This window comes from Glandiceps talaboti, chromosome 21 (genome assembly GCF_964340395.1).
Source record: "Glandiceps talaboti chromosome 21, keGlaTala1.1, whole genome shotgun sequence".
In the NCBI taxonomy this organism is placed as follows: Eukaryota; Metazoa; Hemichordata; class Enteropneusta; family Spengelidae; genus Glandiceps; species Glandiceps talaboti.
Window position 1 is genome coordinate 15393519 of NC_135569.1, and position 55503 is coordinate 15449021.

General features: G+C 35.4%; 3 protein-coding genes across 3 annotated transcripts in view; 2 read left to right on the forward strand and 1 right to left on the reverse strand.

The window, feature by feature from the left end:
* LOC144451861 (high affinity cationic amino acid transporter 1-like) overlaps window positions 1–5755 on the forward strand; it is an 11642-nt gene extending 5887 nt beyond the window's left edge. Inside the window, exons 2-4 of the mRNA XM_078142775.1 lie at window positions 802–1247; window positions 3636–4860; window positions 5362–5755. Coding sequence (XP_077998901.1) covers window positions 802–1247; window positions 3636–4860; window positions 5362–5597 — 1907 coding nt within the window. The 3' untranslated portion in view covers window positions 5598–5755. The remainder of the gene's footprint in view (window positions 1–801; window positions 1248–3635; window positions 4861–5361) is intronic.
* A 4682-nt stretch (window positions 5756–10437) lies between these two features.
* LOC144451561 (large ribosomal subunit protein bL20m-like) lies at window positions 10438–21530 on the reverse strand. The gene is made up of 5 exons (XM_078142439.1): window positions 21380–21530; window positions 18816–18926; window positions 18087–18164; window positions 13823–13888; window positions 10438–11779 (listed from the first exon to the last, which is right to left on the reverse strand). Exons 1-5 carry the CDS (start codon window positions 21464–21466, stop codon window positions 11672–11674), a joined length of 450 nt encoding a protein of 149 aa, XP_077998565.1. The 5' UTR covers window positions 21467–21530; the 3' UTR covers window positions 10438–11671.
* Window positions 21531–21806: 276 nt separating this feature from the next.
* On the forward strand, window positions 21807–42140 carry LOC144451362 (large subunit GTPase 1 homolog). The gene is made up of 13 exons (XM_078142174.1): window positions 21807–22005; window positions 23666–23792; window positions 25729–25846; window positions 26239–26325; window positions 29731–29878; window positions 30438–30611; window positions 31126–31854; window positions 33610–33711; window positions 34859–35002; window positions 35584–35707; window positions 36856–36935; window positions 38457–38609; window positions 41419–42140. The coding sequence occupies exons 1-13, from the start codon at window positions 21901–21903 to the stop codon at window positions 41674–41676; spliced, it is 2349 nt and encodes a 782-aa protein (XP_077998300.1). The 5' UTR covers window positions 21807–21900; the 3' UTR covers window positions 41677–42140.
* Window positions 42141–55503: the final 13363 nt, after the last annotated feature.

A 55503-nucleotide genomic window follows, 5' to 3' on the forward strand; every position in this document is an offset into this window, starting at 1 on the left:
AAGTGACTAGAATGTATAATATATCACACAACTACCCGATAACTGTTTAATTATGTCATAAAAGCCATAAATATTGTGATTAATTAAAAATTTATGACACATTGTGAAACTGAGAGTCTCTGCTGTATGTATCTATTTCTGGTCTATCATTTAATTTACCCAGCTTCAGTAATTATAATAAACTTCTTCAAAACGTTAGATGTATCACAAGGTAAGAATCTAACATGTCGTCCTCTGGGATTGACACCAATTATTTCTCAAGTAATATCAGAATTCTATATTCTCGTGAGATCTAATTGCAAAACGCGACAGCTGCGTTGAAATTGTTAGTATATACGTTGATGTTGATTGTACTTGACTTGAACTGTCTAAAGACTAATATTTGATTGTTAGCTGATGTCATTTCTTGTATATTAATAAATCTGTCATTGCTGAAATAAAGATAAATATTCGGTTTATGCATAGACATATTCATGTTTTATGGACAGCGGTGACTTTAGGTACAATATGATGATTAACACTAGTACTGTCCACCCCCTATGTCTGTCTGTCTGTCTGTCTGTCTGTCTGTCTGTCTGTCTGTCTGTCTGTCTGTCTGTCTGTCTGTCTGTCTGTCTGTCTGTCTGTCTGTCTGTCTGTCTGTCTGTCTGTATGTATGTATGTATGTATGTATGTATGTATGTGTGTATGTATGTATGTATGTATGTATGTCTGTCTTGGAAAGGAAAACATTAAATACGTATTCACAGAAATGAATATTGATAGTAATACAATATATTTTTGTTCTTTCTTGTTTTGAAGGTCTGTGTTATGCGGAATTTTCAGCGCGCGTTCCAAGGAAACTGACTACCGTGTACACATACACATATACCCTAGTTGGAGAATTTTTAGCATTTCTCGTAGGTTGGAGCCTCGTTTTGATGTATGTTTCGACCACGGCAATGTGTGCTCGTACAATTAGTGCAACCTTTGATTATCTCCTTGGCAACCCAATACGTCAAAGTGTCCTCAACAGCATCGGAGAAGTTGCTTATTTTGATACCTCACCAGATTTCTTGGCGCTAGTACTTGTTGTCATAGCAACACTTCTCAACGCTTTAGGAGTGAAACAGACACTGCCTTGCATGGATATTTTCACAGTTATCAATATCACCATTGCCTTATTTGTTATTGCTGTGGGTGCTTTCTACGTTAAAACCGAACATTGGTCTCAAGATGGCGGATATTTTCCATTTGGAGAAAGAGGAGTAAGTATAATCAAATAATCATAACTAAAAATGATTACTTCAATGTTTTTTTTATTTAATTAGAGAAGAATTGACAGTTTCCAGCAGCTATAGTAGTTGTTGTGGTTGCTATGGTTATTATCTTGCGGTATTGGAATGTTTGTAATCTAGAGAAATTCACTGCTACTTCACCCACATCTCACTCGTATTCACCAAAGCACCATTGTAAACCATACACTAAAGCACAATAGGGAACTTGCAATTCAGACTGAGCATACTCAGCTGCAAAGGACTATGGGATTATCTGTGGTTATCGTAATACCTAATCTCATACAATGGTCAGGGTAACTATGAATTGATTATTTGTCGTTAAAACAATGTAATAACATTATTTATAATATTAAATGGTTAGTATTTATTATCACGTTTCCCATGATGCAATAATCAACATAGCGGGTTTAATTTGCAAGTTCCCTATTATACACATACACCAAGCAAAGCACACCGTGAATCAGGTAATCTTGTATTTATCTTAAATCTTAATAAATGTATACATGAAATATTGAAATAGTTTACTTGGTAGTTTCTTCAAATGCCTATACATGTTGGTAATCATCTAGATATGAAATTAATATCGAAGTACTTACAGTCTATCATACTGAACTTGTTATTGTGTTGAATGGTAACAGTTTTATGTGTCCTATCCTGGACGCTTCGTCAGGCCGACTAATGATCTAATGACATCTAATCAATTCCTCGACGGTTGCAATTATCACATGACAATTATTATTATTATTATTATTATTATTATTATTATTATTATTATTATTATTTTATATATATTTATATATTTATATATATATATATATATATATATATATGTTATATATATATATATATATATATATATATATATATATATATATATATATATATATATATATATATATATTGCATATGTGAGTGTCTAGTTCATGATGTAGTTATGTTTTCCGTTGTTTTCCATTCTGTATTATTGGTTTCTTCTCATCAGATATACAGCCATTACAGATTGGAGAAACAGTTTACATTGTCTTTTTAAACTGATGTCAATTTCCGCATCCACTATTTCTTACGCGAATTCACAATTTTCGCGTTTTTATTATTTTTTTTCTCGAATACGTAAAAAAAATGTTCAGGGTCGGCAGTGAAAAACTGGGTGGGGTCGGGTAACCGGAACCAAACAATCTTTTTAGGCCTACACACTATGACTGGTCAGTAGACATTCTTATTGCCTGTGTTAAAAACGACTTCCTACTTCACATGCTGTAACAGTTACTTGTCAACCTGGTAAAATATAATCAAAATTAATAGTAAATGTGTACCATAAAATTATCAGAGCGCCACCTACGATCATTGTGTCCGGTTCCATGATTCAAGAACTTGACCGGTAGTGGTGTAGAGAATATTGAGGGGTTTTTTACTTTATGAAATAATTATATTCATAAAATCATCGTCGCTGCGGACGCCGCAACCACCACCACCGCAACCACCACCACCGCAACCACAACCACCACCACCACCACCACCACTACCACCACTACCACCACCACCACCACCAACAACAACAACAACAACAATAACAATAACAACAATAATAACAACAACAACAACATCGTCATCATCATCATCATCGTCGTCGTCGTCGTCGTCATCATCATCATCATCATCATCATCATCATCATCTTGTGCGGTCAATGTCAATAGTACAGCGAACTCTTAAAGTTCTAAAATAGATGTCACGTGAACAATAAGTACATTTTGAATAATATAGACATTATGAATAATATAAGACATAAACAAAGTCACGCCATACATGAATATACAGTGTGTAGAAGGGGAATTCGTAAGACTATTAGAATGTATGCATTTAATAACCACGTTAATATATATATATATATATATATATATATATATATATATATATATATATATATATATATATATATATATATATATATATATATATATATTCGTTGACGTGTTGTGACTGCAACGCTCCCTCGGGCTTCGCGAAAACATGGCGCGTCGCCGTCACACGTCAACGGCAACGCATAGATCTGGTATTCGGGTAGTACATGTCTGCAGCGAATGGTTATCTCTATGTGGTCGATGAGGGCGCACAGTACAAGGATATTCGAGTACGGTTACGTAAATGATATCGGTATATATAAAATAACTCGTTTAGCTTTAATTTTAGTAATGCACAGCTCCGAGGACTGTGAGAGAGTCTAAACAACACAACGTATCTTACAGTCTATACAGTATAATCATGTTTGTAAATTTAGAAAGTCGTATAAAATATTGACATTCCCTTCCCAGTGTCAGACATCCCCATGCATTGATCAACGTTATTTTGTATTTCAACAGGTGTTTACCGGTGCTGCATGCTGTTTCTGTGCTTTCCATGGATTTGATATCATTGCCACAGCTGGAAAAAATTCCCGGAGACCAGCCCACCACATTCCAAATGCCACATCCATAGCAACTGTCACATGCTTTCTGTTTTGCAGTTTAGTTGTTCTCATTGTATCGTTGGTGGCGCCCTACCATACCTTGGACTCGGAATCACCAATAGTGAGCGCATTTGGTCTTCAGAGTATCAACTATGCAAAGTTGATCGTCGGTATTGGAATAATTCTTGCCGTGATGGCGAGTTTATTGAGTTATGTGCTTCAGCTCGTCGGAGGAATTATTGCTATGGCAAAAGATAGACTCATTTTCAAGTTCCTAGGTGACTCCTTGGATAACACTAATGTACCACTGTATGCCATTTTGTTTGGTGGAATTCTGGCCGGATTTGCTGCATTGTTTATCACCTTACAAGACCTACTTGAACTGGTTGCTATAGCGATATTACTTATCTATAGTATTGTATGCGCAGCAGTGATTGCGCTGAGGTATAGACCTGAATTTTGTCTGCTAGACGAAGAAGACATATTGTTAATGAAACGTGACGATGATGAAAACATAGCTTATAAAAATGAAGAGATTAACAGAAACGGTTCAGTTGTAGAACAAAATAGGACAACAGATACGAAAACAGAACAAGAAAATAAAAACATACACGAGAAGTCAGAAAGTGAAAACGAAGACTCTGCGAACGAGGACAAAAACAAGGAGTCTGATTTAACGTCGATGTCTTCCGATACCGAGGACGAGCCTGAAACGGATATCGATGCTATTGTGGAAGAATACAAAGAGAAAATACGAGTTGCTGCGTTGACTTATATTGAAAGTCCATTCAGTAGAGGCAGAAAATTACAAAAACCCACAGAAGTGACAGGAAAAATTGTCAGCTGGTCTGTGACATTTCTGTGTTTGTGGTTTTTAGCTCTTGCATTTGTTGTCAGTTTTTTCTTTGAGTATCTCGCATCGGGCAACACATGGGTGATTATAAACATTTGTTTGTTTGGTGTCCTGTCACTCGCAACAATTTGCATAATTATCAGACAACCTCAAAGTAGACAAGAGTTGATATTCAAAGTGCCTCTAATGCCATGGTTACCGATGATGGCGCTTTTCATAAACATTTATTTGACTGTATCCATACCACACACTGCCTGGATTAGATTCACATTATGGGGATTGATAGGTAAGAATTGATTATATAAAGCGCTCGTGCGTGCGTACGTGCGTGTGTGCGTGCGTGCGTGCGTGCGTGTGTGTGTGTATGTGTGTGTGTGTGTGTGTGTGTGTGTGTGTGTGTGTGTGTGTGTGTGTGTGTGTGTGTGTGTGTGTGTTGAAAAGGTCGGACGGAAAGGCATGTGCGTGCGTGCATGCATGCATACAGACAGACAAGAAAAGACGGAAGAAAACTATTGAAGAAGAATAATATTTAACCTGTTCAAACTTAATGTAAGCCAGTAGAGAGGCATAATGCCGGTTTTGTTTTTCTAGCACAGCAGAACCAATGACGTCAACGTAGAGCAACCAGGATATAAATTCTATAGTTTCCGTTCGAGTACGTACAACTAGGCGTTGCATGTTATAACACACATAGTGAACGGAATGACAGAGTAAACCTCCATTGATTTGAAAATGAGACTATTTACATACTAACTAACTAATCGCTCCCTTGTATTCTGTTGAATAGGTTTATCAATATATTTATTGTATGGTATTTGCCATAGCAAAGAAGCACGGAAGTACATGTACCAACTACCGGAAGAAGAAGAGGAGCACATCCTACTTCAACCGATGCCAAAGTATGAAATAATGGCGATGTTGATACCAACACAATACAAGAAAGAAAAACACAAAAGAAAGGACTCTGATATTATCTATGAAGATGTCATTGAAGAAGATTTAGATTTAGCAACGAGTCCATAAGATTCATAGAGACGGTGTTATTTAGTGACAAGACCCGAAATATGGTTATAGCGCCACCATCGGCAGAAACATTTTTAAAGACAGTCTGTTGTTTTTTCCACGTGATTGTGGACTGTAAAGCTAAGCATGTATTTTTATTTGATTTGATATTAATCGAAGGATGGTTTTATATTGGTATGTTTTAATAGTAAGCATGTGGAATGTTTAGTTTACAAAGAATCAATATTTATTTAGGCGAAAAAATTGTGTGTTTCCGCTAACATGGCCTCAGTAATTGGGTAGGTTGAGATTTTATTTTATTTTGTTTTATCTTTTTAATTGTTTTTATTCGTTTTAAAATATTGCTTCGACCTAAAGCCAAATGAAATACCGGTCAGAATATCCCTTCTGATAGTCTGATGAAATATGTACAGATATCGCTGAGGAAAGAAAACAAACATACATGAAGGTCAAGAAGACAAAGAATTTCAGAACTTTTTTGTTTGTAATGTTTTTAAAATGTTTAGGGTCGGTGGCGTAAACTATAACCTGTCGGGTTATCGGAATCACGCATTTTTTATTTGGCCTTACTGTTTAAAGTTGTTTTAGTTGAAATTGAGGTGAAATCGTTGGTTTTCGTTGAATCTATTATATAGAAATAAAATTGGATAAAAGGTCACACGATTTTACGTGGTTTTGATTTGAAAGCCATCGATGATGAAAATGCAAATATGATTGTCATGGCCTAATGTTGCACGAATCATTACCTAGTGTTGGAGGTTGGGGGAGGGGGGGGGGGTCAAAAGTACACCTAACGTTTCGGTTGGAAGAAACACAATGGGATTTGGAGCACATTAAGTAGTAAGCTTAGACACATTTATTAACATGACCATTGTACACAAATACACAACGATTGAAATCACTTTACAGTAAATCAATGTCTTCTAATATGTAACCATGTTTAAATAAAATTAGACACAGACATAAACACCACACACATACATATACATACATACATACATACATACATACATACATACATACATACATACATACATACATACATACATACATACATACATACATACATACATACATACGCGCATACGTATGCATGCACATACACATACACATAGATGTAGACACACCCAGACGTACATCCACACCCAGACACACACACACACACACAGAGACAGACACAGACAGACACACAGACACACAGACACACAGACACACACACACACACACACACACACACACACACATGTATGTATGCAGTGTCTGTTTTTATTTGACGTACGTACACCTACCCATCCATGTAGCGGGACATTGAATGCCAGTAGAGTATTAAGAAACTGCATCACTTGATAAAATATAGCACAGACAACTAGTTAGGAGTTTACTGTTCTATATTGCTATTTGTAAGAGGTTAAATGTCTTTATTTTGTACGTCAAAAATCTATTTTAAGTACTAATCAGAGTTATGGTTAATCAGTTTGATATAGAACATAAACGTTACCCGAATCTCACTTTTGCAGTGACTTGACAAAATGTCCATGAAACCCATACAGATAATGTCATGTATCGTGTAGGGGGCTATGTTCCATGTGTGGGTATTTACTTAACAAAACGATATAAAGCTACACTTCTGGGAAAGATTTTTGGTGTAGTTTGTTAATTTCGAGTGTTTTAAATGCTGAGAGTTTAGAAGAATCAACTTCTTTTTTTCTTTTCTTTTTTTCCTTTTCTTTTAAGGAATAACGATAAGGAGAGAATGGTATGAGAATATGCTAATTTGGCGAGACCAATTAAACTCTTTGTTTGCCGTCCACATGTGGGTTATTTTGTCAGTAGACTCAGAAGAAGAAAAAACATGCCACGTTTTCGTTGTGCTCAATGATTTTCTCTCAAGGCCGTATTTCATATTATTGTACACGGAAAGACCGTTCAAATATCTTCAAAATAACAACACATACATGTACGTTTGTATTTATAAATAGTATAAGAAAATGAAACTTTGGACTCTTCACATTAATTTATATTTCACCAGGGTAATGGATTTAGGTGCAAACAGAAATTGAATCTCAGTACAGAAAAGGGAATTTTACATAACATCATAGCATGTGGGTTATTTTGTGTGTGTGTGTGTGTGTGTGTGTGTGTGTGTGTGTGTGTGTGTGTGTGTGTGTGTGTGTGTGTGTGTGTGTGTGTGTGTGTGTGTGTGTGTGTGTGTGTGTTTATCTGCCTGGTAGGTTTTGGGGAAATTCAAGGACGGCAAACAAAATATTTATTTGATGAAGCTTTATGAACAATGATTTGAGAGTCAAAGATGAAAGCGCCCCCAGTGTCGAATCTTTGACACAAAATGGACAAACAGATTAAGTCAAGTAAAAGAGACAGACACATATTATCAGGTCTAAGGTATTTGGAAAGAGGTAAAAGTTAATGAACCAACCAACCTTTAACTTTTAATTAGGCTAGCACATTTTAATAAATACATTTGTCTCATTTGCAGACAGTTAAAATGACGTGTAGGTCGTCAGTAAGTGTATGTACAGTCGTGTTGGTGATGTTTCAGTTCACAACCAGACTTCAAAGAGTCCAGATGTCTCACAAATGAAAACTAAAGTCAGAAGGATACTAAAGACATTAGATCTAGATTAATAAAGATCTCACATTTTGGCGAAAAGTACATTTGTAATAATTATCGTCCACATACACACTTGTGGTGTACAATGTACCAATCTCTACTACAATGAATTTGTACGGTTTTTTTAATCCGGTCCTTAGCCTGGTAATTTAATAAAATATAGGGTTGGTTGGGTTGCTAAAACGATATAGAAATAAATATGGATCGATGTCCTAAAAACAATGTTGCCGTATTAGGCTGGCATCTCACGACACGTTGTCTTGTGTCACAAAGTGACATTATCTTTCATTCATTTTCCCACGTGAGGACATAATCACTACTCGACAGTCTCTATATCAACATTTGACAACTTGTCACTTACATTTGAAGTCCTTTAGGTGCACCTGAAATAACGAATGGGAGACCGGTGAGGACTGAGACCTGTGACATGACTTGTATGCGACTTTGAATGCCTACCTGCGAGTTGCAAAATTTCAAGGTGTGACATAACTTATCTAACTTCTTAAGGTGTGACGTAACTTATTTAGCTTCTTATTCGGTATTATCCTCTCAATCAACGACGATAAAAAGAATAATATTAGTGACAACTGCTGGTTAAAAAAAGAATTCCAAAGCAACACAGACTTCTTTTTATGTTACGTATTCGAGATACAATTTTGTTTCCCTTAGCATATGTCCCATGCTACTGTACATGTTTCGTATCTCGCAGGCCGGAGTTTCAAAGTCGCAGGTCGCAGTTGAGTTGTTACAGTAGAAGTTGCATAGAGGTCAGAGGTCACTGTCCCCACCGGTGTTGCTTAATATTAGCATTCGTGACACTTGTTGCAGACTTTATTATATTTATAGATGACATCTGCGTATTGTCTTGTTTATTTTTCTTGCAATTTTAAAGACATTTCATATACCAACGTTTCTTCATAATAATAATTTTGACATTGTTTAGTAATAAATTAATATTGTAATGTGTTGGATCTTTGTATAGCTAGTTTTACACCTCATTATTCTTTTTCAAGAAGTTCAATATTATTTATTTGCACTTCCTGTACAGTGTTTTTTTAGTTTGATTTCGAATATCAAGATAACACCACAAGTTCCAGCATTTTTACAAGTTAAAATCAGGTGCTAATATAGAGACATATTCTACCACGTGTCTTCAAAACTATTTATATTTCCGCATACAAGTGCACATACCGTACCGTTGCTGTGCAACCATACCTTCTTAGTAATACAGAATGTCATTGATATATGTACATCAGGGGAATTGGACATGGTCACCAATAAAGATTGTTTCTAATCACATCCGGGTGACGTGCAATACAGGTGTGTTTTGATTTGTACTTGATATTTACTATAAAACTATAATATTGACAAATACGGGACAGAATGGATACAAAGTGTCCATACTTCATAATACAGTGTCCTTTGGGCACATCTTAGGGAGCCTTCAGTAATTACAGGGGGGGGGGATTAGGCTTGGACTGTTACGTACAATGTGACCCTCCCTGACTCCATCGTGCTAAAAAGTGTCCCTTCCTCAACTTCTTTCTTTAAAACATGACACCTCCCCAAATTAAAACATGAATTAAAGGCTGTCAGATATGTAAAAGGACACGAGTTCCAGAATCAAAGTTAATGACTTCATTCAATGAAAATATTCATTGGTCTTGAACATTCGTAAAAATGATGCGTTACCCCTCTAAACTTTTCACTCTAGGTGAAGTAATGTTAAAGAACGTAGGTAAGAAATGGGGACAGTCAGAATCCCCCCCCCCCTTCTATAAATCCATTGGCTCCCCTCCCAAGGTTGAAGAATATGCCCGACGCCAAACTGCTTAGGATTAAAGCATTCTTATTGCAACCTCTATCCTACCAGGTCCCCAATTATACAGCTGGGTTGAATGAGGCATAATCATCTTTCAAATCCTGGCCATGGACTTTCAGAAACAAACAGCAGTGGTGACGCTCAAACTGGCAACTTACACATTCCAAGCTGTCCACTCTAATAACTCAACCGTCACAATGCCACATGAAATAAAGTTATAACTAGATTCTTCAGAACTTGAATATGCAAAGAGAGCTTTACTAACAGTAAGGATATACGGTAAAGACTTTGATACATGTCTACAAGGAAAGACAAATTCAGACTTTATGTTACTATGTTTTTTATTAATTTCATGTACATTGTTAAACAAAAAAAGACATACCTCAAGAAATTGCATTACTGTAAAACATACATAACTTTGGGAAAGTTTTAAATGCTTCTGTTGAACTAGGATGAAAATTTGGATTTAAAAAAACAACAACATTTATCTGACAGAAATATAGAAATAGCTGAATGGGAACAAAGGAATGACCGTACTATATAATCCCATAACTCCACTGATAAGATAAGTAGTAATCCAAGACCATGGGATTAGAGCATTTTGGGTTTAAAAAATTTAAGCACAGATTTTGTACTCAGGAGTAGAGGTCATGGTTGTGGGTGTTGGATGGACGCTGTAACTGAATTCTGCTCTTTAATATTAACTCCCTAGCTTGAGCACAAATGTGTATTTCTTGTACACCCAGTCCACTGTTCTCCATTCCCTAACTCCCTAGCTTGAGTACAAATGTGTATTTCTTGTACACCCAGTCCACTGTTCTACATTCCCCAACTCCCTAGCTTGAGCACAAATGTGTATTTCTTGTACACCCAGTCCACTGTTCTACATTCCCCAACTCCCTAGCTTGAGCACAAAATGTGTATTTCTTGTATACCCACTCCACTGTTCTATATTGTACACTCACACAAATAGTTCTAAATCAAGTTTTGGTCAAGCTATCAACTGCAGTCACCATATTGAAAATTATTATCTAAGACAAATGCTTGTTTACAGTAGATAGAGAAGAAGCCCTGTACAACAAGTAACACTGAAGTAAAACACTTTCTCTATGTGCTACACTCATTCATATCAAGTTTAAAAATATGCTGTTTCAATTGGTTTATTTACGAGCCTAGCATGTACATGTGGCCTTTCTAATGTGGTCAATTAGCAAATGAAACAGTATACTTTTACACTTGATATGGATGTTATAAAGAATTGTGGTTAATACAGAAAATGCTTTACTTTGGTGTTATGGGTTGTATATAGTTATCAAAATGTCTTGTGTATCCACATTACACACTTTGTACAATAACACACTGCTCTACACTCCAAAACTTCAATCACTTTGTTTTCACGAACTAGTTTTAGACCAAATATTCCCACAATTTTGTGCTCTTAGGTATATAAGTGAGGTTTATAGTGTTCTTGCAAACATGTCCCTTTAATGTCAAAGATTCAACACTAGGGGGCGCTTTCATCTTTGAGTCATATCACTGTTCACAAGTATGTCTGCTTATTTTGAGTAAAAACTGGGTAAACATACACACACATTCACACACACAGAACTAGGCAAAGTTTGATCAATATTTTTCTGTCACCCTTGAAAAAACTCCTTCCACTTTCTGCTGAGGTGAAATTGCTGCTAATAAACCCTCTTGCTGTCTTTGCCTTGCTACTTCAACTAAACTCTGAAAAAAGGAACAAGAAAGTGATTATAATGAATGCAGTGACTACACCAGTATATTAGAAAATATATTGTTCAGCTGATGCAAATATGAATGAGATAAGAGGCCTTGTCATTATGAGTCGAAGATGAGAAGTAGAGTGACATAAGGGGCCCTGTTATTATGACTTGAAGATGAAAATTAGAGTGACATAAGGGGCCTTGTTAGTATGAGTCGACGATGAGAAGTAGAGTGACATAAGGGGCCCTGTTATTATGACTTGAAGATGAAAAGTAGAGTGACATAAGGGGCCTTGTTATTATGACTTGAAGATGAAAAGTAGAGTGACATAAGGGGCCCTGTTATTATGACTTGAAGATGAGAAGTAGAGTGACATAAGGGGCCCTGTTATTATGACTTGAAGATGAAAAGTAGAGTGACATAAGGGGCCTTGTTAGTATGAGTCAAAGATGAGAAGTACAGTGACATAAGGGGCCTTGTTAGTATGAGTTGAAGATGAGAAGTAGAGTGACATAAGGGGCCTTGTCACTTATGAGATGAAATGTTCAAAATCAAATTATAATCCCCATTTGTTTTTTTCTTAAATTAAGATTGTACAAGTAATTTAATGATATTATTCTTTCAGGTGGAAAATAATTGCGACTTTCAAGATTTGTCTCTACTAAGGGCACCTAGTACATCATTTGATATTTCTCATCTTAACACCTTTAAAATGTTGGGTCAGTTGGTTGGTTAAAAACTTTATAAAAATAAGTAATATAAGAGTATGGGTAGATGTTGGTGGTATTTTAAATTCATAATCATACTGTAACATTTTGAATGACTTAGAATAGACAATTAAAGTCAGACAGAAACTTTGACCTATTTATTGTCCTTTAAATTTCCTGAATTTCACCTGTAAACGATTATTTTTCCATAGATAAATGTTTGCAGGGTGGCCATCTTAAAATCAATGATGCTGTGACATTTTTCTACTCCTGCTATCGAGGGCATCGATTCTTTTCTTTTTTAAAATCACCAGATTGAAAATATATACATGTCCAGGGTCTATGGGGGTCATGAGATACAGAATTAAAGGTAAGGGTGTCCCTGTTTCAGGTAAGGCTGCCCTTATCAAAATATATATGATAATATGAGGTTATTACCCGATATTACCTCGTCGTTCATCATATCACCTTGAGTGGAGATACAACGAATGAAGTGGTGATATCGGGTAATAATCGATTTATCATATGCCTACGCCCAGGAGTTCAAAGGGTAATTACAAATAAATAAAGAGAGCAAGGCTTGCAATTCAGTGCGCTTTGTGTGTCACATAACCTGTTATTAGGTGACATTCACGTACACATAGATGCATAGTTTGCTAACCCTGCTCAACTTGCCCCGACGATCATCAATTTCCATCAGATTTTGGTATAACTTTCCATAATTATTTCAAAATACAATATTGGTATTCGAGTAAGTTCTCTAAAATTTCAGAAAATGCTTTAATGTGTTAGTAAAACTAGATGGTCGACCGCAAGTGTAACTACTGCAGTACGATAGTGTGGTACGGGTAGTAGCGTACACAATCAGTGGATGACTCACACAGTTGTGCCCACAATACCGTACCTGTATCATGTATGAATTTACGATCATAAATACTATCATTTGGGTATGGATATTTCCATCAAAATTTCCTTGTTTTGAAAATTCCACATTGTTGTGGCATACGCGATATCCCTAACTTCAACACTGATGATTGGCCATCATTTTATTTAAGTTTGTTTATGTTCAGAATCGACATGTTTTGTCCAATCAGAGAGGTGTTTTCCGATGACGTTTAACATGAATATCATGACGTTTAATGTCCCATACCAGAAATGATATTTCATGTTAAACATCACAAGGAGTGATTGATATGGGCATAGGTATTATAATACCACAAACCTACCTTTTGAAGACAGGCGACCTATGACCTTGTCATCTGAAAAAACGCCAGTATCATCAATGGATACTAGTATGTGTTCAATAGATTATTATAATAAATACATTGTAATAACGTACCTTGAATGACTTGGGCTCATAAATGGCTAGCTGACCAAGAATTTTTCTGTCTAGAAGAATATTACACTGTCAAGAAAAAGATCACCGACACTGTTAGTAGAATGAACTCGTAACTAAAAGAGCGCCCTCTATGTGCACCTTTATGTAAGTGTCCTTGAAATTTGTCTATGTTTACCTAAGTCTTAAAGAAGATAAGATATGAACACTGCAGAGTTGGAAACCCTAGCATTGAAGGGAAAAATTAAAATAAAGTTTGCAAAGATACCTATATCTTTTACCATTTTTTTTGTAATTTGTTAAACTCTGTTATTTGAAAGCTTGCACATTTTGATTTGGTCAAAAGGGAAAACTTTTCCACAGAAGCTAGAATCATTCAAGACTATGACATACTATTAGGTTCCCATCCTGTGGATAACATTCATGGTCAATAGTTCTATTTGTTCAGTTTTCAAGTCTTTAAAGGTGATTCAAAATGCTCAGATTCACTATCGCTAATTTGCTAGACGACATGTTTGTGAAATGCCTTCTGGTTTTAAAACTTTTCAAAAGCGTCTGCAAACACCTTAAAATGACCTTTTTTCAGTCACTTCCCTTCGGATTTACTTCGAGAGTTTTCGGGTATTTCCGGTCCCACCTAGACCACGGGATTTTACGACATCATAAGGAGACATGGTTAGCACATAGCCTATGACGAGCGTAGTCAACAGGTGAATAAAACTCAACAGCATTGTGAAAAAATACATTGCTGGTGGTTGTAATAGACATCAGTAAACAAAAACTACACTCTACATGTCTTATTAACCAACATTTACCGATATTTACTCACACTTTCTGACTAATTGGCAGTGTCTGTGGGTATAAATGCTAAAATATGATCTCCCCATATTATGGCAAAATAAATCAAAACGGCTAGACTAGATATATATAAACACTTGTAATGTAGCGTGTTTCACATTCATTGATTTTTATTTATCTGATTTTTTATTATTTGCCGACAAGAAGCATTACGATACTGTAGTGACGTTTGACGGCATCCCCGGGCCAAGGACGGCATATTTTAGCCCAATCGTACTCGCGTCGCCTTTTGAACAGTGCATTTAACAACAAAGTAAACGTATTTCATCTCGAATAAATATACTAGCTATTAGAATACCAATGGGAAACTTCAAGAAGGCATATCGGGACATGTGCCACAATATATTTGTTGGTCCCATAATACACTAATTGATTCGATTTGCTCCCAGCATATGGAAGTACGCTCCGAGTCATTGCATCATGTAAATGGAACTGTGACCGACCTAATTTTGTTGTCCATATATAAAATGAGACTGACCTGTAAATTTTTCACAGTTTTCGTTGTGGTCTTGTATTGTCACATGTTTGGCTTGTGAACACAAGTTTACATCTATTATTGTCTAGTGCGTAATACTCTAGTCCGAGTCTGAAACCCATATAAAACCTAAGAAACTCGCATTCGGATCGGACAGAACAGAAGTAGGTCTCATCGACTTGTTGGGGACTCGAATTATTGCTTGTTTTTATCACGGTATACAGGTGATTATTATATCGGTAGAGGGGTAGTGTTGTCAAGTTTTGTGCAGTCACCGCGGCCGCGGCAGTAAGCTTATACTAGGATAGTTCCGCCGATCAAAGCTGAAGCAGTGTATGTACAATGTACTATGGAATCGGGAGAGCACAGCGCACAATCGTGTCGGGTTAAATTTATCCACGTGTTGATGTAATCCATATTTATCAATCAGATATATTGTAAAATTCTTCAAGTCGTACAGAAATAACGTCTCTAACTTCAAAACAAACCCTGAGAAACTGGACCGGACGCGTGTGGCTAGCCAAGTATCTAGTTGCAGGCTTTCTTTCATAACCATGTGCTGGGGTCACGACCTTGATTGCATGCCGACGTCAATATTGTCCAATCATATTTAATATCATGAACACATCGCGATATTTGATTTGTTGGTTTCCTAAACTGTATACTTCGAATACCATGATTCGTTACAGAATTCTTCTAATGAATATTAAATAGGCCGCTTGTTGCATTAAATTAAGTGATATCGCAACAAGGGAAACCATACAAGTTTTCTTCCAGACGAGTTGCTAAAGTCATGTAAATGACAACACTAAACTCACGAAATTTCCTCAATTCTTTACAATTTTATTGCTGATAATATGGCAATCTAATAGCTAGTATATTTATTCAAGATAAATATGTTTACTTTGTTGCTAAATGCGCCGTTCAAAAGGCGACATCAGTGAGTATAGTCGAGTATAGTGGGCAATAATATGCTGTCGACGCCATGCCTGTCGAAGATATTGTAATGCTTCTCCTCGGCAAATAATTAAAAAAATCAGATAAATAAATTGAAACACGCGAGCGACATTACAAGTGTTTATGTATATCTACACTGTAGTCTAGCCGTTTTGATTTATTTTGCCATAATATGGGGAGATAATATTTTAGCATTTATACCCACAGACACTGCCAATTAGTCAGAAAGTGTGAGTAAATATCGGTAAATGTTGGTTAATAAGACATGTAGAGTGTAGTTTTTGTTTACTGATGTCTGTTACAACCACTAGCAATGTATTTTTTCACAATGCTGTTGAGTTTTGTTCACCTAGTGACTACGCTCGTCATAGTCTTAGCGCTAACGTGTACCCCTTATGACGTCATAAAATCCCGTGGTCTAGGTGGGACCGGAAATACCCGAAAACTCTCGAAGTAAATCCGAAGGGAAGTGACTGAAAAAAGGTCATTTTAAGGTGTTTGCAGACGCTTTTGAAAAGTTTTAAAACCAGAATGCATTTCACAAACATGTCGTCTAGCAAATTAGCGATAGTGAATCTGAGCATTTTGAATCACCTTTAAGTTGTAGGTTAAATTGAAGTTTGAATATAGCCGTTGCTTCATTAATTATTTCTTGTACTGTCGTTCATTTGACACACATCACTCATTTTCCACAATATGGGGTACCTTCACGTGATGTTTCTTTTGAAATGTCTACAGAGTGGGTAACAGGAATATGATATATTTTGTGAAATCACTTTTTTTTCTTTTTTTTTTTATAATAATCTTTATTTGTCCAAATAAATTCGGAAATTTGTTGAATGGTCGCCGCAGAGCAGCGCCCTAGTGCCCTAGTGTTGAAGAAGCAGGAGGAAACTGGAGTGCCAGGGGAAAACCTGCGTTGTTCGGCAGGGTCAAACTGAGCATTACCCTTCTTACATGCAGACCTAGTTAAATTTTAAATCAAACCCAGCCAACACCAGGCGGGTTCGAACCCAGACTGCAGAGGTAAGAGGCGTACGAGCTAACCGCTCGGCCACAGACAACCCACTTAGATTATACCATGCACAAGCCAAGCTGAACAAAAAAAATGCAATATATACTCTAGTCGTTCTACATCACGACAACATGTGTCTATGTCACTGGTTCTGCTGTGTTTGAAATATGAGTCAAAAAGTTCAAAACTGTCATTAATTTCCCTGTTTTTCTGTATCACTGACACTGGTATAATCATGTTATTTGCCAATATTTTTCTTCATTCAGCCGGAAAATACTCGTGACCTAAGGGTTGTCACTACAAGTTGCTAGACGAGTAGTGACAAAGACCCCTTAGGTCACTCATATTTTGCTCAGCTGAACAAAGAAAATATTGGGGAATAACATCTAAATATACCCTAACTATCAGTTTTAAACAAATCTTCATACAATTGAAAACATGGTCCCTAACTTGAGTGTTTTATGGCAAAGTCACAGTGCAAATTTGAATGGTCTCTCTACATACAAAGCTTCATAATATATTGACCAAATTGCTATTTGACCTTGAATATGGAGATCAAAGGCAAAGGTCAAGATATGAAAAATAAAGCTGACCTTTGGGTTAAAGACATTGAAATGGACTCTTTGTTTATTCAATTTCATGAGTTAACAAACATAGAAAGATTTTGGTCATTTCACCTTGAAAGTGTTTGTCAAGGTCACAGGTCAATGTCTCATTAGAAAGCTCATTGACAATGAGAGGATAGACACTTGAATGGTGTCAAGTGTATCAAACTTTTGGAGATAACAAGCAAAATGTGCTTGTTTATCACAAACATGGCTCTATTTTGCTATTCAAGACAAGGTTGTGAAATGCATATGCCTCACACAGTAAAAACAAAGACATGATTAAAATATCACCATCACTTGAAATGTTTGATTCAAAATGGAAACAAATCGTGTGTATTTATCAACATGACATACTTTGACAAGATTCTGCATCAGATGATTGTATTTCATTCCATTCTCTCTGCTGGCTGCAGACACTCTTGTGATCCACAACTGAAAATAAATGATGAACACTGATAAACACATGGTAAACACATGGTAAACACATGATAAACACATGGTAAACACACGGTAAACACATGGTAAACACATGATAAACAAATGCTAAACACAGGATATACATGATCTGTGGTTACATTTTGCTAATACTATCATAAGAGTTTTATCATTGGCAATTATTTAGGAACTTAGTTGTAAATATGAGATTGATGTATATGTCAAGAAATGTGTGTAAGTTTTTGAAAACCCTGGTAAATCTGGTAAAAGTTACAAACATTTCCATTCCATGTACCATAATTCTGGTACTCTGGTAACATATCCAGGGGAATTATGGGATAGTTTACCTTCTTATCATCAAAAACACTGATATAGGTGGATAGGTGGGTGGATAGATGAGTAGAAAGATAGACAGTATATTACATAACATTTAGGTAATTCTAGCTGAGAGACTTGGCTATCTGGTTCACAATATTGACTTAATTGAAAGACCTAGGAAATGACATTGTCAGGCCAGACAACTTACTCTCTGGGCTAACAATAACATAATACAATTATTTTAATGATGTTACAAACACATCACGCCAGATACACTGTAGTTAAGTCTCTGGACTAACATAATTCAATTATTTTCTTGATGCTACAAACCTTTCTCATATATCTCTTCTTTTTAATCTTGGAATGTGTGGAATACTGTAATGCTTTATGTACGGATCTCACGGCCAATGAATAACAGTTCTTCCTCCGATAACCAAAATACTGAAATATAACAAAATAACCAAGACAAAGTTAGTTTTTTTCAATTATAGACTTTTAGTATCAGGGTTTGAATAAACAGTAGTCCCATGTCCACAGGCTACCAATTCTGTTGTCATGGGTTACCATAATTTACAGCTAATAGTAATAGCTCTCTCAGGCTACCAATTCTGTTGTCATGGGTTTCCATAATTTACAACTAATGTTGTATTTTGTTGTTGTATTTTATTTATTAACATGTCCTATGTGGACTTAAAGTATACATTTGTTTATACAATCTGGTTCTAATGTTATTAAAACTTGCCACATCCAGCCCCTTGGGCTTATAAGACACAAATCCAATTTGTTGCAAAATAAATAAATACATAAAGAAAGAAACATTTTTTTCAAGTGTGAGGAGTATATCTTACAAATTATACATTGTCTCCTTTCTCTTATTATAAGCATCAAAGATAAAGTTTGCCAACAGGTCAGGTGTTTTGATCATCAGTAGTTCAATCTTATCCATAATTTGAAAAGCACTGAAATCTGGGTATAAAGCACACACTCTACTAAATAAAGTATCTCTTAAAGAATTATACAGACAGCAATCAAAAAGAAAGTGTTTTTCATCTTCAATTTCTGGTCCTAAACAAAAATTACAGGTTCTGTCCTCCACTGGTAGCTGTTGAAATCTACCTGTTTCTACTTTTAAAGGTAAAATGCCAGTTCTAAACTGAGCGAGAATAGACCGTTTCGGTCTTGACAATGGTTGCAGTAAATAATTTTCTGTTTCATATTTTTTCTTAAAAGAAACATAAGTTCTTAACTTGGGTTTTCTACACAAATCAGTAAACCACTTCCTTTCAAAAGTCTCTTTTAACTTACAAGAGGCATCATCCAAATTTAAAGCTTCAAGATTTAAAAACTTATTTTGTAAATTAATATTTCTGAATACATTAGCTATGTCATAAGACCAATTCTTGTATCTATCTCTTAAATTGTAATCCCACAAAAAGACAGCTTTAGTGATTCTATCATTTGGCATCTTAACCACTCTATTCCAAAATTTGAGAATATTCAGTTTATGTCTCACATTAGATGAAGTCCAACCCATATCACCATTTATGGCAAGTTTTGGTACAAATTTATGCACCCCAAGAAAATATCTTATTGCTGTATTTTGTAAAGATTCACATTTCATATTATCAACATAACCCCATATCCCAGAGCAATAATCTGCAATTGGTATAACACAAGAGTCGAATAAAGTGGTAAAAGTGCGAAATCTAAAATCCCTGTATTTATGTATTTTTGAGATTACAGCTCCTAACGCCCTGCCCGCTGCATCACATAGTGTACCTGCTGTTACCTCAAAATTTAAAAATTCGTCCAGTACAACCCCAAGATATTTGTAACTAGGAACCATAACTAATGCTTTATCGTTGTATTGAAAAACAAAATTTGTTCTCTCAATATTTGGACCCCTAAAATGTACAATTTGTGTTTTTGCCTCATTAACGACCATACGCCACTTTTGACACCAGTGGGCGAGTACTGTGATTGCTCCTTGAAGTTTATCTTCGGAATCTGATACAATCACTATATCATCAGCATAAAGTAGGACACTAATCATCCGATCACCCACTAATAGTAATAGCTCACTCAGACTACTAATTCTGTTGTCATGGGTTACCATAATTTACAGCTAATAGTAATACAATGTAGCTCTCACAGGCTACCAATTCAGTTGTCATGGGTTACCATAATTTACTGCTAATAGTAATACAATGTAGCTCTCACAGGCTACCACTGAGTAAGTGACAATTTAAAGGATGGAAGATTTACACAACGTACAACATACTGACAAATGTATTTGAATAACACACAAACTGTATTTCCAATGGGGGGGGGGGGGGGAACGACACTGTTTTCAGTTCAGGAATAAAGGTCTACTGGTCACCATCCTTGGGCTACTATTTTCTGGTAGCCAACTAGGACTACATGTACCAAAGAAAAACAGTTAATTTCAAGCCCTGGAGTATACTAGTAATATTGAATACTGTAAACCCAGACACTTTGCTAAAGACTAACGTGAAAATAAGTAGAAACTAAAATGCCTTCTTTTACAAAAACACAATGTACCAGTTTGGTAATTAGTAAAAAAACAAGTCTTTGAAAAATTGCTGAAAACTGTAATTTTCTAGTTACGAAAATGTCTAACTGTACAGTCTGTACATATTGATTGTAATTTGGTATTGAGGCCACCGAGGGTATATAATATTTTTCTATATTGTTACATTTGGTTAACATGGACGGTAATATCAAAACACAACAAGAAAAATTGTGGTGAATTTTCAGAAGTATGTGGCAATATAATTAGATTATGAAATTTTCGATTATTCGGGGCAAAACAGAGCAGAGATGGCAATAAGCAACAATTCGTACTGTAGCAGTGTAAGTATAACAGGAAATACCTTTGAAAGCTCGAATATCTTCTGTTTTCGGGCATATCTATCTGGAGGCGGCATCCTTGGTGCCATTAAAAATCGAGTGAAAAACATTTTAGCACGATGATATACCAATAAATTCAGATATCAATACAGTATTATTATGAAGCCTTGGAAGCAAACCTCGTGCATGACCTTTGAACTCATACCACTCAGCTCAACTTGTTTTTATCATACTTCTTATATATTTAAGATATTCTCGATTTTCTTCTCTGTTGCAGCGTAAATTACGACGCTTGTTTCTCACCATACCCATGTTCAATGATAATACCTGACTTCGTCTCATAATCAACCTGGATCTTCAACATTTGAATAAATGTATTCTGGAACCCCCTCGATATTTAATACATTAGAAGCAAAGTTAGGGGGTCTGATTTCACAACGTATGAGTACTTCTACGACAAGGTCTGTTTTCTACTTCGGTGTTGTACAATCGCGATAACAAGCGCTATTACCACAGTTTTCGGGAATATTTCTACTTGAATATTATGGGGAGAAAGAAGAAGAACGCTTCTGGACTTGGTAGGAGCGTGATCAATGACCGATTCCGAGATAAGAGGACATTGCCAGGGACTAAGTCTGGCAGCACATGGGTAGGTTGAAATACGTCTTCCGGTATTCCCATAATGACGTTGTTATCGTGGAATCACTGTGTCACCCATAGCGGGTGTACGTTGCTCTTTGCTTTATGTATTTAAGTTGTTATTTACCTGTTTAAGAACTCGATAAATAATAATTTAGACGATCCAAACAGAAATAACCTTCAATGATAAATGTATTCAATTAGCTTGTCTGGCACTCAGTCTGTCCAAACTTAGACGATTGGCAGAAAGAAAGATCGCAAGTACCCTCTCACTCACATCTCATTGTCCGAGAGGTAGTCGCAAGTAAAAATTACTCTGATCTATTGTCATGGAAATAACTTTCAAACGGGTTCAACACATTCTGGAATAAAATAACAAACCACCATAAACACAAATTGCAAACAGATTAGATGTACACTGTATATTACCATTTATTAATGCATTTTAACGTGTATTCCCTTATCAATAAAATCGTGTGAGAGTTCCTTTTGTAACCCCCACCCCCATAGTTTTAAGTTTCACTACATTTTGTCATTATTGTATTCAGAACATAAATGGAAAGTAACAAAAAGTTGTTAAGTTTGTTAGGTTTAGGGTTGTTAGTTGGTGTGGTTATAGGACAATAAATGTGTTTTTTCTTTTGACTTGACATAGTTGAGAAAAGAGGATAGGGGTACAAAAGTTACTCTTTCCGAAATTTACAATTACTAACTAGTTGCAATACTAGCTATTAAACTATTGATTCAGTGATAAATATAATTTCTTCACTCATGTCAAAATACACACACAAGCTAGCTGTATAGATATACCCTCATGTAAACGTTGGAATGTTACATGTACATCTACAAAATGAAGTATCTATTTTCTGACAAAACTCCTGGTTGGTAGGATGACAACCCTGTGGTTTGACTTACTACAGAGCCATAGAACACAACTTGACCTTAGTTTTGAGATTTCTTCTCAGAGTCAAAATATTTTAAACTTGACCTATCATTAGATTTTGTTGTAACTTTTTCCATATTTCTTCATTTTTCATTCATGTAACAAAAAGTTGTTAATAGGGTTGTTATATATTTTATAATTTTAACTGTTCTTAACAAGCAAGTTTTGAAAGACAATACACATGTAACTCATTTAAATTGCTCTCGATTTTCAAGCTGTTTTCATAAAAGTGTCCACTTTGGGTTAAAGATGATGCTTTTGGACCTTTGACCTTTACCGATGACATACATGTAGTGTTGGTGTAACTACCCCCCCCCCCATCCGTCCAACCATCCAACCATCCATCCATCCATTCAGCCATCTATCCAGCCAGCCAGCCAGCCAGCCAGCCAGCCAGCCATCCATCCCACCATCCATCCATCCATCCATCCAGCCATCTATCCATACATCCAGCCATCCAGCCATCCATTCATTCATCCACCCACCCACCCACCCATGCACCCACCCACCCACCCACCCACTAAGCCAACCCTCTAGCCATCCATCCATAGTGGCATACATACATACATCCATCTATCTGGCCGGCCAACCATCTACCCACTCATCCATCCATCCATCCATCCATCCATCCATCCATCCATCCATCCATCCATCCATCCATCCACAAAATGATACATCATGTATTTGACTGAAATCTAATCAGAACATATAATGTTGTTACTTGTAGTTACATACCAGTGAATTGAATGATGGCTATGAATGGGGAAGATTAAATCTAGATTCTGTCACAGAAGAAAGTAAATTAGATGAATTCTTAGCTGTAGCCGATCTAGCTGGTACTGAGTTTACAGCTGGTGAGTTATTGCTAGTCAATCTAGCTACGCTACATATATTAGAGAGTTTACAGCGGGTGAGTTATAGTCAGTCTAGCTACATTGTATTGCAGAGTTTACAGTTGGTTAGTTATTGCTAGTCAGTCTAACTTGCACTGAGTTTAGAGCTGGTGAATTAATGTTAGTCAATCTGATTCCATCATCCAACTTCCAATATTACAGCAATTCAAGTATGTAGTGCTACGAATACAAAGCCAGTATGTAGTAGTATGTAGTGCCATGAATATAAAGCCAGTATGTAGTAGTATGTAGTGCTATGAATACAAAGCCAGTATGTAGTAGTATGTAGTGCTATGAATATAAAGCCAGTATGTAGTAGTAGTATGTAGTGATATGAATACAAAGCCAGTATGTAGTAGTATGTAGTGCTATGAATATAAAGCCAGTATGTAGTAGTATGTAGTGCTATGAATATAAAGCCAGTATGTAGTAGTATGTAGTGATATGAATACAAAGCCAGTATATAGTAGTATGTAGTGATATGAATACAAAGCCAGTATGTAGTAGTATGTAGTACTATGAATACAAAGCCAGAATGTAGTATATAGTGCTATGAATACAAAGCCAGTATGTAGTAGTATGTAGTGCTATGAATACAAAGCCAGTATGTAGTAGTATGTAGTGCTATGATGAATACAAAGCCAGTATGTAGTAGTATGTAGTGCTATGAATACAAAGCCAGTATGTAGTAGTATGTAGTGATATGAATACAAAGCCAGTATATAGTAGTATGTAGTGCTATGAATACAAAGCCAGAATGTAGTAATATGTAGTGCTATGAATACAAAGCCAGTATGTAGTAGTATGTAGTGATATGAATACAAAGCCAGTATGTAGTAGTATGTAGTGCTATGAATACAAAGCCAGTATGTAGTAGTATGTAGTGCTATGAATACAAAGCCAGTATGTAGTAGTACATGTATGTAGTGCAATGAATACAAAGCCAGTATGTAGTGCTATGAATACAAAGCCAGTATGTAGTAGTATATAGTGCTATGAATACAAAGCCAGTATGTAGTAGTATGTAGTGCTATGAATACAAAGCCAGTATGTAGTAGTATGTAGTACTATGAATACAAAGCCAGTATGTAGTAGTATGTAGTACTATGAATACAAAGCCAGTATGTAGTTGTATGTAGTACTATCCAGTATGTAGTAGTATGTAGTGATATGAATACAAAGCCAGTATGTAGTAGTATGTAGTGCTATGAATACAAAGCCAGTATGTAGTAGTATGTAGTACTATGAATACAAAGCCAGTATGTAGTAGTATGTAGTACTAGTATGAATACAAAGCCAGTATGTAGTAGTATGTAGTACTATGAATATAAATCCAGTATGTAGTAATATGTAGTGTGATGAATACAAAGCCAGTATGTAGTAGTATGTAGTACTATGAATACAAAGCCAGTATGTAGTAGTATGTAGTGCTATGAATATAAAGCCAGTATGTAGTAGTATGTAGTGCTATGAATACAAAGCCAGTATGTAGTAGTATGTAGTACTATGAATACAAAGCCAGTATGTAGTAGTATGTAGTACTATGAATACAAAGCCAGTATGTAGTAGTATGTAGTGATATGAATACAAAGCCAGTATGTAGTAGTATGTAGTGCTATGAATACAAAGCCAGTATATAGTAGTATGTAGTACTATGAATACAAAGCCTGTATGTAGTAATATGTAGTGTGATGAATACAAAGCCAGTATGTAGTAGTATGTAGTGCTATGAATACAAAGCCAGTATGTAGTAGTATGCAGTACTATGAATACAAAGCCAGTATGTAGTAGTATGTAGTGATATGAATACAAAGCCAGTATGTAGGAGTGCGTAGTGCTAAAAATTTATACACACTTGATAACTCATTTTTTTTTCTTTTTTTAATGAAATGAACAGAAAGACTTAACATGAGAGTGGTGAACCCTGAAGATACTGGTCTTCCAACTGCTGCTGAGGTGTCAGCTATTCAACAAGCCAAGAAAGAAAATGAAGAATTTATCAAAATACCAAGAAGGTAGGTGTACTTTTATACATGCTGTTACTTTACTCTCAAGTGTGTGTGTGTGTGTGTGTGTGTGTGTGTGTGTGTGTGTGTGTGTGTGTGTGTGTGTGTGTGTGTGTGTGTGTGTGTGTGTTTGTGTGTGTGTGTGTTTGTGTGTGTGTGTGTGTGTGTGTGACTGTATGTGTATGTGTATGTGTATATGCATTCATGCGTGCGTCTGCATGTGCATGTATGAAAGTGTATGTATATATGTGTATGTATATGTATATGTATATATGTGTATATGTATATGTATGTTGTATGTATAATAGATAGCTACATTCACAACACTGCAAATACAATTTTCCCAAACCTTTTCCAGAAATATGTTGAACTTTATACTGAAAATATGTGTCATATTTCAGACCCCAGTGGGATTCCACAACTTCAGCAGAGGAACTAACATTGAGAGAAAGAGATAACTTTCTGCTATGGAGAAGGAAACTAGCAAGGTAAGTGTACAGATAGAGGGTAATAAACTAGCAAGGTAAGTGTACAGATAGAGGGTAATGAAGTAGCCAGGTAAGTGTACAGATAGAGGGTAATAAAATAGCAAGGTAAGTGTACAGATAGAGGGTAATGAAGTAGCAAGGTAAGTGTACAGATAGAGGGTAATAAACTAGCAAGGTAAGTGTACAGATAGAGGGTAATTAAGTAGCCAGGTAAGTGTACAGATAGAGGGTAATAAAATAGCAAGGTAAGTGTACAAATAGAGGGTAATAAAGTAGCCAGGTAAGTGTACAGATAGAGGGTAATAAAGTAACAAGGTAAGTGTACAGATAGAGGGTAATAAAGTAGCCAGGTAAGTGTACAGATAGAGGGTAATTAAGTAGCCAGGTAAGTGTACAGATAGAGGGTAATAAAATAGCAAGGTAAGTGTACAAATAGAGGGTAATAAAGTAGCCAGGTAAGTGTACAGATAGAGGGTAATGAAGTAGCAAGGTAAGTGTACAGATAGAGGGTAATAAAGTAGCCAGGTAAGTGTACAGATAGAGGGTAATAAAATAGCAAGGTAAGTTTACAGATAGAGGGTAATAAAATAGCCAGGTAAGTGTACAAATAGAGGGTAATAAACTAGCCAGGTAAGTGTACAAATAGAGGGTAATAAACTAGCTAGGTAAGTGTACAGATAGAGGGTAATAAACTAGCTAGGTAAGTGTACAGATAGAGAGTAATAAAATAGCAAGGTAAGTGTACAGATAGAGGGTAATAAACTAGCCAGGTAAGTGTACAAATGGAGGGTAATAAAGTAGCTAGGTAAGTGTACAAATAGAGGGTAATAAACTAGCAAGGTAAGTGTACAGATAGAGGGTAATAAAATAGCAAGGTAAGTGTACAGATACAGGGTAATAAAATAGCTAGGTAAGTGTACAGATAGAGGGTAATAAACTAGCAAGGTAAGTGTACAGATAGAGGGTAATAAAATAGCAAGGGATGTGTACAAATAGAGAGTAATAAAATAGCAAGGTAAGTGTACAGATAGAGGGTAATAAAATAGCAAGGTAAGTGTACAGATAGAGGGTAATAAAATAGCAAGGTAAGTGTACAGATAGAGGGTAATAAAATAGCAAGGTAAGTGTACAGATAGAGGGTAATAAACTAGCAAGGTAAGTGTACAGATAGAGGGTAATAAACTAGCAAGGCAAGTGTACAAATAGAGGGTAATAAACTAGCTAGGTAAGTGTACAGATAGAGAGTAATAAAATAGCAAGGTAAGTGTACAGATAGAGGGTAATAAACTAGCAAGGGAAGTGTACAAATAGAGGGTAATAAAGTAGCCAGGTAAGTGTACAAATAGAGGGTAATAAACTAGCAAGGTAAGTATACAGATAGAGAGTAATAAAATAGCTAGGTAAGTGTACAGATAGAGGGTAATAAAGTAGCCAGGTAAGTGTACAGATAGAGGGTAATAAAATAGCAAGGTAAGTGTACAGATAGATGGTAATAAAATAGCAAGGTAAGTGTACAGATAGAGGGTAATAAAATAGCAAGGTAAGTGTACAGATAGAGGGTAATAAACTAGCAAGGTAAGTGTACAGATAGAGGGTAATAAACTAGCAAGGCAAGTGTACAGATAGAGGGTAATAAAGTAGCCAGGTAAGTGTACAGATAGAGGGTAATAAACTAGCTAGGTAAGTGTACAGATAGAGGGTAATAAACTAGCTAGGTAAGTGTACATATAGAGGGTAATAAAATAGCAAGGTAAGTGTACAGATACAGGGTAATAAAATAGCTAGGTAAGTGTACAGATAGAGGGTAATAAACTAGCAAGGTAAGTGTACAGATAGAGGGTAATAAAATAGCAAGGGATGTGTACAAATAGAGAGTAATAAAATAGCAAGGTAAGTGTACAGATAGAGGGTAATAAAATAGCAAGGTAAGTGTACAGATAGAGGGTAATAAAATAGCAAGGTAAGTGTACAAATAGAGGGTAATAAAATAGCAAGGTAAGTGTACAGATAGAGGGTAATAAAGTAGCCAGGTAAGTGTACAAATAGAGGGTAATAAACTAGCTAGGTAAGTGTACAGATAGAGGGTAATAAAATAGCAAGGTAAGTGTACAGATAGAGGGTAATAAAATAGCAAGGTAAGTGTACAGATAGAGGGTAATAAAATAGCAAGGTAAGTGTACAGATAGAGGGTAATAAAATAGCAAGGTAAGTGTACAGATAGAGGGTAATAAAATAGCAAGGTAAGTGTACAGATAGAGGGTAATAAAATAGCAAGGTAAGTGTACAGATAGAGGGTAATAAACTAGCAAGGTAAGTGTACAGATAGAGGGTAATAAAATAGCAAGGTAAGTGTACAAATAGAGGGTAATAAAATAGCAAGGTAAGTGTACAGATAGAGGGTAATAAAATAGCAAGGTAAGTGTACAAATAGAGGGTAATAAAATAGCAAGGTAAGTGTACAGATAGAGGGTAATAAAATAGCTAGGTAAGTGTACAGATAGAGGGTAATAAAATAGCAAGGTAAGTGCACAGATAGAGGGTAATAAAGTAGCCAGGTAAGTGTACAAATAGAGGGTAATAAAGTAGCCAGGTAAGTGTACAAATAGAGGGTAATAAAGTAGCCAGGTAAGTGTACAGATAGAGGGTAATAAACTAGCTAGGTAAGTGTACAGATAGAGGGTAATAAAATAGCAAGGTAAGTGTACAAATAGAGGGTAATAAAGTAGCCAGGTAAGTGTACAAATAGAGGGTAATAAAGTAGCCAGGTAAGTGTACAGATAGAGGGTAATAAACTAGCTAGGTAAGTGTACAGATAGAGGGTAATAAAATAGCAAGGTAAGTGTACAAATAGAGGGTAATAAAGTAGCCAGGTAAGTGTACAAATAGAGGGTAATAAAGTAGCAAGGTAAGTGTACAAATAGAGGGTAATAAACTAGCTAGGTAAGTGTACAGATAGAGGGTAATAAAATAGCAAGGTAAGTGTACAAATAGAGGGTAATAAAGTAGCCAGGTAAGTGTACAAATAGAGGGTAATAAAGTAGCTAGGTAAGTGTACAGATAGAGGGTAATAAACTAACAAGGTAAGTGTACAGATAGAGGGTAATAAAGTAGCCAGGTAAGTGTACAGATAGAGGGTAATAAAGTAGCCAGGTAAGTGTACAGATAGAGAGTAATAAACTAACAAGGTAAGTGTACAGATAGAGGGTAATAAACTAGCAAGGTAAGGACACTATAGTGTTGTGTAGAATGAATGACTTTCCTCATTTGCATATCATTTGCATGCAGTATGTCATAATGTTAAATTTCAGCACTGTACTGCAGTGCAAATACCATTGTATGCGCACACCTGTGCAAGTTATCTATGGTGTATGTGTAATAATAACCATTACATGTACTTCATTTCAGTCTTCAAGAAAAAGAACACATACTTCTGACTCCGTTTGAGAGAAATCTTGATTTCTGGAGACAATTATGGAGAGTGATAGAAAGAAGTGATATAGTTGTACAGATTGTTGATGGTAGAAATCCATTGTTGTTCCGATGTGAAGATCTGGTGAGTTTTTAAGAGTTTTATTGGGTGTATAAAAGTATTACACAACATCTTTCTAATTTGTTACATTCCACAATCTCATGACAGTTTGCATTATACAGTTATGAGGGGAGTCCATTTCTTTAAGAAAGAGAATAGTTTTTTTTCCTTTTTTTTTGCTACGAACTGTTCACACTTGTAAATATGTTTCACTAGGTTGTATAGCTCTGTAATTTGAGGTATAACTTCTCTCTTATTTTACAACACTGTGGTAAATCTATTTTCTTACCAATAGACTAATGAAGTTTAGCAGTCTTGATTCTTCTGGGTCGGAGAGGACTAATCAATTACTTGATGGTTTTTCCAGATTGAGTGCCTTCCCCAAACAAACAGTATAACTCTCAAAAGATCAATTGCATGTTTGCAGTCACAAAATATATGTTTAATAGATTCTGAGGTTATGTTACAGAAGGTACATAGATTTGACTGGAAGTGTGATAGCTTTAGTTTTATGTAGTGTTTCATTTGTGATAGAAGATGTTGTGTAGGAGTTTTTGACTTATACATTCTTTGTCTCTTTCAGGAAAAATATGTGAAAGAAGTGGATGAAAATAAAGAAAATTTGATTTTAGTCAACAAATCTGACTTACTAACAGAAGAACAGAGACAAAGCTGGGCCGACTACTTCACTAGTATTGGTGTTAGAGTTTTGTTTTGGTCTGCTACCTTGGAAACCGAAAGATACAAAGAACAGCAGGTATATTTAAGACAGCAGGGTTAATCTTTTGTCTGATAGTGGCAAGGCCCCCAATGTCACTTCTGTTTTTCACCAGTTGAACAAAGAAAAATATTTTGAAATAGCTCAATAAATTTAACAGAAGACAAAAGTATGAAACAAAATTGTGGTTCATACACAAATTCTCTTCTATATCTGATTAGAAAACAGATATATCTGAACAAATCAGAAAAATGAAAGATTTGTTTGAAACTTGTCTGTTTCCCAATCAAGAGTGGAAGAAGAGAACTTGTGTATGAATCATAGTACCGGTACTGCTGTGATGTTAACATACATAGTGTTATAAAAGTTATAGTCAGTATTTGTTAGTCTATAACAGTGTGATCTCTTCTGATTTCCCATTGTTGTCAAGTATATAAATTAAATGTGAAAAGGAAAATAAACATTTCAGGTATAAATTTTCTGTATTGCGAGGATCATAATTATTAAGATTAGGAGTTTGATGTTTAATTTAATTTAACTGAATTTTTTTCAGAATGAAGATAAAGATGATGATGATTACATTGATGAGAGTAGTGATGATGATGATGATGATGATGATGATGATGATGATGATGAGGAGGAGGAGGAGGAGGAAGAGGAGAGAAATCAGACTGTAAATAGAGATGCCATAGATGTCGAAACCCATGATGCTGTTTCCAATACTGCCATATCTGATACATGTATTGATAATTCATCAAGAGATGATGCACTCATTGGTGCAGAAGGTGGAAATATAATAGATAGACCTGATTTGAAAGACACAACACAAACTAACCAATCAGACGGTGGACATATCACAGCCAGTGAAAACATGCAAAGAAGTGAAAGTGACCTGTCCGAGGGTGCTGTTGGAATTTCAAATTTAAACGTTACTGATAACCAAGGAACAGTGCTTGATTCTGTAGTCCATGAACAAAGGACTTTAGAGCCAACCAATCAGATTCCAGAGAAAGCACCATGTGACAAAGAGAAAGTTCAGGAAAGTAGGAACCCAGATACAGAATTACATGACATTGCTTCACAGAAAGATGACAGAACTGTACATTTCAAACTGACTGATGATAGTGATGTGGTTGCCCCTAGTGATACAGCTGGTGTGACAAAGAAATCAGAACCTGTGAAAAACAGTTCTAAGTTGTATGGAGGAGAAGAACTGCTGGAAATGTTCAAAACTATTCATACAGGAAAGAAAGTGAGAGAGGAGATGACCACAGTTGGACTGGTAAGTTTGTAGTCTAAGTAAACTGAAAGTGAGAGAGGAGATGACCACAGTTGGACTGGTAAGTTTGTAGTCTAAGTAAACTGAAAGTGAGAGAGGAGATGACCACAGTTGGACTGGTAAGTTTGTAGTCTTAATAAACTGAAAGTGAGAGAGGAGATGACCACAGTTGGACTGGTAAGTTTGTGGTCTAAGTAAACTGAAAGTGAGAGAGGAGATGACCACAGTTGGACTGGTAAGTTTGTAGTCTAAGTAAACTGAAAGTGAGAGAGGAGATGACCACAGTTGGACTGGTAAGTTTGTAGTCTAAGTAAACTGAAAGTGAGAGAGGAGATGACCACAGTTGGACTGGTAGTCTTAGTAGAATGAATACTCAGTACCACTAATTCCATTTCTTTCATTGTAAACAAGTGAGTGATGAACAGCTGTCTCTGTGTCAAGACAGAATCATATTGTTCTACAATTACTATTGGATTAAGAATTAAAGTAATTACCATTAGTCATAGTGTAGTTTATTTTTCAACAGGTTTGAAATTCAAAAGTAATACTTAGAATGACATAGTTCTCGAATTTATAACGTTACATGTACATTGGGGACTCAGTAATCGGACGACAGTCTAAAGTAATCGGACACAAAATCTCAAAACGGCTTCTGTATTTATCTAAACAAACTAACTTTCCTCGACTCCTTTTATTTAAATACAGAGCAAAACACAATGTTAGTAGGGTATTTCACAGTGACATTACATTTGGTCCTTTTTGCATTGAAATGATGAGGAACACTCTCCTATTTGAATTTGATCACAGTCCATGGCACTGCTTAGCAGTTTAGGTCTGGATGTGTAAAGTTAAGATAAGAACTCTCTGATATCTGAGACACTTCTTTCCTCCAGAGAAGTTTATGTTTTCAGTTAATGAATAAACACCCAAATTTCATTGAAAATGTCAATTTTTAACTGAGCATGGGGATAAAATATTAGTGAGAGAGTTACATGTGTATATATTAGAACAATAGTGAAATGATATTTTAGTGTTTTTCTAACATTTCCCCATTCTGTTCTGGCGAGAAAGATTGACAACTTTGGAAGTGTTGCAGTATAAAGTTTGTCTTTGCCGATCTCAACAATGTCAAAACCAACACAGCTATGTTAATGTTAAATCAAAGCTATAGACATATACGTATGACTTGATCTTTCAATACAAATAGTTGAAACAACACAATTTGACAAACCCAGAGAAAACAATGACGTGGATGACTCAAAAACAGGAGTTTGTCTGAAAACTGTGACATTGAGTGCACTGCCCTCTGTGGTGAATCTCTCTGGCTATGGTCTTGGTTACCCATACAGAACCATCATTTGTGGCTCAGTCTTCTGGCTGCCTCTACAGATTCTGGGAAATGCATTGTATGTGATCGAAGATGGCAACTGTCAGTGATCTCAGACAGTCTTGTTTGATCAAATCAAAGTGTGGTCCATTTTTCAATAATGTACAATTATACTGAAAAATGTTTTCAAACATCCTGTATGCATTGATGAGCAGTTTCAGCTACATACATTGTTGTTTTTGTATTTGAAATTCCTTTTAATTACAAAAATATCATATGGTACAGCATTTTGTTTTTTGCAGTTATCTACATGGTGATCAAGTAACTGAACACAGTAGCCCTGTGTCTGTACTAAATGTACACTCATTGATCACATGATTAACAATTATGAATATCATTAACATTTGACCTTTGCACTTTGGCTTCTGTAGGTTGGCTACCCAAATGTTGGTAAGAGTTCTACCATCAATGCTTTGTTACACTCTAAGAAAGTTCCAGTGTCTGCAACACCAGGTAGAACTAAACACTTCCAGGTAAGTTACTTACCGGTAGGATAGAAAGTTAAACACTTCAGGTAAGTCACTTACTGGTAGGATAAAAATAGTTTTATCCCCACACCAAACAAGGAAATATCACTTACGTTTCTATATTTTGTGACAATACCTGTATGAAAGAACTCGTAGCATGAGTCCAAGTGTGGCGTATTCGTGATATTTGCATGAGTTCTTACAATTTGTTCTCTGCAGCTGTATTTGCACTCGCTATGCTCACAAAAATGTAGCGGAAAATATTACAAGCATGAGTGCCAATACCCTGAGTACTGACACTAGCACTCATGAGGCAGCATGGGATTCTGTTATTATTATATATATTTATCATAAACTGTAAATTTTCATAAAAATGGTACTGTGAGATCTCATACTTTTGTTCACAATCAATGAGGGCGTGTTGCCTCATTTGCATATCATTTGCATACATGTATGAAATAATGTTTTCAGTATTGCACTGCAGTGCAAATAATTACTGGTACATACGTGATAGAAAGAATGATCATGTTATAATTTAAAACTTTTGAAATTTAAAAAGAAAAGTGAATGAAAATTAATTATAAGTGCTATAATGTAGTGATTGAATAGTGATAATGAATATGTTGCCAAATACATTATCACTGTGTTTCACTTATTTTGATTGGCCCATTTCTGTCACATGTTAAAATGAAAGCAAATCATATTGCTCCGTACTTAAACATTTTGGTTTTCCAGATATGCCTTGCAACTGATGTGTTATAGAATTTCATTGGTCGAAATTGATCACCTGTCAGAATATCAATGAATCATACTAGATGTTATTAGATTTGACCTAAAGTCACCTTTGTTGTCAAACATTGAAACAATTCTTTTTGTTAGCCCAAAAGCACTGCCAAGAGAGGGCTATTACTTTGGGTTCTGTCCATGCGTGTGTGCTTGAGTGTATGTGTGTGTGCATTCACCATCATATTATTGGCATGCACCACCTGATTTCAACCAAACCTGGTACAAAGGTAACATACTTATGTGAGACATATGTACATGACTATGTTTTATGACTGAATCAAATATGGCTGACTGGTGGAACTAAATTGGTGTTTGTTTGTTGTGTGGCTGTCCTGGTCTTCTTATCATGTTTGTATTTTCTCTGCAGACTTTGTTTGTGGAACCAACCTTGTGTATGTGTGACTGTCCTGGTCTTGTCATGCCTTCACTGGTGTCAACAAAAGCTGAAATGATCGTCAACGGAATTCTACGAATTGATGAAATGAAAGATCATATACCACCTGTTTCACTGATATCCTTTGCACTGATTGGTTGTTAGATTTAGGATGATTTGAGTGATTGGTTGATTGCTGTATTGACGAATTTGAAACGAAACTAGACTGATTGGTAGGAAGAAAGACAGACAGACATCGACAGAAAGAGAAAGAGACAAATGGACAAACACAGATAGATACTGTAGACAGACACAGACAGGCAAACTGACAGACAGACATATAAATGGATGGACAGACAGACAGACAGACAGACAGACACAGGTAGATACTGTAGACAGACAGACAAATGGACAGACAGACAGGTATATACTGTAGACAGACAAATGGACAGACAGACAAACGTAGATACTGTAGACAGACAGACAAATAGAGACAGACATACACAGACAGACAGACCGACCCAGATATAGATACTGTTGACAGACAGATGGACAGACAGATATTATACAGACAGACAGACAGACAGACAGACAGACAGACAGACAGGAAAGCAGGCAGGTAGGTAGGTAGGTAGGTAGGTAGGTGTAGGTAGGTAGGTAGTGTAGGATATTGTTGATACATCAAGGTTTTATGTTTATTTACTTTAACTAATACTTACGTCTGTCAGCGTATTCCCAGAGATGTTTTAGAGTGTATTTATGGTATTAATATAGTAAAACCTAAGGAAGGTGAAGATCCAAACAGACAACCCACAGCTCATGAATTATTAATGGCGTATGGATGTAAGTCATGTCTTAAATTATTACTCAACTACAAGGTTCATTGTGATTGGTTGTGTACCATGAAGCATTTATAAGGTCCATTGTGATTGGTTGTGTAATGTGAAACATTTGCAAGGTTTATCCTGATTGATTGTGACATTAAAGTCATGGACTGCATCACTAAGACATCAAGTGTGTTTATGCTAGAACATTTTGTGATGTCTTTAAAATTGTGAAACATTGGCATTTATAAAATTTGTGTCTGTTTCAAATTGCTAAACTTTACACACTTGTACAATTCACAGTAAAATATTTATTGTGCTCATATAGAAACCAGTATTTTGCAAAAAATTGTCATTTATAAAAAGAACTCTCTCTCAGTGTGAAATATATTTGATAATTTATTTATTTAATTTCTCATCAACAGCACCATAATTAAGGCAGTAACTTAGACATGATACACTTTGAAAATAAACAACACAGAAGTAAATTTGCAAGCTTTAAGATCAAGCATGTACACAAAAACTTAATAACATTTTTATTATGTATGTGTTTACGTACAGTTCCATGGACAAAATTGCATAAAATTTACTTTAAGCTCAGACCACTAAAAGAACAGATTAGTAACTGCCTGTACAAAGTCGTGATCTTACCTTATATCACGTAAAGTAACGCGATATTTGGACCGATATATGTCCCAACTGGATGTTGACAGTCTGTCAGACATCTCAAAATGTGTTCCTGTGTGTACTGTAGTATATGGTGTGTACTTGTGGTTGTATCAGGTTACCAAACACATTTGTTGACATGGATTTCGACAGTGAACTGATAGATTTTGATGACTGAATGGAATGAAGAGTTAGGAACTGACTTTTATGACTCGGAGAACAAGGACAACCAAATGATTCTGACCAATGACAGCTTGTGTACAAATGTTGAGGTGTAACAAAACAATACTAGAGAAATCTTTAATGTATTATTATTGTTCAATGTAGAATAAAAAACAAAACAAATTCTTATACTTAGGCCTCAGACCACACCCGAAGTAAAAGAATGTAGCTTTTTATCCTACATTGAACTATTGATCTCACCCCTAACAGAATATCAAATTACCCAGCTTTGCACTATTCTGTAGAATAGAGGAATAAATTATGTTTTCTACTTTGCAGATGTTAGAGGGTATATGACACCACGTGGTGTGCCTGATGCACCAAGGTCAAGTAGATATGTACTCAAAGACTATGTCAAGGTCAGTATGTCAACATTACATCCACTAAGACTTTGACTATGTCAAGGTCAGTATGTCAACATTACATCCACTAAGACTTTGACTATGTCAAGGTCAGTATGTCAACATTACATCCACCAAGACTTTGGCCATGTCAGGGTCAGTATGTCAACATTACATCCACTAAGACTTTGACTATGTCAAGGTCAGTATGTCAACATTATATCCACTAAGACTTTGACTATGTCAGGGTCAGTATGTCAACATTACATCCACCAAGACTTTGGCCATGTCAGGGTCAGTATGTCAACATTACATCCACCAAGACTTTGACTATGTCAAGGTCAGTATGTCAACATTACATCCACTAAGACTTTGACCATGTCAAGGTCAGTATGTCAACATTATATCCACCAAGACTTTGGCCATGTCAGGGTCAGTATGTCAACATTACATCCACCAAGACTTTGACTATGTCAAGGTCAGTATGTCAACATTATATCCACCAAGACTTTGGCCATGTCAGGGTCAGTATGTCAACATTGCATCCACCAAGACTTTGACTATGTCAAGGTCAGTATGTCAACATTATATCCACCAAGACTTTGGCCATGTCAGGGTCAGTATGTCAACATTACATCCACCAAGACTTTGGCCATGTCAGGGTCAGTATGTCAACATTACATCCACCAAGACTTTGACTATGTCAAGGTCAGTATGTCAACATTACATCCACTAAGACTTTGACCATGTCAAGGTCAGTATGTCAAGATTATATCCACCAAGACTTTGGCCATGTCAGGGTCAGTATGTCAACATTACATCCACCAAGACTTTGACTATGTCAAGGTCAGTATGTCAACATTATATCCACCAAGACTTTGGCCATGTCAGGGTCAGTATGTCAACATTACATCCACCAAGACTTTGACTATGTCAAGGTCAGTATGTCAACATTATATCCACCAAGACTTTGGCCATGTCAGGGTCAGTATGTCAACATTACATCCACCAAGACTTTGGCAATGTCAAGGTCAATTGTGTAACTAAGATCATTTTCCACCTTAAACTGTCAGTGAATCATTCAACATTTTAGTAAATGAAACAGCAGGAGGCTTTTAGTCCTTATTCCCTAATATTTGTCTTCGTTCATCCAAGGAAAATATGAGTGACCTAAGGGTGCTTTTTCGCTACGAGTCACTATACTTGGCTGAATGAAGAAAATTATTGGAGAATAACGTAATTATACCAGTGTCAGTAATATCAAAGAAAAATCAGGGAAAGTAATGGTAATTTTGAATGTTTTGACTCATATTTCAAACATAACAGAACCAGTGATGTAGACCCACGTTGTCATAACATAGACTTGTGTTCTTGAGATGTATAATGACCAGGATATAAATTCCATATTTTTTGTTTCAACTTAGTGTGTGTATGGTATAATGACAGTTATAATCCACACTTCAATACATTTAATTTTTGATATTTTTCTAATTGTATAATCTGATCGTATATCAACTGACTGTTGTTTCTTTCCTCCAGGGTAAGTTACTTTACTCTCATGCACCCCCTGGTGTGGATGAGAAATCTTTCCAGAATTTTGTCACGTTTGAAAAGAGAGACAAAGACACAAACTCTGATGGTAAACAGAAGAAAACTAATAATCCTACTGTCATAACTGCAGAAGGTATCAGGGTAAGTGATCAGTTCTGTGTCTTACCTTTTGTCAACTAACTATTTATTATTTTAGGCAAACATCTACAGACATATGTGCATGTACATATACAGTCACATGTCTACATACATAGGCACATATGTACATCTACAGACCCATATGTACATCTACAGACCCACATGTACATCTACAGACACATATGTACATCTACAGACACATATGTACATCTACAGACACACATGTACATCTACATGTACAGACACACATGTACATCTACAGACCCATATGTACATCTACAGACCCACATGTACATCTACAGACACATATGTACATCTACAGACACACATGTACATCTACAGACACACATGTACATCTACATGTACAGACACACATGTACATCTACATGTACAGACACACATGTACATCTACACACACATATGTACATCTACAGACACATATGTACATCTACAGACACATATGTACATCTACAGACACATATGTACATCTACAGACACATATGTACATCTACAGACATGTACATATACAGACATGTACATCTACAGACACATATGTACATCTACAGACCCATATGTACATCTACAGACACACATGTACATCTACAGACACACATGTACATCTACAGACACATATGTACATCTACAGACATGTACATATACAGACATGTACATCTACAGACACATATGTACATATACAGACATGTACATCTACAGACACATATGTACATATACAGACATGTACATCTACAGACACATATGTACATCTACAGACCCATATGTACATCTACAGACACATATGTACATCTACAGACACATATGTACATCTACAGACACATATGTACATCTACAGACACACATGTACATCTACAGACACATATGTACATCTACAGACATGTACATATACAGACATGTACATCTACAGACACATATGTACATCTACAGACACATATGTACATATACAGACATGTACATCTACAGACACACATGTACATCTACAGACCCATATGTACATCTACAGACACATATGTACATCTACAGACACACATGTACATATACAGACCCATATGTACATCTACAGACACATATGTACATCTACAGACACATATGTACATCTACAGACACATATGTACATCTACAGACACACATGTACATATACAGACACATATGTACATCTACAGACACACATGTACATATACAGACCCATATGTACATCTACAGACACATATGTACATCTACAGACATGTACATATACAGACATGTACATCTACAGACACATATGTACATCTACAGACCCACATGTACATCTACAGACCCATATGTACATCTACAGACACATATGTACATCTACAGACATGTACATCTACAGACACATATGTACATCTACAGACACATATGTACATCTACAGACACACATGTACATCTACAGACCCATATGTACATCTACAGACATATATGTACATCTACAGACACATATGTACATCTACAGACACATATGTACATCTACAGACACATATGTACATCTACAGACACATATGTACATCTACAGACACATATGTACATCTACAGACACACATGTACATCTACAGACACACATGTACATCTACAGACCCATATGTACATCTACAGACACATATGTACATCTACAGACACATATGTACATCTACAGACACATATGTACATCTACAGACACATATGTACATCTACAGACACACATGTACATCTACAGACACACATGTACATCTACAGACACATATGTACATCTACAGACACATATGTACATCTACAGACACATATGTACATCTACAGACATGTACATATACAGACATGTACATCTACAGACCCATATGTACATCTACAGACCCATATGTACATCTACAGACACATATGTACATCTACAGACACACATGTACATCTACAGACCCACATGTACATCTACAGACCCATATGTACATCTACAGACACATATGTACATCTACAGACACACATGTACATCTACAGACCCATATGTACATCTACAGACACACATGTACATCTACAGACACATATGTACATCTACAGACCCATATGTACATCTACAGACCCATATGTACATCTACAGACACATATGTACATCTACAGACCCATATGTACATCTACAGACCCATATGTACATCTACAGACACATATGTACATCTACAGACACATATGTACATCTACAGACACACATAAACATCTACAGACACACATGTACATCTACACACACACATGTACGATACACCATAGATACAGATACTTGCACATCACACACACTCAGCCATATTATATATAGACACATGCATGCGTGCACACACACACACACACACACACACACACACACAGTCACAGACATCCACAGACATATATATATATATATATATATATATATATATATATATACACACAGAAACACATATGTACACATACTGAACCCCCCCCCCCACCCCCCCCCCCCACACATGACTACTACACTTCACACACTAGCTTATAATAATGATAATCTTTATTCATCCAAATCATGCAATTTGGAAATTTGTTGAATAATCACCACAGCAGCAGTGGCGTAGTGTTGAAAGTTGAAGTTGAAGTCCATAGCTTCCACTTGACTTTAAAAGTATCGGTAAAACAATTTTGACCGCACTAACTTTTACGGAGCAGGTTTGTTGTTTATCAATAATTAAACATATAACACCTGCTCTCATTGGATAAGAAGATAGCATTCCATGTTTGATGATACCGAACTAACCAATCACACCACTTGTTCTTCTATTATTTGTCCACTGTTCTATCATTTCAGAGAAAACAGCAGAGTGGTCAAAGTGATGTTGATACAGCATTTTTTAGTCATCAAAATGTTCAAGCACACAGCCGCGGAGTTCAAGGAGTAGCAGGTTATGTCAGAAGAACACCACATACTCAACATATCTCTGAGAATCCCACTCACAGTGTCGATACCAGTCAGTTGTCTATTGCTGGCAAACCATGGAAGAAACATCACAATAAAAACAAAAAAGAAAAACTGAGAAGAGTCCATAGGTATTTAGATGAATGTTAGGTTTTCAATCTAATCTGTTGGATTAGGACTCAGACCACTTTGTTAGTGGTCTGAGATTAGGATGACAATTTGAGTGAAAATTTGATAAATTGTTGACTGACAAAACTTTGTTGGTTTCTAGTTGACTGGTTCTATTTCATCCGTATGGCTACTATTATATAAGAACCTAGCATTAAATAGTGGGCCTTTAAAGACCCACATCATATAAGGATTAGGTGTGAAACAGTTGTCTTGTAAAGATATAGAAAAGTTGACCCAGAACAAAACAGTCCTATATAATCCTCATGGATCCACTGATACGATAACATTAATGTGGGAACCTGGGATTGAATTATGGGTTCTACTGTATGGAGGAAATGTCATCCGATAGAAATGAGGATATATGAATATTGATACAGACAAACTAGAGGGTAGCAGTCAGTAAAAAGTGACTACAATTGTATAAAGAACGTTGTTATGTCAAGTATGGACTTTGTACCACTTTTGTCAATAAATGTCAAATCAACAACTTCATTCTTTGACTGTGCTTGTTTTTATAATTCACTCAAAGAGAGAGAGAGAGATATAAGGACTTTTGGTTACTAAACCTTGAATGTTATGTATGTCAGTGAATCCTACATCTCAAAGGGCCAATATCCTAGAGAGTAGTAATGAATAGCAATTTTAATACCAGATACACTTAAAATGACTGAAAATGTAAAGTTGGTTATTGCATTGTAATTATGGTATGGATACCTCATGAATTCAAAAATATGAATGTTTTATGAGTTCATTTAATAGTCACTTTTACTTTTGTTTGTTTGTTTGTGTGTGTGTGTCTGTGTCTGTGTGTGTATGAGTGATGTGTCTGTGTGTGTGTCTGTGTCTGCCATGAGTACTTTTGTCTTACTTTTTTCTGTATGTTCATTGTGTAGGGCAAATGTACATGCCATGGACAAGACTGATTCTCCTGTGCTATTTGCTTAGTCCACATCAGATAACAACTGTGTATTTCTTATGTCTTCATGTTCTACATTTGTATCATATTTTGTTCTTTGAAAGTGAAGTTTATTTTTGTTGTCTGTTGAAATAAATTTCATTCATCCATCCATTCATTCATTCATTCATTCATAGTATCCTACAAAACATCCTCGATTACACTAGTTAATGCACATTTACGTAAAGTTCAACGTGTAATAACCAGATAATATAACCGGTAACAACATAGGTTGTCAACTTTCAACAGTGCATGTTTTAGAACATGCAAGTTTGTTCTAAATGCTATCCATTTTATGGGTAACACAACCAATGAACAATTTGTCCATCAGACGATCATAATTACCTGAGAAATGTTATCTATGTAATTTAATTTAAGAAGAATCCAATGCAATATGTGAGCCAGACTATCAAAGAAATGAGATCAAAGATTTAGTCACAAATGTTCTTTTCAATTCAAAGGAGTCTGGGTTGCTACCTCTATAACATTTAAGTCAATCATAATATTAAGGATATGGAATTGATTGGTATTGATGCATTTCCCGCCAATTGTACAGATCACGAGTGAAATAGGAAGGAAAGCTGCAGCTTATAACCATGGTTAAAGCCTGAATCTTAGAGATGAACTAGCCATGTGCAGCAATGTTTATCATGTAATATTATCAACATTTATCTCATGATGTTCTCAGCTTATTTTCTCTATGTTATTATTCTAATTACTAGTATACGTATGCTACTTGCAAATCTCGTACCTTTGCTTTGTGTGAGTTCTTTTACTTGATAGATTTGTCACGGTTTCATTTAATTTAATTCAAACTTCTTGAAAGAGATCGTTTTGTTGTGAAAGTAGTCCAAGATTTAAAGTCGTCTTTGTACTCATTTACTGCTGTGCAAGGTAAAAAGTAATACTGTCGCGCAGCTGAACGTTACAATTACATCATTGTTTTAATGACTTAAACTTACCATGGGTATCAAGGGATGTTGTTTAGTTACGTATGACAATGAATACACTAGAGCAAATGGCAAAAGTAAAACAAGCAGGTCAGGTCCATTGTTGATGTCGATAATTGTGTAGCGATCTCTTCACTGAGAAAAAGTAATATATGGTCCGCCTTCTATATGCTATTAATCCCATTCAAAGTATCTCAATTTCAATAATTAATTATGCAAACTTTCACTCACAATAGCAGGTGTCGATTAACTATCAATTCGCTAACGATGAAAATATTATTGAAATGTTAGAATAATAATCGTCGCTGTAGTTATAACAACAATAATATATGAATGTATAGTGCATACGGTAATATTTTTATTATGTGCACTTTACATCGACGTGTTTGCCTATTCCTCATCTGTTAGTACCTAATAAATATCTCCCACTTTAAGAGAAACTATGTCTTTTTAGACTACATTAGAAGAGTCTGCATAAAGTGTTCATTTACTTAACTTGCAATGATCTTCATTTACTTCTTTTACACCTCATCAAACTCTCATGGAAGTATTGTGACCGACGAATATCTTATTTTGGGTTGAAATAATTTTTACAAATTAAAAAATTCGCCCTATCTTCCCCATTTTCTGAAGTCATGTTATCGGAAACAAAACATTTTTTTTTTATTTTGCCTAATTAATTCCATATTCTTATGCTGTGTTTGAAAGATTTAAAATGTTGTGCTACTCTGCTAGGTCCGATCCTTGTCTCTTCGATCTTGTCAATTTGTGGATAGTTTGGCCAACACATTGCATCCCACATATCGTATACTGAATAAGATAGATGCCATTTCTCATGGAACAGATTCTTCTTCTTCTGATAGAACACTATTGGAAGAACTAGGGTCCCCGCCTCTCCCCACCCGCATCGTTGAAACTTTTTGAATTTTTTTGGACCAAAAGTATGTGCCCTTGTGCTATATTGACGTGTCGGCTTATTAAAACATACACACTTCTGCAGCTGATCACAATTGCTTAATCAATACAAATATGAATGTTCATAGTACATGTACAGTGTATAAATTTGTATACCATACCACTAAGTATCGAAACAGTTACAATAGTGTACGCATATATTCGGAACAGTACAGGGAACCCACGGAGTCAGCTTTAAATGGTGATATTTAAAACCATGTCGATCTGTACATCATTACATTGTAAGTGAAATTTAAGATAGAACATTACAGTCTACCCATCTGTTGGTACTGAGTTCAATACATTGCTGCAAAAATAGCTGAAACGTTTTGTATTGTTTAAAACTAGATGGATATTGGTCTGATATTTTCGTCTTCTGTAAAACATATCTGGTAACGAACGTCATACCATGCTTTTCGTCCAAATTTCAAATCTTCTTTATTGAATTTGGAAATATCAGTTAAAATATCGTGATTGCCTAATATGTAAAAGAATGTATCATCATTTATGATCGTCATTGATGACAATTGTGGATGACGAGAAATGACGTCACTGTAACCAACCATATATGTATTAAGCCATATATTCACACAGTACCTCATTTAAACAGTTCAATATGTTTACACATATTAATTAGCTACTAACAGGTGAGGAACAGGCAAACAAGTCGAAGTAAATTGCTTATAAATATTTCATCATATTTCATCATATATCCATATATTATTGTTATCATAACTACAACATTGATTATTATTCTAACATTTCAATCATATTGTAACCATTTTTAGCACAACTGAACTTGTTCAGTAGTGCTATAGGGATCGCCCAGCGTCTGTCTGTCTGTGTGTGTGGATGTGTGTGTGTGTGTGTGTGTGTAAACAACTTAAAGTCAAAAACCGCTGAACCGATTGCCACGATATTTGGTGGGTCCATTACTTTGGGTGTCTAGTTGGGAAATTGTTCAAATCAAAATGATCGCATCACAGGTGTGTGATTTGGGTCAAAAAATGTGATTTTTGGTCAAAAAACTTAAACTCAGAAACTACTGGGCAGATTGGTGCGAAATTTGGTGGGAACATTCTTAAGGGGGTGTAAAGTAAGATTTGTTCATGACGGGATGATTCCATCAGTGATATGCAAATTAGGGCTAAAAATGTGTCTTTTTGGTTAAAAATCTTTAATTCTAAAACTACTGAGCAGATTGGGCTGAAATTTAATGGGAATGTATCTAGGGATGTATGGACGAAGAAATATTAAGCATACCATGATTCCATGAGTGATATGCAAATTAGGTGTAAAAATGTTCATTTTTGGTCAAAAACTTATATCTCAAAAAGTACTTGGTCAATTAGTCTGAAACTTGGCAAGATGTTTCTGAAACTGTTATTCTGCAGATTTTCTTAAAAACATTTTGACAAAATTGGCCCTAGCAACCATGACCACACCCTTTAGCAACAACCAAATGGCAGTATATTTTGGTCAAATAACAACATCATCAGGTAAGCAAGTGAGTAAACATTCAAAAAATGTATGCAAATACCCTAGCAACCATGACCACGCCCATAGCAACAGCCAAACGGTGGTGTATTTCACAAAGATAACGATAGGGTTTAATAGATAATTGAATAAACATCCAAAAAATGTATGTAAATTTGCATAGCAACAAGACCACGCCCATAACAACAGCCAAATAATCACGTATATTGCAAAGATAACAACAGGAATAGAAAGACAGATGAATAAACATTCAAAAAATGTATGCAAATACCCTAGTAACCATGACCACGCCCATAGCAACAGCCAAACGGTGGTGTATTTCACAAAGATAACAACTGGGTTTAATAGACAATTGAATAAACATTCAAAAAATGTATGTAAATTTTCCTAGCAACAAGACCACGCCCATAGCAACATAGACTAGCATATGGATAAACATTTTTAAAAACTGCAGTTGTGCTACAACGCCATTGGCGGTATTTTTTATATTGACATTTAGCATGTGTTTGCTTAGTGAAGGTTGGCATAACTAATTATTGAAATTGCGATACTTCGAATGGAATTAATATAGGTTGGGTCATATGTTACTGTGTGTCAGTGAAGAGATCGCTACCTAGCCACCAACAATGGACCTGACAACTTTGAAGTTTCATACCAGTGCTTGTGTCACTCTTGCCGTTAGATTTTGTGTATTCTTTGTTAGTTACATACAATATCCCTTGATCCTGGTCAGTTTAAATCATTCAAAAATAAACCTTGATGTAGTGTTCAGTTCCTTGAAAATGTTTCTGTTTGAATGAGTACAGCGACGACTTTAAATCTTCGACTACTTTCACACCAAAACGATCTCTTTCAAGAAGTTTGAATTAAATTAAATGAAACCGTGAAAAATCTATAAGGTAAAAGAACTCACACAGTGCAAAGGTACGAGATTTGCAAGTAGCATACATCTACTAATTAAAATAATAACAGAAAGAAAATAAGTTGAGCATACGCGTACATAATGAGATAAATATTTGGAAAATCCAGCAGCTTTCCTTCCTTGATCTTTACCCGCACTGGCGGGAAAGATATCGAGGGCAATCAATTCCATATTCTTAATGCTATGATTGGCTGACTTAGAATATTATCTACCGAGACAACTTTCAATTGATTTCAACATTTGTGACAATTGAATGTTTGTTTCCATTTCTTTGATAGTATGGCCCACATATTGTATTGAACAAACAGTTGAAATGCAATATATTAATATCTCTTTAAGAATACGTTCATGTTTTTATGAAGTCAGTCGCTCGTCTATTTCCTAGATATGGTCCGCCTCTCTGGACATGCGAACTTCGTCATACTGCACAGTGGCTATAAAATGCCATTGCCTTGGGCCTCAGACCACTAAAAATAGGTTGATATCTCTCTCTCTCTCTCTCTCTCTCTCTCTCTCTCTCTCTCTCTCCCCCCCTCTCTCTCTCTCTCCCCTCTCTCTCTCTCTCTCTCTCTCTCTCTCTCTCTCTCTCTCTCTCTCTCTCTCTCTCTCTCTCTCTCTCTCTCTCTCTCTCTCTCTCTCTCTCTCTCTCTCTCTCTCTCTCTCTCCATATCACCTGGTTTAAATGAATAAAATACAAGTCAAGTATTTTGGTATTAACACTACCATTTTATTATTAGTAGACACAGTTACAAATATCGATATAATGACAATAATATTGATAAAATATGATAAATAGTGACTATAAATTCTTCATTGTTATTGAGATGTAGGATCCAATAATTGAAGAGTAAAATTCAGTCTTTAAAAATATTGAGAAACTGGTAATCAAATTAATACAGTACAGAAAACTAAGTCAAATAGTATGCTTTACGTGACTACAAATCATTTACTTTGTTCAGAAAACTAAGTCAATTAGTATGCTTTTCGTGACTACAAATCATTTACTTTGTTCAAGAAAACTCAGATCCAATCTCAGTTAAAAATCAAGAATACTAAATCTGGGGTACCTTACAAATTGTCAAAATAGATATGAAAATTCTATGAAACTTAAGGATATGCTTCATAGGTCAAAATGATAAGGGACTGGTCAGTTTCTCCAGCCTGTGGAGGGGTGGATTTTGCCATCGGGCCGACAAAAAATCACTGACTCCTATCTGTAAAACCAAAAACAGACTGAACCCCCCCCCCCCCCAATCACTTAATTCTAAATTCTAGCTTGAGACTGGGATATTGTTGGAGGTTACGAAAAGTTTTTGGGGTCTCCTAACCCCCCCCCCCCCCCCCACCCCGTTCATTTCCAAGCAAGACGATTAACTATGCATGTCTTCCAGGGTATCATATTATTTATGTCTAATCAGAATCTCTCAAGTTGCTGTCACGGCACCAAGCTATTAATGACAGTTTGCTAGTAGAACGTGTTAGTTTCCCTGCTAGATAATATAATACTTATACGTTTTGTTCTTGACCTGATGAACAAAGCATGATATGGTAAAGCTAAATTCGGCAGTCAACATTCTCAGTGGTATTATACAAAAGCCGGGAAGGGAAGTTCGAAGTCCGAAGTCCGAAATCCGAGGTCCGAAGTCTGAAGTCCGAATTCTGATGAAGACCAAAGTCCGAATTTTGAAGTCTGTTCCTGGCTTCCTAGTATTATTATAATATATATGCAAACTCCAATTCTCTCATCAAAGATTACGTATACAATTCACTGATACTTCACGCAAAGCTAATGTATCTATACCCGATATCATAAAATGAACTATGATAATTTACATATAAACAGTTACAATGACATACGGTATACTCAGTAACACAAATCATGTCAGGTTTTTGTAACACTTTGCATCCAATACTCTAGATGAACTCCCCTCATTTACATAAATTACATTATTTAAATTACACCATTCAGAGATGTCATATATTAGATTCTTGAACTGACTGTATATGTATGTCGTAATACTTTTGTCAGAACTGTGTCATACAATAATAAAATAGTAATTTAATAATAATATAAGTATTGCACACAAAATATTGTTTAACATCTATGTAATGAACTATAATCTTAAACATATTGTTGTATAATAGTAAAATGCAATCTTCATTACGATTACAAATTGTATATGTATGTATGTATGTATGTATGTATGTATGTATGTATGTATGTATGTATGTATGTATGTATGTATGTATGTATGTGTGTATGTATGTATGTATGTATGTATGTATGTGTGTGTGTATGTATGTATGTATGTATGATGTATGTATGTATGTATGTATGTATCTATGTATGTATGTATGTATGTACGTATGTGTGTATGTATGTATGTATGTATGTATGTATGTATGTATGTGTGTGTGTGTGTATGTATGTATGTATGTATGTATGTATGTATGTATGTATGTCTGTCTGTCTGTCTGTATGTATGTATGTATGTATGTATGTATGTATGTATGTATGTATGTATGTATGTATGTATGTATGTATGTATGTGTGTATGTATGTATGTATGTATGTATGTATGTATGTATGTATGTATGTCTGTCTGTATCTATGTATCTATGTATGTATGTATGTATGTATGTATGTATGTACGTATGTATGTATGTATGCATGCATGTATGTATCTATGTATCTATGTATGTGTGTATTGGTGTGTAAACTTATCAAATGTCAATACCATTATTAGCTGTAACAGTGATATGTCAAGATAAAATATTTTTGAGAAACACGTCTATTTAATAATAAATAACACACCTTCATTTAAATGTCAAGTTCACACTTTAAAATACTAGTCTACAATTAATCAAAATAACATACTCATAATAACATTGTGTTGTCAGCCTGTTACCAAGATGTTATCCAACTTGACAATGTTATGTATACAATTATTAGCTATAACAGTGATATGTCAAGATATCACTGTTATAAAAAAATGAGAAACACTTCTATATATGTAATAATAAATAACACACCTTCATTTAAATGTTGATTTCACACTTTAAAATATTAGTCTACAATTAATCCAAATGATACACTCATAATAACATTGTATAGTGGAATACAATTATCAAATATCAATGTAATATCAATATATACAATAAAATGATCAAACACATGCAAAATATGTTGTGAAACACTTCTATGCAACAAACTTTGTACTTTGAAGTTATTCATTTAAATGTCAAGTTCACACTTTAAAATAATAGTCTACAATTAATCAAAATAACACACTCATAGTGACATTGTGTTGTCAGTCTGTTACCATACTGTTATCTAACTTGATAATGTTATGTATCCACCTTACAATTAATTATGGTAATTAATATTTAAACAGTTTGGTGATGTTTATTCAATAATACCAGACTTGTCAGATTTTAACACTTTGCATCCCATATTCTAGGTCAACTACCTTATTTATATACATGCAACTTATATTGAATTATTCATATTGCATCATTCAAAGTTTATACATATTAGAATCTTGAACTGACAAAAAAATGATCAAACTGGTGTAAAATATGTTGAGAAACACTTCTATGTAATAATATAACAAACGTGGTATTCTTTGAAATTTTTCACTTAAATGTCAAGTTCACACTTTAAAATACTAGTCTACAATTAATCAAAATAACACACTCATAATAACATTGTGTTGTCAGCCAGTTACCATACTGTTATCTAACTTGATAATGTTATGTATCTATCATACAATTAATTATGATAATAAACATTTAAACAGTTTGATGATACACAGTATACTCAGTAACATAAGTTATGTCAGGTTTTAATTCTGCACTCAGTACTCTAGGTTGACTCTCCTTATTTACATAAATTACATTATCCAAAGATCTTATACATTAGATTCTTTAACTGACTCTCTGTACAGTTCTTGTGATACTTTTACCTGAACTGAGTCATACAATCATAAAATATTAACGCAATAATAGTGTAAGCCTTATACCATAAATATTGTCAAACACTTATGTAACAAACTAGGATATTTAAAAGATCTAACAAATCCAAAAAATAATTGGATAATTATAAACTGCTGTCTTCTCTGTAATTAGTAATATTCCGTAGTGCATAATGTGTAATTATCAATGTATTTAGATATGTAGGTAATTGGGTAGGTAGGTAGGTCTTACGTATGATAAATGCAATGTATGTATGTATGTATGTATGTATGTATGTATGTATGCATACCAATCTGATTAAAATCTGATGTTAGATAGGCTGGTATTCCTGTATTTACCTTTATTCCATCGTTATTGCGTCTTTTACGTGAGTTTTTTTTTTCCTGGGCGAACGCCTTTCCTATTAGAATAACAATGGAATAAAGGTAAATACAGGAAAACCAGCCTATCTAACATCAGATTTTAATCAGATTGGTATGCATACATGTGTGTATGTGTGTATGTATGTATGTATGTATGTATGTATGTATGTATGTATGTATGTATGTATGTATGTATGTATACGTGTGTGTGTGTGGGGGTGTGTGGATGGGTGGGGGATAGCATAGTGTCCACTATATCCAATAAAGTGTTGATTTCAACCGTCTAATCCGTATTCCCAGTGTCATAGAACCAATATCGTCACGTGGTAACATTAAGTCAGACGATTACACAGACACAGAGTGGCATTGTTGTTAGATCTTGGAGACACCTACAAGGAAAAACAAAACATTTACCATTTAAACGTCTCAGAATAAAGTATTGAGACTTACACTTGTAATGATATTTCATTCGCACGTGAAAAATAAAATACACGCGCAAGCATGCGCGCGCGCACGCACACACACACACACACACACACACACACACACACACACACACACACACACACACACAAATGACATCTTAAACTGTGTCATCGCCAACAATGGCAAGATAACAGTTTGATCAGAACTTTCATATATACTGTTCAACTTCATTTAATTAAATTGTGTATTTTAAATTGTGTATTTTAAATTATTTCAGTTAGACCGGGGAAAAGTGAAATATAAATATACAAATAAGTATTTGCTTAATTTCATACCGTGATTGATTTCCAGTATCCAATAAAAGGGAATTATTTGTGTATTCAATTATATATAAGTATTTATGTTATCTTACCCGGCATACATCTTGTCTCCATCGTCCTTCATCATCACTCCAATAGTCACATCTGTGCTGAGCTATACCCACAGTAAAGTTGGTCTGAATATCTGTAATGATGAAATATTGCTTGTCATTTATCAATACATTGATTTATAAATTGAATAACTGGCTTAGTAATGTTAGGTTCTTTTCAGGTTCTTTCAATAGTCTTCTCTTTATTATCGATACAGTTGTTAATTTATGGAGCATTTATGTTATCATTATACTAGAATAGCGTAATAGTTGTTGTCATATTTTAATACTTGCTGTTATTCATTCCATTATCAGACGAGAATGTATGTATGTATGTATGTATGTATGTATGTATGTATGTATGTATGTATGTATGTATGTATGTATGTATGTGTATGTGTGTGTGTGTGTTTTGTGTGTGTGTGTGTGTGTGTGTGTGTGTGTGTGAGCGAGTGTATGTGCGGGCATGCGTCAGTGTATAACTACATTTGCACATCATATTCCGTTTTACTTGTAAATAACAACGGTCAACCAGATGAATTGTATCATGTGTATTACAAACAAACAAACAAACAAACAAACAAACAAACAAACCATGCTTCTTTCCATTTCTGAGGTCACTCACCTGCTGGCAAGTCAAAGTTAAATGTATAATTTCCATTATACCAGATTTCATGTTCTGGGACGAATACATCGAACGATGTACCATTTATCTTGACAGTTGCTGTGTATATCCTCTCACTGGTGTTTCTAAGGCTGTTCTGGTAGTACACCTTAACAGTTGTGTTTGCCAGAATGTGTGCTGTGCCAACAAGAGTAAGTTGCAGAGCAGCAAATGGTTGTGAGACCTGAAACATGGTATAATATAAGCATAGACGTTAAAGGGGAACAAAGCAGAGGATGGTATTATCTCATATAGCTGCATTTCCTTATGTCTACATACCTAGAACAGTCATTGTCATCAATCCTGCATTGAACGACCTTTCTAAACTAGAGTTTTAAAAATTCACAAATCTATCACAGAATTAAAGGCCCTACTGCACATCGGGGAGAGACATTTAGAGACACAAAGTTAGTATTGCTACGTCTCTTCAAGACTTCAACCATTGCCCGAGTAATTGCTCAGGTTATCGGTTCAAGAATGTGAAACACATGTGTTTGTTTCCCAGAATGCCTCATCCCGGAGTATAGGCGGCCTTTTCTGGCCGATTTCCAAATTGTATAATTCTATTTTAGATAGATGGTGTAAAATTAGTGAAAATGTATGGGTCCTTTAAGCATAGAGAAATGCAGCAATTATATGAAACTAGCCTAGCCGTTGTTCGCAATTCATGTAGCTATTTTGATGTTAACCATGAACTTCCTGTTGTTCGTGTTTGACCATAGATCTTGACCATAGACCAAATATCTATTTGACTATTACTTTTAGCATCACAGGACGGATAAATGACGTAGTCGCACATTGTTTTTATTTACGATATTCCCTCGAATGTATTCAGTTTGGCTTGTATAAGGTACACAAGTGTTAACGTTATACATGTCATGGAGAATTGGGTGTTATTACTACCACTATATAGTGTACTGTTATCAAAATATATATTACATTTACCTCTCCACCCCAGGTATAATTCTTCCAATCATCAGAGATGGTCACTATCACATTTTCACCGAGGTAACGTCTAGACGATTGTCTTCCTAACCATACTCCAATATCTTCCTTCGTGTCAGTTACTGTAAAAGCAAGGAAACTAATTTTCATGAAATTCATTTATTGTTTCACTGTCAGTGCACAGCTTTTATGTATTACAAGGACTTAGTTCATTTTTCATTTTTTTCCTGTCTATGATATAAGATGATCTAGGTAGTAACAGTACTCAATCTTAGTCATTCATAATGAGTACATTGTCTAAATGACGCAATTTAATTATATATATGAACTATATATATATTCATATAGGTATAGAAATGTTGACGATAATATTAATAGAATTGAAATTTTATCCACCCACACAACAAACGTATTCAATAGAAACCTGCTTTGTTAAAAATTCCAGGATATGGAATGACAGGCTGGAAAATAGGAGATTAGTATTGTAGCTAGGAAAATAGAGAGCCCTCATCCCCACCCCACTCCCAGTATGAAAACTTAACAGAATGCTGGCCATGGATACTATCGTATCTACTTAAATTAACCCCCCCCCCCCTTCCTTCAGTCTTGTAACGTGACAATGACTGGTGTACAAATATCACTCTGATTAATCTCTCTCATAGTGAATGATCATACCAACAAGACCCTGGCCAGTTTTTCGGTGACATACGTTTGAATAACGTTATTCAAGTAACTCGTGTAAACCTACAAATATTTCATTTATAGTATTAAAATGTAGTCTAAGCAGGCTTACCATTGATCTTGGTCCCATTGGTAAAAGTGTACGTCAAACCGAGTACGTCATAGATAAATTCCTGTCCTCTTCCACTGAATGGATTGCCAGTGATTCTGTAAGACTGTAATGTAAAACAAATAAGTTGCTTAGTTGTGTTTGTTGACAGAAATATAATATATTATTGATACATAAATCAGGAAGGAAAACGCATTGTTACGTTGATTTCAGACTCAACCTTCGTTGTCAATCTCTTTTTTTTTTTAAATCTGATGTTATAGTAAAATATGGCTAGATCTACCATTTATCTTCCATTTATTTACCCATGATTTATTACCTTCGTATATTGTCGTTTGTTTTCCCAAGGAAGAGGGGATCAGATCTCAGAATGACAAAAACAAAAAACAAATGCCAATATACGGAGGAAATGGGTAAATAAAGGAACCTACACTTTAAATAGGACGTTACATTCCAGTTATCAAAAAAAAAGATTTTATAGTTTGGTCACTTAGAGCGCTGTTCCTAAGGGGTTGTCGAATCCAGAAGTGTGGGGGGGGGGGCTATCATCACGTGATTGTTAGGGCAATTATCACGTGATTGTTGGGTTAGGTTGTGCTGGATTACCTTCCATGAAAGAATTACCCTTTCCCAGTATTACCGACAAAAGTTGGTAACGGCCAAATATTCAAAACTTTGAGGTCACGAGTAGTTTCCGGATTAATGAACAAAAAATATTGAGGAATAATATCATTATACCTGGGCAAGCATAATTTATGAAAAGTCTAGAAAATATAAGTGGTGATTTTGTACGTTTTGACATGTATTAGAGCACCATAGTACCAATGATGTAGATGCGTGTTGTAGTGACATAAAATGACCAGGGCGTAAATTCCATAGTATCTTGTTGTAACGCGTTCAACTTGGCTTGCGTGAGGTATACAATGTTAAGTCTATTTTAGGAGTACTTGTCAAAGA

Bases quoted from the DNA above. Each gene is read 5' to 3' on its own strand.
- LOC144451362 (XM_078142174.1), top strand. From the start codon at position 21,901: ATGGGGAGAAAGAAGAAGAACGCTTCTGGACTTGGTAGGAGCGTGATC. The intron at 23,793-25,728 runs GTGAGTTATTGC...TGAAATGAACAG, and splicing joins TGGTACTGAGTTTACAGCTG to AAAGACTTAACATGAGAGTG. The intron at 33,712-34,858 runs GTAAGTTACTTA...TTTTCTCTGCAG, and splicing joins GTAGAACTAAACACTTCCAG to ACTTTGTTTGTGGAACCAAC.
- LOC144451561 (XM_078142439.1), bottom strand. From the start codon at position 21,466: ATGTTTTTCACTCGATTTTTAATGGCACCAAGGATGCCGCCTCCAGAT. The intron at 18,927-21,379 runs GTATTTCCTGTT...GTTATATTTCAG, and splicing joins AGATATTCGAGCTTTCAAAG to TATTTTGGTTATCGGAGGAA. The intron at 18,165-18,815 runs GTTTGTAGCATC...ATTTATTTTCAG, and splicing joins AGAAGAGATATATGAGAAAG to TTGTGGATCACAAGAGTGTC.